General features: G+C 48.4%; 1 protein-coding gene across 7 annotated transcripts; it reads right to left on the reverse strand.

The window, feature by feature from the left end:
* Nucleotides 1-8557: 8557 nt before the first annotated feature.
* Nucleotides 8558-60593, reverse strand: RHPN1 (rhophilin Rho GTPase binding protein 1). Of its 7 annotated transcripts, none has more exons than XM_073329959.1 (15): nucleotides 60448-60593; nucleotides 52781-52896; nucleotides 46823-46951; nucleotides 41917-41992; nucleotides 41115-41192; nucleotides 39782-39906; nucleotides 38695-38861; nucleotides 37810-37997; nucleotides 34697-34853; nucleotides 30855-30974; nucleotides 20722-20916; nucleotides 18973-19049; nucleotides 15526-15672; nucleotides 13579-13737; nucleotides 8558-11727 (listed from the first exon to the last, which is right to left on the reverse strand). In XM_073329959.1, the coding sequence occupies exons 1-15, from the start codon at nucleotides 60466-60468 to the stop codon at nucleotides 11536-11538; spliced, it is 1947 nt and encodes a 648-aa protein (XP_073186060.1). In that variant the 5' UTR covers nucleotides 60469-60593; the 3' UTR covers nucleotides 8558-11535. The 7 variants fall into 7 exon arrangements, with proteins under 7 accessions (XP_073186060.1, XP_073186061.1, XP_073186059.1 ...); XM_073329960.1 differs by having other exon boundaries at nucleotides 13582-13737; nucleotides 52781-52899; nucleotides 60448-60483; XM_073329958.1 differs by having other exon boundaries at nucleotides 52781-52899; nucleotides 60448-60483.
* Nucleotides 60594-70217: the final 9624 nt, after the last annotated feature.

The raw sequence follows: 70217 nt of genomic DNA on the forward strand, positions 1-70217 counted from the left end.
CTGGGGTCTGATTCTGCAAACCAACTTCCAGGAGCATCAGATGAGCATCTGACAAGGCCCTGCTCCCTCCTCATGTCCAGGCCACCTGGCCAGTGGCTTGGCATGAGCAACTCTAAGGCTGGTAACTATGAGAACAACCTTGCAGAACCTGTGTGTGTGTGTGTGTGTTTGTAGGAATGAATGTGTGAATAAATATGAGATTGAATGGAATGTTATAACTATAACTAACTGCTTACTATGATACTTTCTGTATTCACAGTAAATGTGGCATTTTGCCTTTTCCCCTTTAATAAGATCCTGCTGGTTTTTATTTCATTGGTATAACAATATCCAGCTTCTCTCCCACTGTAATCCCCGGGTCCTTTTCTGCAAAACTGCCACTTAGCCAGTCGGTCCCCAGCCTGTAGTGTTGAACCTCATCAGATTTCTTTTAACCCAATCTTCCATTTGTCTAGGTCACTCTAGAACCTATCCCTACCCTCCAGCTCATCTACCTCTCCCCCACCCCACCATCTTAGTGTCATTCATGAGCTTGCTGAAGGTGCAATCCATCCCATCATCCAGATCATTAATGAGGTAAACCCATTGCCTGTTGAGGGCTTCAGAGGGGTGGTGTACACCAGCCAGAGAACCGTTACTCACCTTATAGTAACTGGTTCTTTGAGATGTCTTCAGTGCTGATCCCACTTGACTTGTGTGTGTGCGCCTTAGGGATGCAACAGTGGAATAGCAGTGTTCACTGGGCTTGTGCTGGGCATGTCCTCGAACCGTCACCCCAGGGCAGAAAGGGCAAAGTGGCTGCAACCATTCCCCAGAGCCCTCACTAGTTCAGAATCTTGGGTAAGCAGGACTCTGATAAAGCATGGACAGAGGGCGGATCAGTGCGAGTCCCATGACACCAACGTTTGAAGAACCATGGCTACTGTACGTAACATTCGCTGAGTGCCTGGCTGTATGGATCCCACTCCAGGTGACTGACGAGCAGCGTCCCATCTGGCAGGAGGAGCTGCGGAGCGCTGAGTGACACTAGCTGAACAAAAAGAAAAGGAGGACTTGTGGCGCCTTAGAGACTCACCAATTTATTTGAGCATGAGCTTTCGTGAGCTACAGCTCACGATGAAGTGAGCTGTAGCTCACGAAAGCTCATGCTCAGATAAATTGGTGAGTCTCTAAGGTGCCACAAGTCCTCCTTTTCTTTTTGCGAATACAGACTAACACGGCTGTTGCTCTGAAAACTAACTGAACAGTGATTGGAACACTGCCCTCCTAGGCTCGGTATATGACCTGGTAGCTAGGACAAAGGCAGAATGCTGAATAAAAGTCAGGGTTACTTCATGTTACTGCCCTACAGCTTTCAGATATGGGAACGCTCCCGAAGCTTGCACATGGATGCAGCTTGCACACTAGAGAAGTGAGCTGCACTGTTTAGAAGGAGGGGGATAGCAGAGCTGTATGTACTGCATGAATCATTTTAATATCTTCTGGGAGCAGCAGAGATGGCAACGAAGAGATGAGACAACAATCTGAAGGGCTTTATTCCGTCAAGCCCTGGAAATGTCCACAGCGTGGGGTTTCTTCTCTCGGGGAGCAGAATGAATGTAGGAAAGGAAACAGATAAACTGATGGATGGGTTCAAAGGAGATCTCTTAAGTTTATTCCTGAAGTGATTTTTGAAGATCACCACCACCTGATCTCTGTGGAATGTTATGCATGTGTAGTGGTTGGAGGTCATGGACATTCCTAGCCAGTAGGATGGTGGCCAAGAGCACGGTCTAGAGTGCAAGGAACATTCCAAAAGTGGCTCAAAGAAGGGGACTCTCAGGTTTGCAAGGACAACATGAAGCTCCCAGGAAGGAGAGGATTCTTACAGGTGGGTAAACACGCAGTAACCCCTTCAGAAACGTGGATACCATGGGACGTGAGGAGACCTGAAGTGTCTCAGCTAGCATGGAGCTATTAGGATTAATGTGACTTTGCCCTGTTGGATTTTGCTGATCACCCCAGGAATCAGGGGAAATTAGTGGGAAAGTATGCATGAGACCTTGACTCCACAGTATGAGGAAGGCACTTTGCAATGAACCTGGGCACATGCTCTCGGAACAGAAGGCTGGACATTGTGTGTTGTCTTTGGGGGCAAACAAGTTATTCTGGGTTTTCCCCCAATGATTAAATATCAGGTTGATAATGGAGCTCTGCAGTGACCACTTGTGACTGATGATGGATTGATGGTCTGCTTCGGAAGTCTGATAGGAGCCAGCAACAGCCTAGGAGGTGAAGAGCTCTGGGGGTTGTCCTGGGTTGATGCCACGTCTAAGTTGATAGCTTCTTGACACAGGGTGATGAATGGGCTTGTTTATGTACGCTGCAGATGTGCTCTCTGTCAAGGTCTGCACTGTGGAATTCTGCAGGACTGGCTGGAATGCCAGGAAAGCTAACTTGAATGTTCACAGCTCCAGGATGGTTATGTGAAGGGTCCTGTCTTTCTGAGACCAGGTCCCTTATACCACAAGATGATTCAGGTGGGCACCTCTACCTTTTCCTAGCATGTCCTTGATCAGTATCATCATGGGATGAAAGCTTTCCCCTCTTCTGGGGTTTTTGGGATTTAACCACCAGGTCAGTTCTGATAGGACATATGTTAAGGCCATGATCCATGCTCCCTTGGTGCCTTGTAGGGGACTAGCTAGACCTTAGCCAGGCTTATAATGGATGCAGGTGAAGTCTGTAAGTGGCCTCAAATAAGAGCAGGCTGATCTATGGGCCAGCAGTCTGAGACAGCTCCACACTGTAGTTGATGGGTTTGACCTGACATCAGGGATTATCAATTGTAGACACTGCCACATGTCTTCAGGAAGATAGACCTTTGCCAATTTGGAGTCTATCTTCTGTGCCAGAATGAGAGAGGCCTTTTTGTAGTTCCATAGAAGGTCCAGCTGGAGAACAGAAGGTCAGGTCAAGGAAGCCTCCTGCTGGGAGCTGCCTTTGTGCAGCCCATCGTCGAGGTATGGGGAGAGATGGATGCTCCATCTCCTCAGATGCGCCGTGACTCCAGCTAAGCATTTGTGGAGACTCTCAGTGTGAAGGACAGACTGAAGGGTTGCTCTTTTGTGGTGACAGTGATTGGGGACTGGTACTTCCTGTAGGCTGCGTGAATGGTAACATAGAAGGGCATGTTCTGTAAGTCAAGAGCCAGGAACCAATCTTGAGCGGAAGGAGAAGGAACAGTGAAGGCAAGTGATACCATCCCAAATCCAAGATGGCATACGTATTTGTTCGTTCTACCCTGAAATGGAGAAGACTGAAGGCCCCCTTTTTTCCCTCTGGGATAAGGAAATATGGGGAGTAAAAGCTTCTTCCCCTGTGTTAGGTGGCTTATTCCTTCACCCACTTACTTCCCTGGTCCTTCTTGCATGAACAGAGAGCAACAATACCCGAAGTCCAAAGGTGCAAACAATTCAATGTTTATTGGGGTGAACTTCCAGCAAGCATGATTCCAGTTTCCTTCCTTAGTGTCCCCCTTCCCAGCTGTGACACTACAGAGCCTTACACCTGTGTCCCTGTTCCCATTTCTGCCCTTAGCTAAACATGATTCCAACTTCCCCACTCCCATTCCCTGTTCCCATTTCCCCCCCTCCACACACACACCCACTTCCTGACTGACTGCAGATTACATAGTAAAACTTGAGTAGTGCTTAGCTATACCTTAACCAATCATTTTACTGAAATTTAACTAACCAATCCTAACATATTGTAACATGATTATGTAACCAGTACACTGCAGGGTTTGGAGGGCTGACTACATTACTTATAGGTTATCTCCATATGCAATGTAACACAAGTATTTGACACTGGTGAGGCCTCATCTGGAGTACTGTGTCCAGTTTTGGGCCCCACACTACAAGAAGGATGTGGAAAAATTGGAAAGAGTCCAGCAGAGGGCAACAAAAATGATTAGGGGACTGGAACACATGAGTTATGAGGAGAGGCTGAGGGAACTGGGGATGTTTAGTCTACAGAAGAGAAGAATGAGGGGGGATTTGATAGCTGCTTTCAACTACCTGAAAGGGGGTTCCAAAGAGGATGGCTCTAGACTGTTCTCAGTGGTAGCAGATGACAGAACAAGGAGTAATGGTCTCAAGCTGCAGTGGGGGAGATTTAGGTTGGATATTAGGAAAAACTTTTTCACTAGGAGGGTGGTAAAACACTAGAATGTGTTACCTAGGGAGGTGGTGGAATCTCCTTCCTTAGAAGTTTTTAAGGTCAGGCTTGACAAAGCCCTGGCTGGGATGATTTAGTCGGGGATCGGTCCTGCTTTGAGCAGGGGGTCGGACTAGATGACCTTCTGGGGTCCCTTCCAACCCTGATAGTCTAAGATTCTATGATACAGTTAACAATACAAAATCCACAGCAACACAGAGTCCTGATCACTGGTGAGCTATTACCAGCAGCAGGGCAGGGGGGGGAGGAGGACAGAGGACCTTTTGCAGTGACAATCAAGGTGGGCCACCTCCAGCAGCTGACAAGAACCTCTGAGGAACAGTGGGGGGTGGGTGGGGGGAATAAACAAGAGGAAACAGTCTTATCTTGGGTAATGACCCATCCACTCCCAGTCTCTGGTCAAGCCTAAGTTAATTGTATCCAGTTTGCAAATTAATTCCAATTCAGCAGTCTCTCGTTGGAGTCTGCTTCTGAAGTTTTTTTGTTGAAGAATTGCAACTTTTAGGTCTGTAATCGAGTGACCAAAGAGACCGAAGTTCTCCGACAGGTCCCCGAATGTCACAATTCTTGACGTCTGATTTGTGTCCATTTATTCTTTTACGTAGAGACTGTCCAGCTTGACCAATGTACACGGCAGAGGGGCATTGCCAGCACACGATGGCATACATCACTCTGGCAGATGTGCAGGCGAATGAGCCTCCGAGAGCATGGCCAACGCGACCAGGCCCTACGATGGTGTCCCCCGAATAGACACGTGGACGCAGTTGGCAACAGGCTTTGCTATCATTAAACAAAAAACTTCCTTCTTGTAACACCACAACTGTTACTCTTTTACCATTTCCACAACTCCCAAATGTTTACTTTTCTGCAAACCCTGTATCAATTTTTGCAAAAGCTATTTGTAACTTTTCACTCACTTCTTTAAATCACTTACTCCTATATTTAGTTCTTTCAGGTGGTGCAATTTGTCTGTAACAACTTAGCCACCAAGTACAATTATTGCCACACAGCTGCCTTAACCTGTGCTGTCTTTACCTTGAGACTGTTCAAAGAGGCAGTAAAACATTTGTCTCCATGGATGCCCATGGATCTTTTACTTCAAAAATTCCAGCGGAATAGAGCAGACCTCCCTCATCCTTTGTCCAAAATAACAAAAACATCTCACATAAGTTTCCAAAGTACCCTCCATTAAAACTTTAGAAAAACAAAAGTGTGGAAAGGCAGGGGGGAGATGTGGAAAGAAACCAATTAAGCCTGTCAGGTCAGTTTAAAGTATAGGCTACCAGCAGCAAATTAAGTAAACTGAGGAAAAGAAGAAGGAAAAGAAGGAGAGGATATAGTTAGCTCTGAGCCAAGAGTAGGCTCCCTGGGTTGAAACAGTAGGGAACCCCTATCCCCAGGTTCTCATTCTGGCTCTGGGAGAAGAGTGGTGGTTGTTACCTGCTCCTGCAAACCCTGCCATTTTGCACTTTGAAATTTTTTTTTTCTTCCCCTTCTTTCTCTCCACTCCCCCAGGACCAAGTCCCAGCTCCAGTCTCTAAAGGTCATCTGTTAACTCTGCTTTTGACTTTAAATCCTGTTGTGCCAAATCATCTTTAACCACCCCTAACTAATTTACAACCCTTCAGCAGCCCTTGCTGAAGCAGCACCAAACTTGAAAGATTCCTGGCAGCTTCCCATAATGCTGCCCTTACTTCAAACCTCTCACAAGCGGACTGAAGTGCCTCTTTTCCCTGGAAGGCATTCAGTCCCCATGGGCAGGGACCTTCTTCCACTACCCATATACCAAAGAGGGTGGGCTGCTCAGCCACCCACCATCCCTCTGGGTCCCCCTAACACTTCCTCCATTTCCTTTTTAATCTCATCCCAGGTTGATCCCAGCACCTGGTATGGGCCCTGGTTCTTCCTTATCCTTTTATCCAAAAAATCCTTTACCCTGGCTTGCCAGAACCCGCAACTACCATCACAAGAGTTCACGATACCCCCTCCAAGCAGCTGCACGGACTGTTGGGGAGGGGGACTTACAGGCTGCCACTCACCTATCCGATGTGATGCATCCAAGTCACTGGCACCAAGATGTTAGGGGGCTTATTCCTTCACCCACTTACTTCCCTGGTCCTTCTCGCATGAACAGAGAGCAACAATACCCGAAGTCCAAAGGTGCAAACAATTTGATGTTTATTGGGGTGAACTTCCAGCAAGCATGATTCCAGTTTCATTCCTTAGTGTCCCCCTTCCCAGCTCTGACACCATACAGCCTTACACCTGTGTCCCTGTTCCCATTCCCCCCTTTAGCAAAACATGATTCCAATTTTCCCACCCCCATTCTCTGTTCCCTATTCCCCCCCTCACACACCACACCCACTTCCTAACTGACTGCAGACTATATAGTAAAACTTGAGTAGTGCTTAGCTATACCTTAACCATTTTACTGAAATTTAACTAACCAATCCTAACATATTGTAACATGATTATGTAACCAATTATATCCCACCACCTTAATTAGTTTACACCCAGCAAAATTAATTATACAGCAGACAGAAAAAAATCACAGAACCAGACAGAGATTACACAGACAAACAATAGCAAAATGGGAACTATAATGACAAAACAATACAGAAGTGAAGATTTCACATCCCAGCTATTGATAAGTGAGTTCTTGCCAGACAGGATGCTATCAGACTAAGTTTCCTTTTATATCTTCTAGGCACTTCCCTTTCTCTGGAGACGATCGGGGTTATCAGGACAGGACTGTATCCTAACAGCCCAAGAGCACCTTCTTTCAATGTGACTAGGTTGGAATGTGAGGAGGTGACCGGTCACTTCCCAGCTTATGGCTGCCTCTGCTGCTTAGCCACAGGCCTTAGCCTAAGAACAGGGCCTCAGACTGTCACAGTGAGAAAAGGCCTTTACACTGGCAGACAGTGATTTTGATTCTTTTATACCTCTAGAACTAGCCGAGTGATAAGAATACACCTAAATTCTTAGAGTACAGGCCTTTACTGACAGGAATAGCTATATCCTGAATATCTATATCCTAACACCCTGTATTATGAGGTACTTCCTCTATGGCTCCTAGGCAGCAGTAGTGATCCTGTCAATGGTACCCACATCAGTACCAGCCCTGATGTGGACACTGACTAGTTTTGAGACTGATGTCATGTCGTGCTTCTTTGGTGCCCAGGGAGACTGGGCCAGCACCATTAGCTTCCTGTAAGAAGAGGGGGCTTAGTGGCTTTCCTTGTGGAAAGCTAATGTTTAGCCTCTCCTTGTGGGAAGACTGTGTCTCAGCTCCAGCCTGCCCCACCTCTGGGAAGACGCGGCACTGGCTGATGGTGCCAGGTTTGACTTTGGTGCCAGATCTCTGACTTACTCCAGTCTCTTGCCAGTCCTGGGGGCTGTGCACCAGCTGCTCATGGCACTGGCAGGAAGGGACTTCACGGGGGATCAGGTGTATTTTGGAGGCTGATCCTCTCTCTTCCTAGTGCAAGCTTACCCGCAGACTGCTTGAAGAAGCGGAGCTTGAAGTGGGAGTCTCTGGACTTCCATGGCCTCGTAGAGGATGAACACTGATCTGTAACATGACTCTCACTCAGGCAAAGCTAGCAATGGCTTTGGCCATAGGGGAGAGGAACTAAGCCATCACAATATGGGCAAGGTTTAAAGGTTTTGAGTCTGCCGTTTGGCATGGAAAGAAGTGCCGAGTACCAAGTAGGAAAAAAAAATGTCCCGTCCCCCGCCCGCCTTGGAAGGTCCATATTGAAAAAGTGTAAAATAAAAGTTACCCAGGCTAAAGGAAGATAATTTGAACTTGTTCCAACTTGCTGCTACAGGTGGTCAGAGGGAATGAGGAACAGCTGTGACCACTCTGCCCTTTATACCCTCAGGTGGGGGCACAAGGCCATGCACATTGCAAGTGTGGTCCAATGGGCACTCTATGCAAATGACAGTGGTTTGGGGCATGAGGCGCATGCTGCGCACCTGAGGAGAGATCCACACTGGCACATACTCGAAGGCTATGAGAACATACGAGGAACGATGGTGTTGGGAGATTCCCTGATAACTGCATGCACTGGAAGAACTAGGCACAACAGGGACAGTTTTAGCTCCAGCTCCTTCACCTAGATTTCAAGGGGCCACCATTGCACTATAGACCTTGGCCTAGCAAAATCCATCCACTGGTCACCAAGGAATTTTAACTCCGCATTTGGGGGTTCAACTAGTCCCTTCTGGACATAGGAGCTATGAATTTATCTAGACCCAGACTCTTTCACAAGCTCATTTCACAGCCATTGCAGAGGCACTGAGTGTGATCTACAGAAGTAGTGCACTAAGAAAGTTTAGTTTTCAAATCTGTTTTTTATAATCATTGAAAGGTGAGCATCAACATATAAACAACCACCAGTGTTAGAAAGACGCACAATGCATGTAAAACACAAACCTGATCATCTTGTGATACAAATGCGATATGCAGTCACATACATATTGCTTTAAATAAATAAGTCTCTGGCCCAGAGGCCTCAGTTATGGCAGCAAAAGACAAGACATTTAAAAATTCCTACCGTTTCTAAGCTTGAAGCTCTGATTTCTATTTAAACCAACAATGGTGTCTCCCCATTAAGTTTATCACCTGGTGGCTGGGAAGTTTACCCCGGGTACTGTACTGGATGATTCAGGTCCAGTACAGCAGTTCCTATCAGACAATGGTCAGTACCAGCTGCTTCAGAGGAAGGTGCAAGGCGGCCCTTAGTGGACAATTATCAAGTAACCGTCCCATGGGGAAGATTCCTAACTCCAGGCAGTTTAGTGGTTGGCTTATGCCCTGGAGTACGAAGGCTATCACCTCAATCCATGGGACGGATGGGGTCCTCAAGTAACAGTTAAAGAAAGCCATGTGGAGGGCAAATATCTGAATCTGCCTGTAGAGCAAATGCAGTTATGAGAATTGGGGGATGCATGAATGAAAAGATCTATCAGCAGCTAACGTGTTTCATAGAAATGCCTTTTTTCAGGAGAGGAAACCACTTTTTTTCTTAAATAACATAGGATCAACAGCTTGGCACATTAGCATTGCGCTACATGAAACAAAATAAGGTAAAATTCAAAGGAAGCAAATGAGAAGATATTCTGCTACCAGTCTAAGAGACATATGTGTTCAGTTTATTCCATTAAACTATTGATACAAATTATTTGTGACTTTAAAAAAGGAAGAAATAGACACCAACTATTACTTGTACAAAAATACAATTACATCTCTGAAGGGTATTTTATACCTACCAACAGCAATCAAGCACGCAGGAAGACTGGAGAGCTTGACAACCTCCACAAAAAAACCCAAATACACAATACAGAAATGGGACTGAAAACTAACATGGTATATAATGGAAATATTGATTTTTCCAGCACTGACAGTACAGATGTTAAGATGTATGCATCGTTCAGCTCAGCACCATTAAGAATGCTGGCAGCACAGAATTGGGATATTAGCAATGTGCCTGAGATCCAATACCAGGGCAAATTTTAGTAGTTTAATAATTTGGAGGAGTTATTTGCTTGGAATTTTAATCTCACACAGAAGAAGCAGGAGGCCCTTTGGCTGTTAGTGAATCCATCTCTGCTGGGGGAAAAAGGATAATGACTATGTGGATACAGCTTTCCCTTTCATAGAGAGGAGCAGGATATGCCATGGCCGGGTGCTTGTTGAACAGCTGAAGGACAGCTATGTATCCATTACAGTAATGCACCCAGCACTGATTCAGCACAGTGCTTGAAATACATGTTTAAGTCTGTATTGGATCTTGCTTAAGTGCTTTGCTGAAGTGGGGACCGAGCCAGTATTGCTTGTGCACCCAATATTCTCAGTGACATCGACAGGATTCTTGGGTGCACAGACCAAACTCTGCCCCCTCAAACTGCACACCACTCTGAATGACTTGGAGCTTGAGCCAGCACCCACTGAACAGGAGTGGCACATATCTGGAGAGCAGGATATGGCTTCTGCTCTGACCAGATGGTCAGAAGGAGGCCTAGTTAATCCATTTGCTCTCGATGCACAATACTGACAACTTGAGGGCTTTGTGTTACCAATATGAAACATTCATTTCACATCCACAGATAATACTCAGTCCTGCCATGAGTGCAGGGAACTGGACTAGATGACCTTGCAAAGTCACCTTCCAATCCGACCACGCTATGACCTGTAGCTGAGCTGCTCTGGGGTCATGCTACTGAGATTGTAAAATTTGCATCAGAAAGAGCAACAAAACACACGGGCAAAGCTGTGCTTCTGGAACGTGGTCCGGAAAATCATTTGATTTGAAAATCACCACCCCTAATCTGAGCATGTAAATTCAGCACTCCGTCTTCTGTGCGCGCTCTCACCCTGCGCACTAAATGAAGCGGAAGACCAGCAGACATAGTAGGATGTGAGCATGTGCCTCAAGCCTCTGCCATGATGCTTGTGCACAAGGGGGCTCAGTTAAGGTTCCCTGTTCAACTTAAACAGTGACATTTCCTGACTTTTCAGCGCTTCACTCGGCAACCTTAACATTCCTTTAGTGTTTTTAGAAAATACACTTCGAATTTCTTCCCCAGCCCACCGCAGAGTAGCTGGAGACAGTCTTTATTTTCTCTGCACTCAGCAGGCTGGCCTGCTATTCCTGCTTCTCCCCACCTTGGGGTTGACAGCAGGCAGCTCCACTGGAATAAAAATCCTCAGACGTACCAAGGATCAGTTCATGTTGGATCTCCATGTCTCACTCATCTTTTCACCGATGATGTTGAGAAAATTCTACGCATTTCCTGCTTTGTGTATTCATGCTGACAAGCTCCTTGGCTAAGTAGGCAGCCATGAGCACAGGATTTTTACGCAGTAGATCAAGGCCTAAGAGATGGTACAGAACTTCACAGCATTTGGCTTGCCTGCTGGTGTTGACTATACCGGCACTTACTGATGCCGGTGAAAAGGCCATCTTGGTACTAGAGTATGAGCCAAAAAAAAATCAGTCCCTCCCCTCCCCAAACCATTCAGCGGAGGGCTTTTTACATGTAAGCTCCGATGGAGGAGCCTGATGGTCACCAGCAACAAGAGCTCGACACTGGTCGGCCCACTCCGCTAGGAAAGAACCCAGCTCGATGCCATGCTCCACAGGCACCAAGGATCAGCTCTGGAGTCTTCTCCTTCCTCGGGGCTTGAACAACTGAGTGCAATGACACCAGCGTAGCTCCCAGTGCCACGTAACTGCTGCTCTCTCCTCCTGCTCCCCAGCAACGCCAAGAGTGAACGTCAATAAGCCGGGACCCAGTCAGGCCGAGGGGTCAGTACATGGACTCGTCTCCCACGGTGGTGAAGGGAAGGCTGTAAGTGCTGCTCTTGCTGCGCTTACTCTTCTTGCTCCAGGCCAGCAGGGTGCTTGCGCTCTTGCTGTTCATGAGGCTCTTCCTGCTATTCTCCTTGTTGTTCTTCAGCAGCGCGCCCCCCGACGACATGGCTACCGACCTCCTGTCCGCCTGCCAGAAACCGAATTAAAACAAGAGCGTAAGATATAGCCCCGAGAGGGGAGGAATAGAAATGAACACACAGCTTTTATTAAGGCCAGTGCTGTATGTGGGGAAATGCCACTTACATATGTGCTGTAGGAACAGCATGGCCTGGAGTACCGAACACATACAGAGACTGGTACTTCCAGAGTGCTGTACAAACGCTACGTCAATCCTCCCAACGCTCCAGGAGTCTGCGTAAGTTTCACCCCCATTCTGACCTTGCACTAGTTACACACTGGTGTGCTTCCATGCAAGCAACACCAGAATCAGGCCCAGAGAGTTTAAGGGACTCGCCAAAGCAGCCTGGAGACCGAGCTGAGGCTGGAGGGCTCCAGGCTTGCAGTCCTGTGCTCAGACCACTAGTCAGTGCTGCTGACTATCCACTTTATTTTAACTATGTGCTTTTCCCCATATGAGGGACCATCCATGTCCTGCTCAGAATCCTGGGAATTCCTCCTTTTCTTTACAGTCCCCACTCTCCAGACACCACCTTCTGACCCTAAATCTGCCTAACCAGCAGGACCTCAATCCTGAGCAATCAAGACTGGCTTTGCTTCCAAGCCCATCATCGCTACTTAACTGAACACCAGAGTGCACCCACTCTTTCCCATCTCCCCACAGCCGCCAGACCCCCAGACACTACTGGCCTAGGAAGCAAGAGACCACGATTGAAAATGGACTGTTCAATCTCCCACAGCCTGGTGCCAGAAACCAGTCTCTAGGCCAGCCCATGGAGAACGTATCAGAAGGAGAATAAAACCCAAGATGTTTCTAAAGGCAAAGCTTCAGGCCTGATTTTCAAAAGTGTGAAGTCAATGGGGAGCTGAGAGCCATGGGAGCTCAAGCACCTCTGGAAAAGTCAAGCCCTCACTCAGAGGACAGCAAAGCTTTGGCTCCCAGAAAGGTCCCTCTACACTCCCACAGGGTCACTAAAGTCTGGTATACGCTACAGAGTTAGGTCAACATAAGGCAGCTTACGTTGACCTACTTACGTCAGCATATACACTACAGCCTTGCTCCCCACCGACGTAAGTACCCTATTACACTAACATAATAACTTCAAGTCCATGTGAGGCATAGGGCTTATGTCAGTGTTGTTAGGGTGAAGTGTAGGTGTAGACGCTGCCTTACTTACATCAGCTATTGGTTGTCATTGTCAATTTCACGGCTCCAGAAACTGACAAGAGTGTCTGAGGCTAGTAGTGGGTTCCAGCTACAGTCTGGCTGCCCCCCATCATGGCTTCCCCTCTCCCAGCTAGGCATCTGCTTGTGGTCCCTGCTCCCCACTGCCCCTGGGCTTCCAGCACCCAGCTCCCCCTCAGGGAGCAGAGAAGCCTGAGCGACTGCTCACCACTCTTGGCGGAGATAGGGGAGGCAAGAAGAAAGGGTGGCTGCTGGGCTCTTGGCGGGAAGCAGAGCTGAGAGCCTGGCCAGCAGCTGAGCTCCTGGTGGGAAGCTGAGAGCCCCACGCTGTCCTCCTTCAGTTGGTGGAAGCGCTCCTGGGAAGGACACGCACCATCAACAGAAGGAGGACAGTGTGGACATCAGCCACCACATTAATTACTGCACTGTCTTCAAGTTGACCTAATATAGGTTGACTTAAGATTGTAGTGTAGACATGCCCTTAGGTCTCAGATGGAATCTGCCACATGATTTATTGTTTCCAGACTCCACTACCCAAAGTATCCTGAAGAGACAAAGCATCACTCAGCTTGGGTTGATCTCAGCAAGCTTCTCTTTGCCAGCCCTGGCTCTCCCTATATACATCCACCTAAGGGGCTTTTGCTAAGGTTCGGACAAAGCAAGAAGGTGAATTACAACGTTCTGTCCATCGGAACTCTGCAGGGTTACCACGCCAATGTCTACACCCTCTTCCCCGATGCTCTTCAGCAGCTGCACCACCTCAGCATGCTTGGACCACTTGCAGTCCTCGCTGTTCACAGAGACTATATAGTCTCCTTCCTTTAGCCCAGCTTCCTGCAAGAGAGTAAACAAAGGCATGTTTGGCCAAATGGAGCCTGTAATATCCCAGCATGGCTACAGAACAAGTCTTTCAGGAACTAGCAGAGACTCAGCTTTTCCTTCCCCAAAGTTCAATACAGCATGACCCTAGGACTCCTGTTGGACTATCTGAAGCATGGAGATGTTCCTAGGAAAATCCTCAGCCTGTTTAACTCAGTTTGCAGAGGCATTAAAGGAGACTACTTCTGCAAGATCTGGGGTAGGTCCAATCCAGCAAAGCACTTAAGCTATAAGTAGTTTCCATCTACTTCAACAGAGCTTAAAGCAAAGCACATGCTTACGTGCCTTACAAGACCGGGGTCATAGAGCCCAGACCAGTGAAGTCAGTGGAAAGACTCCCACTGATACAATGGGCACCAGATGAGACCAGTAGTAAATACACAGAACATTACTGGTTACCAGTCTGATCTTTCAAATAACCTATCAAAAGATCCAGTAGATAAATGTTCTTCTCCCATGCTTATTTCTGTGCGTCCTTCTATGCTTGCCCCCAGCATCCCTGCCCCTCCAGAAAGCTTTTCCTTTGAGAAGCTCTTCTGCCCATTTCCCCCCAAGCTTGACCCCTTATGGCCCTTCCCTTTCAATCTGTTCAGTTTCTTCACCACCCCACACGACTCCCAGTCCAAATTCTTTTCCCAACCATTCTCAGTTCCCCCATCCCCACCTCATTCCATCCCTCCACCCCACTCCCCACTTCAGCTTCCAGCCATCCTCTGCTCATGTTCCCAGTCTCCCTCCCTGGCCCCTCATCCAATTTCAGTATCTCTGCCCCCCCACCCCAGCTCCCTGTCTCAGTCTCTTTGCCCAGTCAGCTTCAATGCTTCCCCCACCCCTTGGCTCCACATATGACACTTCTCCCTCTCCTCCCCCTCACCGGTTCCCGAGCTTCTCTGTCCCATCCCCAGCTTCCAGTCCCCTTGTCCAGCCAGTCCCAATCTCTGCTGCCTGTCCAATTTCCCTTCCCACACTCCACCATGCCAGCCTCCAGTCCAAGCGTCTTCCCATCGCCAAGACGCCTTGTCTGGGTCTACTCCCCCGGATTCCCTGGATCCAGTTCTGGTCCCCACTACATTCAATTCAGGTGGCTGCCCCCCTTCTCACGACACATTACCTGCGGGGGCACTGAACACAGGAAAGAGTCCCCTTGCTCTCAGTTCTGGTGTCTGGATCTAGCAGAGCCCAGAGTAGCCACGAACTGCAACTGCAGGGACAGTCCCACTAGCCCTGGGTGCTAGAGCATGCTTAGTGTGTACCGAATTTTTTGGGAACTAAGCTGAGATGTTCTAGTGAGTCTCTATTGAGTATGTGCCAAATATGATTTTTCAGAGACTTGTAACTCAGCCAGATTGGGGAGGACTTTCGTGACGATGACAAAAGATGCATCCTTGACACAAAGGCCAACCCTCCTGCCAAATTTCAAGTGTCTGCTCCAAAGCATGGAGGCACTAAAGCTTCCCAAAGAAAAAAAGTCTCCAGAATGTTTTAACGTGGGCAAACCAAAGAATTTTCCCTCAGCTGATCCTCAATGGGCTGAATATATTTTTTGGAAGAGGGGTGGGTGTGGGGGGATTCAGTCTGAGACTGACATCCAGCATGGGAAATATCAGCCCAAACGGTTCCAGTTTGGCCCAAGTTATTAGCAGCTAAGAGTGTGGTCTCACACAGGGAAATGCCAGGCCCCCTGAATAGAGGTGGTGCTACTAACTGTCTGTATCTCCACCGAGGTGAGCATTAGCTACTTACGGATGCACAGCCCCCAGGTATCACTCCCGCAATCAGGACGGGAGAATCCCCTCTGAGCGTCAATCCAAAGCCATTTTCCCCTCTGGCCAGGTGAACTCGCCGTGCAGGGCACCACTTGTTTTTGACTGAAAATACTGACAGAGGGCCCTGGACAAACAGACATATGACAACGTGTTTCAGTGCAGTGGTCCTCTTGACAGTTCAGCCCTTGTCCCCTGGCTCACAGAGATCCCACTGACTGACTCATTGTTCAAGGAAGAGCGAAGCCGGATCACGTGTCTTCCGCAGACAATCCTAGGTTTGTGCCCACCAAGCAGTGTATACACTGACTAGATGTCAGAGTAACTGCAAACATTCAGTTGCCCAAAAGCCAGGGAGGTATTTTGGGGCTGGCAGTGCTTAACTGAATGACATTCAACCAATTCCTTGCAAGGAGGGAGGGCAAGATCTAGCCATCGAGAGCAGCTGTCAGAAACTGGGAGCTTCTGTCAATTTAAAGAACGTCTGTGGTTAGATTCAGACCTTCATCCAAAATTAGAAGAACACAAAGACCTAGATCTACTTACCATTAGTGCATGGAATGGACTCTTCAACTCCCTCCCTTGACAACAAAGTCCCACCACCGGGGGGAATGATGTGTGTGGGCTCTAGCTCAAGACTTTAGTCTGGGAACTGCAATCTAGTAGCCATGGAGGATGAAATCCACCGTCTGCAACACCAGTCCAGGTGGTGCTCACATGGATCCAAAGCGGGGCACAGTGCCAGCCCTCTGCACAGAGATGGATTTCATCCTTAAAATCAGATCCTACTGCCGATGAAATCAATGGCAAAGCTTCCCTCAGCTTCAGCAGGAGTTGCAAGTGTTCCTGGTTCCTCTGCTGTGGCTCCCCAGCTGTCTGGAGTGCAGATGCCTGTAATATTCTGCTGCTCTGAAGTCCCCCTGGAAGCTGTGTGCTACACACATCCTGGGTACCCTGCACAAATTGTTCCAGTGGAAGCTGGTCGTGTTGTGCTATTCAATCAACAACTGCGAACGGGATCACATTAGGGAATAGGGAGAAGCTGACATTAAGCAGTTTGTTTCCCTGAGCTGGGAAGTGCCCGCCCCACTGGCACAACTTTTATGATGAGATTACTGGTTCTGTGGATGAAGGGAAAGCAGTGGGTGTATTGTTTCTTGACTTTAGCAAAGCTTTTGACACGGTCTCCCACAGTATTCTTGTCAGCAAGTTAAGGAAGTATGGGCTGGATGAATGCACTATAAGGTGGGTAGAAAGCTGGCTAGATTGTCGGGCTCAACGGGTAGTGATCAATGGCTCCATGTCTAGTTGGCAGCCGGTATTGAGTGGAGTGCCCCAGGGGTCGGTCCTGGGGCCGGTTTTGTTCAATATCTTCATAAATGATCTGGAGGATGGTGTGGATTGCACTCTCAGCAAATTTGCGGATGATACTAAACTGGGAGGAGTGGTAGATACGCTGGAGGGGAGGGATAGGATACAGAAGGACCTAGACAAATTGGAGGATTGGGCCAAAAGAAATCTGATGAGGTTCAATAAGGATAAGTGCAGGGTCCTGCACTTAGGACGGAAGAACCCAATGCACAGCTACAGACTAGGGACCGAATGGCTAGGCAGCAGTTCTGCGGAAAAGGACCTAGGGGTGACAGTGGACGAGAAGCTCAATATGAGTCAGCAGTGTGCCCTTGTTGCCAAGGAGGCCAATGGCATTTTGGGATGTATAAGTAGGGGCATAGCGAGCAGATCGAAAGACGTGATCATTCCCCTCTATTCGACATTGGTGAGGCCTCATCTGGAGTACTGTGTCCAGTTTTGGGCCCCACACTTCAAGAAGGATGTGGATAAATTGGAGAGAGTCCAGCGAAGGGCAACAAAAATGATTAGGGGTCTAGAACACATGAGTTATGAGGAGAGGCTGAGGGAGCTGGGATTGTTTAGCCTGCAGAAGAGAAGAATGAGGGGGGATTTGATGGCTGCTTTCAACTATCTGGAAGGGGGTTCCAAAGAGGATGGCTCTAGACTGTTCTCAATGGTAGCAGATGACAGAACGAGGAGTAATGGTCTCAAGTTGCAGTGGGGGAGGTTTAGATTGGATATTAGGAAAAACTTTTTCACTAAGAGGGTGGTGAAACACTGGAATGCGTTACCTAGGGAGGTGGTAGAATCTCCTTCCTTAGAGGTTTTTAAGGTCAAGCTTGACAAAGCCCTGGCTGGGATGATTTAACTGGGAATTGGTCCTGCTTCGAGCAGGGGGTTGGACTAGATGACCTTCTGGGGTCCCTTCCAACCCTGATATTCTATGATTCTAACTGCTGCTGGCCACTAATTACACCAAGAGCCTTCACTGAATCAATGGGAAGCCTTCTGGAACCAGTCTGAGATGCTAGCATGTTGGTTGACATCCACACAACCTTCATCTAGCTTTACTCTGGCTTGCTGGTGGCATGAATCTACAGGCAGCCTTGGTCTCATTTTAAATCATACTCTCTCCCTTTGCCAGTGAAGGTGCCTTCCTAAGCCTGGAAGCAGCAAGAGCATCGCTTAGTTCCCAGATGAAGCGTCTGAATGAGGAGAGGTGACAAAGACTCAAGTGTCCCCATTAATTCCCATGGCAGGATGCACTGAGCTGGCTTTGTCAGCTTCCCCCGTGACTGCTGTCTGTCTGTATCCACTTGTCTCTTGTCTTGTACATAAGTGGTCAGCTCGTTGGGGCAAGGATTGTCTTTTAGTCCTGTCTTGGTTTGTACAGCGCATAGCACAATGGATCCTGGTCCCTGGCTGGGACTCGTATGAACTAGGATCACACAAAAAATAATTAAGACCTATTACCACAAAGCTGAGGCAACTGCATATTGTGAAACTGCTCTCAGCCCACACTGGGCCATGTTCACTATTGCTTTAGGAAACCCTCTACAGTCCAAGAAATAAAAAGAAGGAGACAACATACCAAAGAGAATTAAGCCTTGTGCCACCTACTGGTTTTGCATTAGGGGTGGTCTGCACTCAGGCTGAGGACGATTTCCAGCTTGGGCAGATGAAGGCATGCTAGCTCTGATCCAGCTAACACCGCAGTGGAGCTGCAGCAGCATGGGTGGTGGGATGGGCGAGCTGCCCCAAGCACAGTCCCACCCTACATCCTTATCTGGGCTGCTGCAGCTACACTTCTGTTCTTAGCACACTAGCTCAATGAAAACTGGTGCGCCTGAGTCTACCTGAGCTGGAAATTACACCTTCAGTTCAAGTGTAGCCGTACTCGTGGATGGGCTGCCTAGCTCTCAGGACCTGCTCAGAGCACCACGGAGACGCCTCTAGATGCTGCACGCAATGGTCCCCCCATTGCATGACCTCACAGCAATTTCATCATGGGTTTTGATAGGTATTAGGCACTGGCCCACGTGCTGGCCTGTTTCCTCTCATCACTGTTACATACCAGTCTATGGAAGATGTCTGTCACCTTCACCTGGGAGAAGTTGGGAGATTTTATTTCTGGTCTCTGATTCGTTTTGGCTAAGAGTAAAAGAAAAAACAAAGACGTTCCATTCTTGCACAAGTGAACCAGGAGCTGTTGCTTATGTATGTATCTAGGGGGGCCAAGCAGACTCAGCCTATCATGCTGACAAATACTGTTTCCTTGTGCTGCCCCGTCTGTCTGCGTCCATCTGTTGCCTCTTGTCTTATACTCAGATTGTAAGCTCTTTGGGGCAAGCACCATCTTTTTGATCTGTGTTTGTACAGCACCTAGACAATAGGGACCTGGGCCACAACGTGTCTCCTAGGTGCTATGGTAACACATGATTAGTAATGTCAGGACAGCAACAGTGTATTCAGTAGAAAAAGCCCAACCCTGCTCAGGTGACAGACCAGCATGACAGGCCCAGTCTCCCAGCTGGTGTAAATCAGTCTAGCTCCATTTAAGTCATTGGAGCCATGCCTGTTTACTCCAGCTGATGGCTTGGCCCACAATTTGCATCACCACATAACTGCGCTTCAGGAAATTGCTGCATAATACCAGAATGTATTAAACAAACCATCTGATCTGGCAAAAAGAAAAGGAGTACTTGTGGCACCTTAGAGACTAACCAATTTATTAGAGCATAAGCTTTCGTGAGCTACAGCTCACTTCATCAGATGCATATCGTGGAAACTGCAGCAGACTTTATATATACACAGAGAATATGGACCAATACCTCCTCCCACCCCACTGTCCTGCTGGTAATAGCTTATCTAAAGTGATCATCAGGTGGGCCATTTCCAGCACAAATCCAGGTTTTCTCACCCTCCACCCCCCCACACAAATTCACTCTCCTGCTGGTGATAGCCCATCCAAAGTGATAACTCTTTACACAATGTGCATGACAATCAAGTTGGGCTATTTCCTGCACAAATCCAGGTTTTCTCACATCCCCCCCACCCCCATACACACACAAACTCACTCTCCTGCTGGTAATAGCTCATCCAAACTGACCACTCTTCAAGTTTAAATCCAAGTTAAACCAGAACATCTGGGGGGGGGGGGCGCGTAGGAAAAAACAAGAGGAAACAGGCTACCTTGCATAATGACTTAGCCACTCCAAGTCTCTATTTAAGCCTAAATTAATAGTATCCAATTTGCAAATGAATTCCAATTCAGCAGTTTCTCGCTGGAGTCTGGATTTGAAGTTTTTTTGTTTTAAGATAGCAACCTTCATGTCTGTGATTGCGTGACCAGAGAGATTGAAGTGTTCTCCGACTGGTTTATGAATCCTAACTCTGCCACCAGCTTGCTGTGTGATCCTGGGCAAGTCACATCCCTCCTTTGTGCTGTAGTTTCCCCCTCTGTAAAATACCTTCCAAACCCACTTAGGTGGTGGGGTAGATGGAAGAAATATAGCTTAACGTTTATGAAGTGCATCAAATTTCTTGGATTAGTAGTGCCACAAAAATACAAATTCTTCTCTCATCCTTCAGAATGGAGGAAAGAGCTAGGCTTTCACACTATGTCTGTCACCATGGTCTGCGACAAAATCTGAATCTTTAGGACATTATCAATGAGTAATAACTCTCCCAACATGGCTCCTGCAAGCGCACATGCCAATTTAATTTGAAAGGAGATAATTTAGCAGAGAAAAGGACTAAGGGAGGAGGAGCCTGAAGGACCAAAGATACCGTAAGAAGACTGTCAACAGTGCTCCCCACTTACGATGAATGTCGGGAGCATCTCCAGTTTCGAAGAAGTCTTCCTCATGATCGATTTCTGAGTATTTGCTAAGCGAGCGCTTGTGAGCGAAGGAGAGGACCTCCTGGAGGATGTCCATCTTCCTCAGGATCTTACACAGGCTGTGGATCCTCATGGCTTCCTCGTGTCGCATGATAGCTTTTTTCAAATGAGCCTTGCCTATAAAGTACAAAATTCATAATACGCCCGTCACTGACAGGACAGATAATTCAAGCAGCAGTATGTTCCCTCCAAGCCACTAGCAGATCAGCAGAAAGCAGTCCCAGTAACTTCACTGCTACTTTTGGTGAGGTAGCTCGATGAAAGCTAAGTCAGGAGGGCCTATACAGGCTGCAACCGCAACTCCCAAATGCAGCACAGACCTGCCCAAGCATGCAGTGCTCCATTTTGATCTGAGTGGAGGTAGCACCAATCATGGACATGCAGGCCTCACCTCTATGTCTCACAGGAGTAGTTGTGCTCAATGGGCCTGGGCAACAACATGGAGTTTTCAATTCAATTCTTTATTGGTATAGGGTTTCCTCCTCTGTCCCCATGCAGGGCTATTGCTCAGCCCAACATGGGTTCAGTTACGATTTAGGACGCGTCATTTAAGATCTGCTGTAGCCAAACAAGTTATTGGGCTCTTTACAGGAGTAACTGTGTGGGCTTTAGAAGTTTGAATTATATACGTGGTCAGACTAGGTCCCTAAATCCTTTCTGGCTTTAAGCCGTGAATTTATTAACACAGATGCAAAGAGTCAAGAAGCTACCTGTGGCCAGCAATAAACCACAGAATAAACAATCTTCTGGTAGCTCCAGTTTAAAGACATATGATGGGAACACAGTTCAGTAAATTAACTCTGGATTTACAGGTGTAAGATCAGAACCTGACATACCAGGTTCTATGCTATACGTTTCTCAGAAGTGAATATTTGTTCTGTAGGATCTTAACAAGGCAAGTATCTTTAGGCCCTGTTCTCTACTCGGAGAAAGAAATTCATTAAAATTAGTATTTTTCATTTTCTAACAGATCAATCTATATTAAAAATACACACCACTATTTGGAATTCGTAGATTCTTGATCACTGGAGTGAACTTGGTTTTGTAAGTGCTATAATGGACTTCCTGCTTTTTCCTATCATGTACAGAAACACATAGGGATGGTCTGTCTGGATTTCGTGATCAAAGGATTAGTCAAAATATAATAGCAATTAAGAAATATACAAGCCTAGGCATGTCCTGAAAAGTTCTCAGATAATTATGTTGCTTTCTAATTAATCTTTACATTGGGACATAAAAGAGTCTCCCTCCACTCCCCAGAGAGCCTTAAGTCATGTTTTAGAACTAAAGTCAACTATCTGAACTGGCATTTCTGCCTAGAATATTACTTAGTTGAAGATGAAGGTGTGCTGACTCCTGACAAGGTGGTACAACATCTTACACGGTTGGTCTAAAAAAATCAGTGGTTTTCAACCTTTTTTCATTTGTGAAAATTTCAAATGCAGGGTGCAGAGGATCCTTTTGGAAATCTTCGACAGTCTGCAGAACCCCAGGAGTCCGTGGACCACAGGTTGAAAACCACTGGTCTAAATGCATTGAAGTTACAACCCAATGCGCCACAGATGCGGCGAGGAAGACTGCTCTTTTGTGAGAAAAGAAAGAGGGACCTTCCTGTGGATACGTTTTAACCTCTGGACCCTGGGAACATACAAGAGCAGAGACTGGGGTCTTCGCTTTCCTTTATTTATAAGGATTAACAGGGCCAGCTTGTCTTCTTGGTAGAGAAGAGCAATAGAGCCAGATTCCCAGCTGGTGTAAATCAACTGGAGCCACACACCAACTTACACCAGCTGTGGAACTGGCCCCCTAAATCTTAGCAAGACGTCATTTGAAATAGCTGGTTTGTGATGTTCTGTTGGGAACACTTAAGGTTCTCATCTGTCTCACTAGTACAATGATAAGATCAAAACCCTCTTGCTTGGAACATTTCAAAACTAAACTAGGCAAAGCAGCTAGTAGGGAACAATCCAGCCTTGGGCTGAAGATGAATTTATTCCCAGCAGGTCTTTGTCTCTTGGTTTTTCATGCTTTCTAAATCATAGCAGGTTTAGATGCACAATGACCCAAAAGGGGGTGGGGGGGAGAGGCAAAGCAGATATGACAAACTAGAGCTTAAGACCCAGGCTTTCTATTGTTCCAGTCGCTTCAGGGATGGTTGTTAGAATAGAATAAAAAACAACACACATGTAGCTGAAAAAGCAAGTGATAAATTTGCCTTTTTTATGACAATCAGTATCAAAGGGAGCAAGAGATAGGAGTTATAGCCCCCCAGTATCCTCTGTGATCAGGTTCATAACCTGAAATCTAGGAGTCAACCTGCATTTGAAACTTGGAGTTAAGACAAATCTGCTTGGATTTACCGAGTCGCATTTTGTTAAAAGACTTGTTAAAAGCACCACAGACCATTGATGTGATAAGAGCCATATTCAATAGCTTTTTAAAGACAACTAGGTACTTGGGTCTCTTTCCTAAACCTGAACTATAAACCGACTTAGTTTTTATAAAAACATTCTGCTTTCGATAGATAATACTGGTGTTTACTTTTAGGCACTTTTTCTATTTTTATCTATTTAAGTTTTCAGTTCAGGGACGTTATGGGAGGAGTCAGACAAACTATTAAACAACAGAAGCAGGGATGGCATGGTGTTTACCAGAGCTGGTTTTTACCACTCTGTCCCACTTTAAGGCATTTTCTATTTTGAAAACTGTTTCATTAATATATACTACATTACACTTTGAATATGTAAGGAAAACTAATTGCGGTTACATAAGGAGGTAGATTCAGAGATTAAATTTAGGATTGTATGAATAAAAAAATTCTAGTGGGCATAATTATATTGTTGAACATCAGAAGGTCTATACATTTTTGGTCTGGTATTGTCCTCAAAGAAGAAGTTATACAAGTTGTGACTCATTTCAGTTTTCAATATTTAAATAAACAAAAGTCAAACACGTTCGATTATATGAAAACAATAATGCAGAGTTGTAGGGTTTTAGTGTTGAGCAATCAGAAGCATGCCAAGTCGTAGACTAGCAGTCCAGGTCCATTTGGCCATCCTGCATTCTATAGCAAGAGACAAAATTTGATGCAGCAAATAGATTAAGCCTGTTCCTAAATTCTGAATTGATGTATTCAGAGTTTGAAAAGAGATTTTTTTCTGTGATTGCTGAACTTGCTGGACACTGATGCAATAGCACCAACAGGTTTATGAAGTCGGATGGAATATCAATATTCTTCAGGGTTTTTTTTTAAATCTGTGACAAGGGAATTTTTTTCCTTGATAGTGGACAAAAACACTGATTTGGATCTGAAGCTTCTTGAACTTTAAACGCAAGTAAATATGACAAAAATTTGGATTTTTGCTGAGGTACCAATGCCTTGCGATTTCTGCACTGGTGTTAATGTAGATTTTTCCAGGCTTATGCGAAGGCTGAGGCTTGAGAAAAGGTTCGTGGTCATATGGATGGTGAGAAGGGTGTCAGTTTCAGATGGGGCCTTGAGGAAACAGTCGTCCAAGTGTGGAAAGATGACGATGCCCTCTTTATGTAGGGAGGCAGTGACTACTGCAAGGACCTTAGAAAACACACGAGGGGCGGTCGACAGTCTGAAGGGCAGTACCTTATACTGATAGTGGTCGGTTCCCATAATGAACTGGAGAAAGCATCTGTGGGTGGGATGTATGGTGATATGAAAGTACATGTCTTGGAGGTCAACGGCTGAGAATCAATCCCCCTGTTCCAGTGCTGGGAGAACAGTGGAGAGGGTAAACATCTTGAAGCATTGCAGTTTGACGAATGTATTTAGGTTTCAAAGGTCTAGGATTGGTCTCCATCCACCAGATTTCTTTAAGACAAGAAAGTAATGAGAGTAAAAACCCTTCCCTCTCTGTGTTGGGGTGGGACTGGTTCTATGGCTCCCAATCACAGATGATTTCTCTCTTCTCCTAGGATGGGTTCATGAGAAGGGTCCCTGAAAAGGGACGGGGAGGGAGAGTGGCAGGGTGGGATAGATAGGAAAGGGATGACCTTCCCTGACGACCTCCAGAACCAACTTATCTGAGGTAATTAGCTACCATGATGGAAAGAAAGGGGGTAGGAGGTTGCCAAATTGGTGGGATGTCAAAGATGGTTGATAGGACTGGAACAGAGGAAGGCTTCTCGGGGCCTCATCCACATCTTCAAAATTGTTGTTTTGGTTGGAGGTGTGAGAGAAGAATCCCCTGGGAAGTCATAGGTCTGTGTTTGGTAAGTAGCTTCTATTGATGTTGTTGGGTATCATATTGCAGCTCTGAGGTATAACACAGTGGTCGGGGTCATGGATGAAGTCGATACTTCCCCAGGCATCTCTTTGGCACTGGAGAGTAAATATCGAGAGTGTGGAGAGTTGCCTGAAATCCTTAAGGGAGCATAGGGAGTCATCCATATGCTCCACAAATAACTTGGGGCCAAACTCTATTGGGCTTTTCTAAAGAGGTACAAACTACAAGAGGTGCAGCCATGATACCTGCCTCATAACAGCAGCAGTTTCTATGAATCGGGCGGTGGCGTCCACAGAGTCTAAAGAGGCTTGCAGAGCTGTATGGGCTAAGAGGTGTCCCTCAGAGATAAGCTCTTGGAGTTGTCCCAGTTTTTCATCAAGGTGGTCTTGGCAGAGAGTTCCTGTATTTTAGAGTAGTTAATGTCAGTATACGCAAAAAGAAAAGGAGTACTTGTGGCACCTTAGAGACTAACCGAAGACTCACGAAAGCTCATGCTCAAATAAATTGGTTAGTCTCTAAGGTGCCACAAGTCCTCCTTTTCTTTTTGCGAATACAGACTAACACGGCTGTTACTCTGAAAAATGTCAGTATACTTAGCCATGAGAACCTTGTAATTGGATATGTGAAACTGGAGAGAAGAGGCTACATAAGCTTTACATCCAAACAGATCCAGTTGCTTCCAGTCTCTATCACAGTGTATTGGTCAAGATTGGTATTTTCTTGCATGGCATTGATAACCATGGAATTCTGAATGCAGTGAGTAAAAACAAATTCCAAGTCCTTGACGGGACCATAGTATTTTTTGTCTGCCCCCTTTCAAGTCAGCGGAATGGACACTGGGGTTTGCCAGAGTACCTCTGCAGGATTTTGTTCAATATCTTCATAAATGATCTGGAGGATGGTGTGGATTGCACTCTCAGCAAATTTGCGGATGATACTAAACTGGGAGGAGTGGTAGATACGCTGGAGGGGAGGGATAGGATACAGAAGGACCTAGACAAATTGGAGGATTGGGCCAAAAGAAATCTGATGAGGTTCAATAAGGATAAGTGCAGGGTCCTGCACTTAGGACGGAAGAACCCAATGCACAGCTACAGACTAGGGACCGAATGGCTAGGCAGCAGTTCTGCGGAAAAGGACCTAGGGGTGACAGTGGACGAGAAGCTCAATATGAGTCAGCAGTGTGCCCTTGTTGCCAAGAAGGCCAATGGCATTTTGGGATGTATAAGTAGGGGCATAGCGAGCAGATCAAGAGACGTGATCGTTCCCCTCTATTCGACATTGGTGAGGCCTCATCTGGAGTACTGTGTCCAGTTTTGGGCCCCACACTTCAAGAAGGATGTGGATAAACTGGAGAGAGTCCAGCGAAGGGCAACAAAAATGATTAGGGGTCTGGAACACATGACTTATGAGGAGAGGCTGAGGGAGCTGGGATTGTTTAGCCTGCAGAAGAGAAGAATGAGGGGGGATTTGATAGCTGCTTTCAACTACCTGGAAGGGAGTTCCAAAGAGGATGGCTCTAGACTGTTCTCAGTGGTAGCAGATGACAGAACGAGGAGTAATGGTCTCAAGTTGCAGTGGGGGAGGTTTAGATTGGATATTAGGAAAAACTTTTTCACTAAGAGGGTGGTGAAACACTGGAATGCGTTACCTAGGGAGGTGGTAGAATCTCCTTCCTTAGAGGTTTTTAAGGTCAGGCTTGACAAAGCCCTGGCTGGGATGATTTAACTGGGAATTGGTCCTGCTTCGAGCAGGGGGTTGGACTAGATGACCTTCTGGGGTTCCTTCCAACCCTGATATTCTATGATTGGGAAGGTCCTGGTTGATAGAGAGCTATTTTGGAGCACGATGACGTGTGCAGGATTTTGAGCAGCTTATGTTGTTGATCCTTCCCCTCCTCTAAAGGAATCTGAAGATTGTCTGCAAGCCTGCAAAATAACTGCTGAAAGTGTCTGAAATCATCAGCTGCAGTAGAAGACGGAGATATGATAGCCTCATAAGGAGAAGAGGAGGAGAAGTGGAGCAGCAGTGGAATTTCCTCCTCCTGCTCTTCTTCCTCCTCCAGTATGGGAAGAGGCGAGAGACCGATGAAGAAGGTGAAGGCCTTTGGATCTGGTCCGTGGGAGGGTTCCCAAACTGTTCTCTATACATGGCCCAAGAATCCCAGTATGGCCAACACTGAGGGAGTGGCATGTGGGGTTGCATCCATAGTGGTACATACCAGAGGCCTGGTCCAATGGTGGATTGCATGTAATGTATAGAAGAGGCCTTGTGAGACTGTCTCGGGTGGGATTGAGTACTCCTCCTCCTCAACATCGCTAGGGAAGGCAGGTACCATCCTCGGGGAACAGTGATGTGATTCCAGCAATGAGGATGGCAGTGGAGGTAGATCACATTCAAGGAGTGGGGGGACTCAGGCACCTCGGAGACAAACACATCTTTGAGGTATCAAAACTCCTGCGGAGGAGGGAAGAGCATCACTGGCACAGCTGATGGGGTTGAAGATTTTCTTGGTGCCAAGGACATAGTGGGTGCTGAAAAGGATGTCGGCATTAGTAGGGTTGTCGGTGCTGGCAATTTTGTTGGCGCTGTGATGCCCGGAGTAGGTCTGGTTGGTACACCTGGCACTGGTTTCAGAGGTCTTGCATCTCAGTCTTTAACGTCTAGGGACAATGCTGAGGGCTGCAAATCTGCCAGAGTAGGGTCTTTAGATTGTTGGTTGACATCAGTACGAGAGGTACTCAGGTGAGACCTGGAACTATGTCACCTCTCTGAGGATGTTGAGGCAACCAAGCTCACTGGGGATGGAGTTCTGGCACACGGTGTCTCAGTAGGTGACGAGGGAGCCGTTTCTTTGTGTTAGAGTGGGGAGGAGAAGATTTTATTTTAGAAAGACACAGCAAATGGGTCAGTAGACAACCTAGCAGAGTGTGAGGGCTGTAAAGGGGAAGTGTCTGGGCTGGGTTCTGAAGCTGAACACAGTGATTTCTCCATGAAGAGAAGTCACAAGCAAATGCCCCAGTCTTTTCTGGCCCTGGCGTGAGCACACACTTTTGTGGGATGTGTCCCTTCCCCAGAGAGTGAATGTACTGCTGGTGACTGTCGGTTACTGGGAAGGCATTCTAGCAGGATACGCCCCTCTTGAATCTGGGAGTGCCAGGCATAAGGGTGAGGGAAAAGCTTCCCAGTTGGGAAGGGCAGGAAGCGGGAAATGAAAACCTAAACTACGAACTAATGAGGAGGCAAAGGAGGTGGAAAAGTGGAGATTTTTCTTCTTTTTTTTTTAAATTGGGAGAGTCGGAAGGAAAGAACTAACAAACTCCAAACAGGTAAGGCACTATCAAAGGTAAAGGAGGAGCAGGCTCTGCTGCGGATTCCATCCCAGACCAAAGGCGGTAGAGAAGGAACTGGGGGCAGTCGGAACCCACAGTGCTATATATGCACGTCCTGCTCACAGCACGAGACAGAAGAGATGCCCATGTGCAGTCCAACAGCCATGGCTGACCAAGATCTCCAAAGCTGGGTGCAGGGGGTGCTGCTGCACGCACAGTGGAGCACCCATGGGGGCATCACTCAAAGAAGAGCCATGACTCTTCCTCCTTGACGTCTTTAATTGACGTGGACCTGGCTTTCTTTTGAGGTACTTGGCAATGACAGTGCAGTATTATCAGTACCTTCATCCTCACAGTCCGAGTCTAACACTCAAGTGCATTTAACCAAAGTCATTGGTCCGGTGTCTCTTTGTTCTTTCCACTGCATTTTGCAGTCTGCCCACCTGATCACTTTTTCTTTGCCATTTCTACATCTAAGAAACTTTGCCATCTTCGTAGCTTCCTCAAAATAGCCATGAATTGGGTCAGTTGGGGTCCACTTTTGTTCAAGTTGAAATATTTTGACGTGAGTTCCTGTACTGAATGCAGCTGCAACTGCTGTATGCCAGCAGCCACATCAAGAGACAGTACTGGACCGGACAGTTAGTTTTGCAGTTTACCTCAGACTGAAGTGTTGGTATCTGGGAATTCCCTTTCTTTGTTTGGTAAACAAACATGTCATTTTCATAGCTAAACAAAGAAGGGGGAATCCCCAGATTCCAAAGTTTCAGTTTGAGGTAGCCAAGGCAATAGATTACAGTTTTAGGCTGAGGATTTTTTTGGTCTTATTTAGTTTCCTTTCATTAAAATTAAACACACCACATTACTACAAAATCATCATCAAATTGCTAAATATTTTTAGTAATGAGCATTAGTATATTCTCATAATAATTTAATTTTTTTTCCAGTTTAGACTGGCATTTACCAGCGTTCTGTCCTAACCTAGTTTTCCCTGGGAAAATTGCCAACCCTGAGTAGATGCTGAGATTCAAAAAGTTAAAGCTTTATAAGCCATTAAAGCACACTGTATATTTTGACATGTGATGTTGACAAAGTAAATATCCCTAAACTCTAATAAGTTCTCAAGCAGCATATTTCTTACTTTGCCTAGCTGTAAATTGTGATCATCGTTGATGGAAACAGTCGGCAGTTTGTGTGCATACAGTGAAATCAACGTTTCCCAACATTTACTAATAAAAGTCTAATGCTTCGAAGCCTAATGCTAAGACACCTCCCGCTCAAGTTCTGGGTTCCACTACAGATTCGCAGCCCAGTCCAACTCCCATTACATCCTGTGAAAGAAACCCATTGAATGCAGTGCAAGAGGGCCATTAAAGTGAGTCCAACTCTGAAAAGCACCTACACTTAGAGCTTCTCCCGGGATGTATTCGAGTGATAACTACTGACTTCAATGTGTGAAGTAAACTTCCCTCTTTTTGCTTCCAATTAGCCTTGGAGAGCCAACCCCACTACATTAGAGAGCTGGATTCCATCCTGGTTCATGCATCACCAGCAGTATTTGTAACTAAGTACCGAGTGCAGAACTTTTTTTGTTGGCTATTTGCGAGCCAGAAAGAGCCCTGCTTGGCTCTCTGATCCTAGCGGCACTTGCAGCATTGGCAGTTAAAAAAACTTGTTTAGTGTATAAAATAAACAGATACAATGCAGCGTTATTGAGAGAAGAACATAGGACCCCACAAAATGCTATTTCCTCTCACAGATACAGGCACTGGAGAATGTCTGTTACCCTGCCCCTGAAAGTAGCTGTAGTGTCTGCTTCTATCATAGAATTTCCAACCAGAAGAGTTAAAGTGACAGGATTCTCTTCATTTTCATACTGCCCTCGGGGCTCTGAGGCACTAGAAATGTCTGCAGGCTCAGGAAGACAGAGCTACATCCAGTCACGGTTGGAAGGGTCTTTGCAACCAGAAAATCTAAAACCTGTTTGTTTTTGTTTGGTTTTAAATGACAGCTTAAATTTCTACAGAAGTCTATGGACTTAATTCAAGGAAAAGGTGAGGGAGTACATACTTTTTTCATGCCCTGGTCTTATCTTCAAGACATCAAAGCAGGATTGAGGTGTTGAGAAGTGAAGCAACAAACCTCCAAGACACCCTGCCTGATAAATATCCCCCTACCTGGCTGGTGTAGGATTTATAGTTAAAAGTCTGACTATAGAAAGGAAGACACCTGGCATGTTCCAGTCACAGCTTCCCAGAAGAGGCCCCTTTCAAGCCACCACCACGGAAAAGGCAGACCTGGGGAGGGGACCGTCTTGAACATGGTTTCTCGATACATCTTCACCATGCCCTCATGGATGCTGTCCACAGAGGGAAGTAGCGGGACTACACTGGGCCTTTTCATGCATCAAAACTTGTCTCCTGGCTAATGCCTGACGAGGTTCACTACGCTGAAGGATAGTTACCTAGTTTCCTTCGCTCCTCCTGGTCTTGCAGCACAAGATGAAGTGATGGTCCCTCCGGCATGGTGACGTGGAACTGGACAAAGGCTTTTTCGTGCTCTGGGAGGTCAGCAACAGACACAGCTGTGTGAAACAAGCAGGTGTACACACGCTCAGTGGAGTATTCAAAGCATTACTCATCCATAAATAGCTGGAATTTCCCAGGCAGATGAGAGAAGAACCTGGATAGCCTGTCTGCAGCAGCACTTGGATCTACATTGCTCCAACAGTTTAAAGGGTCGGTGTTTTTAATTACACTAGAGCCTCTGTACTAACGGATTCAAATGCAGGGCAGGGGGCCTGTGTATTTAATGGGGCAGCCTACAAAATCACCAAACATATGAAAAATTTCAAGTTTTTGGGCCAGCTCTAGGGTTTATGCTGCACCCATCACTGTGGTATCTGGGCACCTTCTAGGTCTCCCAATTTCCTTAGTTCCTTTTTAAAGTAGGCATGAAAATAAAAAAAAAAAGTGTCCGAGATATATGCCACGGTCACAAATACAGAGGGTATGGCTACATTGCGATCAGGAGGGGTGACTGCAGCAAACAAACACAGTCAAACTAGCTTTGGGCTAGCTAGGGTAACAACAGCAGCGGAGCCAGGGCACCATGGGTGGCGGCACGGGCTAGCCACTCTAGTATGTGCTATGGGTCCTGGACAGACTTGTACTTGGGAGGCTGGCCCATGCCACCACTCCTGTTGCCACAGCTGCACTGCTGTTATTGAGCTAGATCAAAGCACTATCTTGGTGAGGCTGAAACAAACAAGTCTTGTCACAAGCCCTTCGAGCACCGGATCTAGTCTGTGTTGGCTTTTTTTTTTTTTTAATTAGTCCTCAGCCAAAGCAGTGGCTAATCTTTTCAGGTCTGGATGAACTTCAGGATTACAGCATAAGCTCCTCTCTAGGGAATAGGAGGTGATAACGAGAGATTGGGAGGGCTCCTGAATTGAGAGAGTCCCGGGGCTCAAATGATCTGGAGCAACAGAAGGGCTTAAAAAAATAATAAAAATAAAATAATAATAATAAAGCCAGTGTGTTCCCAGAACACTAACTGGAAGCTCCTGCTGAAGCCTGTTTAATCTGAAGTCAGCCAATGTCATGATGGCATTATGGATACTGATTCTTTCTGTGCAAGTACTGAACCAGTCAGGGATTAATCTTGGCATAAAGAGTTTATTGATGGCTTGTTGCACTGGCTAAGGATGTGTTACTCTGAACAACAGAGCTAGATTATATCTAGGCTGTGGCATCTGAACTGCAGAGACATGCTGCCTTCCCAAAAGCCAGAATGAGCATGACGTGGCAACATGGGGACTCTCCTGTTGATTCTTGCTTTCCCCCTCCGCCAGCTGTTACTGTTAAGACAGTCAGTGCGAAAGCCACACACCATCTGAGTGCTTAGAAAAAGGCTTGCTTTGCCCCCACTGCCCTATAACGATGCCAGTCATTATACCCTCCTCACCTGCTACTCCTACAGCCTTCTCCAAGCCTTCCCCCCACCCCTCCCCATCATCACCCCCTATTCATGGAGCTTCCTCCCAACTCGGGCCCACTAACCCAGCACCCTCTCCTCATTCTGATTGCTAAAGACTCGCTTTCTTCTGAAACACCCGTGTGGAATGAGCCAATAAAGAAGACCTTGGGGGGCAGGAAGAGAGAGAACAGACGACAACTGAACCAGATACGTGCACACACCCCTGAACCCCAACCAAATTGCTGCAAACCTCTTCCTTCCTCACCTTACCCCTCCCTATTACTTGTTAGGCAGTACTCCACAAGTAGGATTAGAGTGTAAGCTTTTTGGGATAGAAACCAGGCCTGACTATCCTGTAAAGCCCATTGGGTAGGCCCCACAGAGATGTGCGGACTATAGGGGGGGCGGAGGGGAGGGATCCTAGTCTCAGCTCTCACCAGCTGGTGCTGTGCTGTCTCCTTGGGCCTGCAGGGGCCACTGAGGGCTAGGCTCCTAATCGCCATATTGTCAGCGCCACCCCCCTCTCCTGCTGGGCAGGAAACAGCAGTGGCAGCCTGGGCCAGAGCCAAATGTGGAATGCACCAGGCCCCAACCCCTTGTTTATCAACATGCTCAGCTGGCTCTCTCTGCTCAGCCAGGTGGCGATCGTCACACTGGCTGTGGTGAGACACACCACTGGCCAAACCCTGCCAACCTGACCTGAACCAGAGCATGTCAAGTTATTTGCATACCTGACTCAAACCCCACATTTGTAGTCGGCTCCTGTTGGTTTGCAAGGGTCTAATCCCCCGTTCAAGTTCTCCCTCTGCTTGATGAGAGGAAGGGATCTGAACAGGGATCTGCCATCTCTCATGTAAGTGCCTGAACCAAGAGAGTCATTCTAACTCTTTGTCATGCCCAATTAATATTTAAATGATCCAGTCATTTAATTAAAGTGGAATAACTTCAATAGCAGAGTGAGGGAGACCTGCATCAGAATACCCTCTAGGCAACTGGTTTGGAGACTCACCTGCAAGATAGAAGATCCCTGTTCAAATCCCTTCTTGTCAGGCAGAGGGGAGACTTGAATGGGAGGGAGTCTCCCACATTCCGAGTGAGCACATTAACCATAGGGATAAAGGAGGTTTTCCTCCATCCCACCCCCGCTGTTTTACATGGAGTTAGGCAGCCTCTGATGAGCCTCCACATGCGACCTAGGCGACCAAATGCCGGTCTCGGTTAGTAATTCAATAACTGGGGGAGAACAGGAATTGAACTCAGAGGGGGTGGGGCTTAGAACACACCCCTCTTGTTGGCTTTGTGGACCCCATTCTAAGGTACCTATCTGATCATTCGTTATATAGGCTTTGTAGATCCCAGCCTTGTTCCTGTCATTTTCTTGGCACCCTGAAGTTAGGTGCTGTGATGCTCAGTGTTGCAGTGTCTAAGCCCCTTTTGTGGAGCTGTGCCATTGTAAAAATATTACTTACACCTTGATTTTTGAAATGTATGTTTTCTGAAATCAGCTGTTTATATTACTGTACTGGCTAGACGCCCCAAACAAGATTGGTGCTCCACTGTGCAAGGCACTGTGTATATACACATAACAGACAAGCCAGGCAGAAGGTAGCAGAAAAGAAATATTCTCCTTTTGACAGATGGGGAATGGCGACAGAGATATTAAGTGACTTGCCTCGAGTCACACAGGAAGTCTGTGTCAGAGCTGGGAATTGAACTGAGGTCTCCCAAGTCCCAGACCAGGGCCTCACTGAACTTTCCTCAAGCTGTCTCTCTGTACTGTCCTTACCCCTTCACTCTGAGGGCACAGTGCACCCACAGGCAGTGCTAGGTACAGAATGCTAAGTGGAATACTTCTTATTGCAGCCTTAGAGATACCACACTGATTGGCAAGTGCTGGATCAACACTCCACGAGCCCTCTCCTTGCTGTTTACTCCCATGTCTCTGTTGCAACTCTGAAACAGAGATCATATTGCATTCCTATTGCACTTTTTAGCCAGTGCTCTCAAAGACCTTTACAAACATTGTACAAGAAGTAGGCAGGCAGTGTATCAAGTTTACCTCCGCTGCACACCCTGTCCCCAGTTTCAGATTAAGTGAGGTTTCAGATAGTTCTGTTTATGTTAAGTGTCCCACAATGCATTATGCTTCCTGCACTGTTATTTTTGTGTCCCCCTCATTTTTGCTCATGTCCCACATTTGAACCTTGAGGGGCCAAGTGCTGAGCTGTTTCTTTGATGAATGCTACAAAAAGATGCAAGATAAACAAGCGTTTAGGTGAGAGCACAGCCGCCTTTGGGCTGCTGGTCAGCTGTAGGATTGATACTCACAAGGGCAGTCACAAAGTGCAACGGCAGCATAGTAGTGGGAGAGGGCCTTGAAATGCTCAGATTTGACATGGACCATGGTGGCCCACGAGAAAGGTACATAATCCTTCACATGAGCCTGGGTCATGGTCTGATGCACCAAGGAGTAGACTTCTTCAACCTGCAACCATCAAAACACACGTTATTAATGAGAAGGTTCCAATCAGACAACAGTCTAACTGTGAGGCTGTGGATTAAGAACAAAAGAACGGCCACACTAGGTCAGACCAATGGTCCATCTAGCCCAGAATCCTGTCTTCCGACAGAGGCCAATGCCAGATGCTTCAGAGGTAATCAACAGACCAGACAATCATTGAGTGATCCATCCCCTTTTGTCCACTCCCAGTTTCTGGCAATCAGAGGCTAAATAGTCTTCTGAGGGATGGGGTGGAAGCCTCATCGCTTGAGACAAAGATTAGAGTGGCCAAATCAACACAAAACATTTGGCAGAGAACAATCCTGTACTAGCAGGGAGTGGGTCAGGCAACCTAGCAGGCTTTTTCCAGCTCTAACTTCTGTCGCACAACTACTTGTGTTTGTTACAATAAAACGCAGTACAATTAAAATCATAACAGTACGTCAAACTTATATCACATTTTTATCTCTAGATTTCAAAGACTGTAAAGATCATTATCCTCTCTTTATGCTTCGGAAAACTAAGTCACAGAGATGTTAAGTGACTTGACCAAGGCCACGCACAATAAACCCCAGGTCTCCTAAATCCCAGAACTAAGGCAGTTTAGTCCCTGACTTGTTCCACCCAGTGCATTCACAGCAGCTGAAGGAACAGCATTAATAATCCCAAGCTAAGATATCATCCTGGCTTCACCCCGGAGCGTCATCTTAGTAGAGCTGTAAGACTCTTCAGAAATTAGGGAGGGCTCTATGGAGTCATAGCTGGAGAGCGAGCATCTTTTAAACAAACAATATATTCTTGGTCTATATTTAGCACCTGGATGGGAGTTTAACATCACATGTGGATAGCATTACTAACTGCTGTGGTGCAAAGTGGAATGATTTAGGAGCTTAACCACTGTTTATGAATAGAATTCGCAAATTATCCTTAAGTAAGATTAGAAAATGAAATTATGTCACCACAGAAACATAGGAATGGAAGGGACCTCAATAGATCATCAAGTCCAGCCCCCCTGAACTGAGGCAGGACCAAGTAAACCTAGACAATCCCGGACAGGTGTGTGTCCAACCTGTTCTTGAAACCCTCCAATGATGGGGATTCCACAACCTCCCTTGGAAACCTATTCCAGAATTTAGCTACCCTTATAGTCAAAATCTTTTCCCCCAAAATCTAACTTGAATCTCCTTTGCTGCAGATTAAGCCCATTACTTCTTGTCCTACCTTCATGGCCACGGAGAAAAATTGATTACTGTCCTCTTTATAACAGCCTTTAACCTATCTGAAGATTTATCAGTTCTCCCCTTCCCCGCTTCTCTCAAGACTAAACGTGCCCGCCCGCCCCCCCCCCCGCCTTTTTCCTACTATACACACACACTAAACCTTTTATCATTTTTGTTGCTCTTCTCTGGACTCTTTCCAATTTGTCCACCTCTTTCCTCGAGCATGATGCCAAAAATTGGACATAGTACTTCAGCTGAGGCCTCACCAATGCCATGTCTGACATGACATCCCTGTTAAATACACCCCAGAATGATATTAGCCTTTTTCACAACTGCACCACATTACTGCCTCACTCAACTGGTGATCCACTATAACCCCCCGTTCCTTTCAGCAGTACTACCACCTAGCCACTTATTCTCCCATTTTGTATTTGATTTTTTCCTTCTTAACTGTAGTACTTTGCACTTGTTTTAACTGACTTTCATCTTGTTGCTTTCAGACCAATTCTCCAATTTGTCAAGGTGACTGAGTTTTAATCCTGTCCTCCAAAATGTTTGCAATCCCTCCCAACTGGGTGACATCCACAAATTTTATAACCACCGTCTCCACTCTGTTACCCAGGTCATTAGTGAAATATTGACTAGTACTGGACCCAGGATCAGACCCACTAGATATGCCTCCCCGCCAGATGGCCAGCAAGCCATTGATAACTACTCTGAGTATAGTCTTTCAACCAGTTGTACACCTGCCGTATTGTAATTTCATCTAGACCACATTTCCCTAGTTTGGTTATGAGAATGTCATGTGCGACTGTTAAAATCTTACTAAGATCAAGATATATCATGTCGACTGCTTCCCCTCCCCATTCTCTAGCCCAGTAGCTCCTTCAAAGGAAGGCATTCATGCCAAGCCAGTATAATCGATTCCTTATAACCTTATTATCCTCCAGGTGCTTACAAACTGACTGTTTAATCATTTGTTCCAGTATTTTTCTAGGTATCAAAGTTTGGCTGACTAGTCTATAATTAATTCCCTGGGTCCTTTTCGTTCCCATTTTTAAAGACAGGTACTATGTTTGCCCTTCTCCAGGCCTCTGGGACCCCACTCATCCCCCCACACGTTCTCTTAAGAGCACAAGAACAGCCATACTGGGTTCATCTAGCCCACTGCCAGACACTTCAGAGGGAGTGAAGAGAACAGGGTAACTGAGTGATCCATCCCCTGTCACTCAGTTCCAGTCACAAAATTGTTTCAGCTAAGGACTCATGTGTGACTTAGCCCCAATTCTTGCAGAGGATTCTTTATTTTTTGGAAATATGGATTAAGATTTAGCAATATTTACAACTGCTCAGCTCACTATTCAGGCGCGGAGTACCCAGGAAACCGATGGCTGCCCCTCCCGACAGCGGTGACTAATGGTTGCATTTCACGCAGTGGGACAACGAGCGTGCACAGCCTGCAGTGCCTCCCTTGCTCATTGCAGCAATGACAGCTCCATGTAGTCCCATCCCATCCCACTGCTTCCCCACAGGGAATGCCTCATCCCTAACTCCAAGCCAGCTGTGCTTCCTCCTAGATCTCCCTTGCTCAAGGGTTCTGCTTGTCCCTCCCTGCTGGTTTTCTTCTCTTCCCGCCACACCCCAGACAGCTCTGCTAAGTAAAGCCAAGAGATATGGGCAGCTTTGCTGGGTTCAAACAGAAGCTGTGCAGTGATGTGTACCCTGGCTGCTTCTTGTGCAATCTGCAGCTGAGTGAAGAAGTCATTCTGGGCGCTGGTCAGGGTGACCTTCTCAAAGACACACTCCTGCACCTGGGCAATCATCAGTCTCACAAGCATGTTCAGCGAGGCAGTGCTCATGTCCAGGCTGGGGGCGTTGGAGAAGTTCTCCTTCAGGTAGTTAAAGGCACCTGCATGAATAGAAGCAGCTGGAGAGAGACATTGCGAAAGGCCCTTCTGCTTACAACTCTAAAATCAAGTGGAGGACTGGCAAATGTAGGTAGGAGTGAGCATCACCTCCACCACTCAGTGGGATTAGCAGAGCAGTAGATGATGGCCATTGATATGCCTGGCACTTCACATTGTTAGGACTCATTCTCAGTGCTCTCCAAACTCTGCCTGCCTCGCCTCGGTACATTGCTCCTGCCTGCCTCGACTGTGTGTGCTCTAGAGACTCCATCAGTGCTTAAGCATCTCTGAATCATGGGTGACAGCTGATTAGGATGTGCTGGTGAAGCCAAGGTCTGATTCTGGTAAATGAGTGCAGCTGTCCAGAGGGCTTAGACTAGAGGCAATACCAATCACACATGCCTCAGAATGATGCACTTTCCATACTGGTCATGAGGTTCTCTCACAGGGTCAGGATTGAGAGACGCATTAGCAAAGCTTGGGATTTGGTGGGTTATTATTCCGGTTCTATAGCAGAGCAGGGGGCTACAGGTCAGGATTAGGGGGCATCGGCCAGGCTCAATGCACCTACGAAGCATACGCTCAACTCCAAAGTCTCTCACTCGAAATGAGCAACAAGTCCTCCTGACATTTTTTCCTGAAAACAAAACAAAAACAAAAACAAAAAATCACCAAGAAAGCTCCAAACAGCTGACTTACCGGCTGCCTTTTGAAAAGCATCTATAGCCCGGTCGATCCCTTGCAGGGTCGTGCGATCCTGCCTTGCCCCAATCTGAGTGTGCAGAGCTCCAATGTTGAAGAGCACACTTCCCTTCTCAAAAGCCAGAGCGCGCTGATGGGAAGGGACTCCAGTTAGTGAGTCATACCTAGAGACAGAGGGGAGAAGACAAATGTGTAGCTTAAAATGCAGATTTTCCAGTTTGCACTGGATACCACTGGAGCATGATTTACAAACCTACCAGAAGTGGAACAGCCTTTTCAGAAGCTTGAAAAACCACCCACTTTCAATGCCTGTATTAGTAGAAGGGCTAGCCACAGAGATGAGGCCTGAAATTTCATAGATTCCAAGGCCAGAAGGGACCACTGTGATCATCTAGCCTGACCTCCTCTGTAACACAGGCCAGAAAACTGCCCCAAAATAATTCCTAGAGCAGATCTTTTAGAAAGGTATCCAATCTTGATCTGAAAATTGTCAGCAGTGGACAATCCACCACAAAGGGAACAATGCCACTGCAGAGTGTTCCACAAGGCAGTCTATGCCTTGGTGCCTGCCAGACCCGAAAACATCCAAACAAGATTTGGCATGAACAAGGAGACCTCTGGGGCACTGATGTTTAAAAAACACAAGCCTCTCCCCATTTATTATGCTCTGGATTCCTTTGCTGCTCACTGTGTGTTCATGTTTTGCTCAACTTGAAACAAACTGTGAATGCTGTGATCACACTTTGCATTGACTGTACATACATCACATGCTGGAAAGGATTTCAAAGCACTTACAGACAGCAATGAGGTTACAATGCCTTTAAAGATACATGACCATTAAAATCCCCATTTTGTAGACTTCACTGAGTTTAAGTGATTTGCCTAAGGTCACATGGAATGTAGTGCTGGAACCCAACTTCTAGTGATGAGGACAGAGAGAAAAGGCCAGATTTTTGAAATACTTCAGAGGAACAAGGTCTAGAGAAGGCCTAGGCATCTAGATCTATTTAACCTCAACCCCAAAATCAGCAATATTAAGACTACACACACAATTAGAGGTCAGAACAAAAAACCCCTCACTAACCAGTGAAAGAAGACACCCAAGTTTTTATTGGGAGGGAAGAATCTGTTATCAAGAAAGTAAAGCTGGTTGTAATATTCCATCAGAAGTTCTAGCCCCGCTTCATTTCGGCTGGGAGTCCGCATGGCCTGTGGAAGAGGAGGGAAAGGAGTAAACACATGCAGCTGTGGCTTTTAGACATCAAGAGGGGTGAAACAGTGGCAAGCGCACCAACAATTAACGTGAAACACTCCCTGCTGATCAGAGAGAGCATAAGCTTATGCGTCACTCATTGCCACTTCAGCACTATTCTGAGGGCACAGAAGTGGGATTTAAGAGGTGCAGAGGCCTTGCCTTTGGCATGGGGGATGAATTTCATCCTATATGAACATATCCGAGATTCTTTTCCCATGATAGAAAATAACAGTACACCTATACAGTGAATGAGGTAAGGATCCCAGAGGAAAAAAATAGAATATGATGATGATTCAAGTCTGTGCTCTGTGCATTTTGATAAAAGAGGGCTGAAGTAAGATTTACTGGCAAAGCATCTCCTAACTTTTGAGTGCTTGACTTTGAAACCTTAATCTCCTTTTAATATAAAATGTTTGGATCTAACCATATAGGTCTATAGTTGGCACCACTTCACCCATATGATGCCTAACATGAGAGGAAAGGCAAGTGCGATAATGTCCAGCTCCGGGCTGGATTATTAAGACTGACCTCAGCAAACTGAAAGCTAAGGGTGTTTTTACTGCAGCCTTGCTGAGGCAACTACATTAATCTACCAAAGCTTGGGAAAAATAGGAGATCTGGTCAAATGCAGGTGTGGGAAGCAGCTCAAAGGTAATTTAAGGTGACAGGTTTTAATAGATATGGGGTGGAACCGTAGAGTTCCATTATTAATTAACAGATAAAAAAATTAGTCTTTTTCCATTCTAGCACTTTTTCCATTCAGCAGCCTGCCATTAAAAATCGGCTCGCTTGCAGTCTTTGGCACGCCTGCCATAGGTTGCCGACCTGTTTTAGATAAATAATTCTGATGGTTGAACCATGGTCCAATTTTAATCTTTGCTCACTATGGCCCCAGTCCTAAAGCTTGACTCACAAGGGCAGACACTTGCACCAACGTAGTATTTTGTAACCTATAAACTGAAGCCGCAACATTTTCAACATGTGCTCCAGGGAATTCCATACCCCAACGATATAAAGCACACACAGCGCTACAGAAGAGTTCTTGAAGATAAGTGTAAAGTTCACCCATAGAAGAATTAGTGATTTGCAAAGAAGCCCCGTTTTCCTCCTGCATCAGCCAAAACAGGATGGATTTTCCTTTTTAAACACGAGGCGCACAAACCTGCCGCAGCTCCATGAGCTCTTTGATTTCCTTTTCAAAGGAGATGCCATCTTCCCCATAATGTTCACAGATGAGATCCTGGAAAGGGGAGGGTAAGGGGAGAGACAGGGAAAAAATATAAGCTTTTGGTTTAGTTTGTTGGGTGACTGATTTCTGTGGCTACTGAACAAGCAGCTCACCATCTCTCTTAGCAAAGGAGTAGATGCCTTTTGTAAACACATGGCAAACAATGCCAGGAGACAGCTCTGCAGTCCTACCACACCCCCTAACCCTGCAAAGCTTCAAACAAAACCATGTTTATGCACAGGGGCTCCTGGAGAACTGGTTGGGCTCTCATCCACAACAGATTTCAGGAGAGTTTGTTGGTAGCTTTTCCGCTGCTTTCATCCCCTCTGTAAGTAAAAGCCCAGGGGATGTGATCTGGCCTATTATTTGCGAGGCTTTATAAACTGGTGTTACTGCAACACATAGGCCTTTTGGCAATGGGTCCCCTATTCTTTGCAAACAACTCATCTCAGACCTGACAAACTCACTATATCAAATACATTACTTATAGGGTATTTGTCCATAAAGGATAACATGTAAGGTCTCTGTTGAAAACTTGCAACTTACTGATATTCATAATCATGGCATGATGTGCGTACATTCAATATTTAAGGAATAATGTAACTATACTGAAGTTTATGCCTTTATGTTCTTAAGGTTAAAAGGAGTCAGCAGGATGACAGCTGACTCATACAGGTGGGAGGTGCCACCCCACCCTAGTCAGCATGTCAACTCAAATAACCTTAAGCAGGCTTACCTTTAATGGGGTCATTAAATCCATTTCCTTAGTCTCCTTTAGCCCTAAAGGAATCATAGGGACGCTGATAGATTCACTAAAACAAAATATGACAGACAAGTTTATATTTCCAGTTACTATTATCTTATATGTGTAAAGGATCCTCATGCTTCAGGCCATAAGTAATCACCAGCTGGGGTCAGGAAGAAATGCTACCTCTGATTAGAAGGGCAAAAGGTGCAGTATGTGGGTTTTCACTACTGGCCGGTGTCTGAGACTAGTTGGGTCATTAATATGATCCGTTGGGGCATTTCTTATATTCTTCTCTGGCCTACTTCAATGGCAGCTCAAATGCTATAGGCTCGAGTGCCTCAGGTTAATGGTCACTTCACCACGGTCCTGATTAGGATTCCATTAAAGTTGAAGACAAAACTCCCACCTGACTTAAAAAGGACCAGGCTGTGAGGGAGCACACAGAAGCCAGACACGAACGTTCTCAGCTGTGAAGGTAGTTTTGAAAGAACTCACAGCAGGAACAGCATTTTAGTTTATGAGGGCTTTGGGCTCACCCGTAGGTCCTGTCATGATTTTCAGTGAATGGGTAAGGATCTAGTGCTTTTAGGTTGCACTTTTAAATTTTAAAAAAGCAGCCAAAAGATCAGAAACTGTATTGGCTGCAATGGTCTAAGGTGTTTTAATGAACAGCTCTTGGGAGACAGACAAAGATCAGGGATCCAGCAACTCCTGGGTTCCAATCCCAGTTTTGACACTGTAAAGTGACTTGCCAAAGGGGGTGGAAGTTAGGATGGCTTAGGTTCCTGCCACCTATAAAATGGGGATATAACATTGGCCTACATCACAGGATCAGTTAATGTCTGTAAAGCACTCTGAAGATGGAAAGTGTTCATTAATATGTATCTTGTAAATGGTTTACAACACCAACATTTAAAAAGAGGATTCCTGCCAAATAGTTTAGGGCCAGCATTTCAATGGTTACAAGATAACTATCAAGCCAGGGCTGCCTTTTAAAATTTGAAAAATCTGAATTTTAATTCCGTATCTTTATAGCAGCAGCAGGTCACTGTGTCTGCAGCACATGATAGCACCTTCGCCACACTGCAGTTTGGCAAAGAGACCACCCCAATCTAGATTCAGATCAGTTTGCGCAAAGCTCAAGTCTCTTCCTATAGTGGGCAGGATCTGAACACTAAAACCAAGAACTCCAATGCTGGGAAAGTTCAGATTGTGATCTGGATACCAAATCTCCATATTTGGAAGCATTTGCATCCAGAGACTTGGTTTTGCCTATTAGAGATACAGGGACCAATTCTGCACTCAGTGCTGTAATTCCACTGACTTGTAGAGTAACTCCTAGTAACCAGGTGAGAGAGCAGAATCAGGCCCTCAAAGTACAGCCCTCGATTAGCAAGGTTTGGTTTGGGACCCTCTCCCCCATCTCTAAAGAGAGTATTAACCAAATACAAGTGTCCCTTCGAAGTCCACACTTATATCTGCAAATAAGATTCCCGTACAGATAAGAAAGCACAGCAAAGTGAGCTCCGAGCAATTATAATCCCACTTCTAGCTGCTTCAGTGATGGTCCCTTTGCGGTGTAAATCAGTAGATTGAGATTTTTCCATCAGATCTCCTCTTTTGCACATTACCCTATCAAACTACAACTTGCCTAATGGACCTACAGTTGTTTATTTAAAGTTAGGAATTTATCTAATCCTCTTTACAGGGACATGCTAGGCAAACACACAGAGCCTCCTAAAGGGCTGGTTCAAAGAGGCAGGAAAGGCAGTGGAGTGAGATCTGGAGGGGGTCACACAGGGTCAGGACTATTACAATCCATGTTTACACAATAGCAGGTTATTTAACCCAGGTCTGTCATTAACACCAAGAGCTTATCAGCAGTTTCTGAAATATCACATGGTCATGAAAAATGGGGAGGGGGGGAGAGGGAAAGAAAAACAAACATGCACAACTAGGTCTGTTCATACTTACTCAGTCACTGAATAAACAGCCTCCTGAGAGCTATAATGAGTGTGGAAAAGGGGTTATCACTTTTTCCTCTAATGAGATTTCAGTTTGATCCAAAATGCCACAAAATAAACTAAGAGGGTTTTGTTTGGTGTTTTTTTAAAACTACAGAAAACAGGGCCTTTGAGGTCAGTTATGAAAACTAAGTGGCTATGTCTACACTGGCAACTGAACGACAAAACTTGTGTCTTTCAGGGGTGTTTAAAAAAAAAAAACACAGCCCAAAAGACAAAACAGTTTTGCCAACAAGCAGTGCCAGTGTGAACAACGCTTTGCTGGCAGAAGCACTCTCCTGCCGACAAAGCTAACGCTGCTTGTTGGGGGTAGAAGTTTTTTGTTGGCAGGAGAGCCGACAAACAGTGGCTACACTGCGCGCCTTTTAGCAGCACAGCTGTAGCGACACAGCCGTGTCACTAAAAGCTATGTAGTGTAGACATAGCTTAAGGGTATGTCTTCACTACGCAGCAGCGCTTTAACGTGGCTGGGTAGTCGTGGAACCAGCGCTGGGAGAGAGTTCTCCCTGCATTGTAAAAAACCCACCTCCACGAGCAGAGTGGCTCCCAGAACTGGTGCACTGTCTATACCACCACTTTACAGTGCTGAAACTTGTAGCACTGGGGGGGGGTTTTCACACCCCTAAGCGAGAAAGTTTCAGTGCTGTAAAGTGGGAGTGTAGATAAGGCCTAGAAGTACTTGCCAGGAAGTCACGCTAGCACAGGAGCAGAACGATGTTCCCCTGCCTGCGGTGGTTAGGAATCACCTGTATCCTTTACTAATTCGGATGACAGTCAAGGGATAGATTCTGCAACCTTTATTCACCTCAAGCAGCTTTTATGCAAGTAGCCTCAATTCAGCTGCCCTGAATCAGGTGAGTAATCACCTGACCAAGCACTAAAGGGGGAAAAGGCTGCAACATCTGGCCCTTTGATATTAGTGGTTGCATACCACTGGGGAAGAGGAAAAAACTCCACAGTCTGATATGGTTAGCTGCATTCAGAGGCCACCACGTGGCCCCTGATGGGAGATGAGGGTGCTCAGCACATTGCAGGGGTGAGCTCACGGTGCTTCCCTACATTATTAAATCTAGCTCGTGTGTGCCCAGCATACAGGCAGGCCACCAAGTCAAACGCTGGGGGAAGAGGTTCTGTTTTACTTTCACTATCTCTATAATGAGCTGCAAACTGAGAGCAGCTCATACTTGACCATGGCTTTCAGGCAACCCTCTTGGAGCATAAAACTTCCCCTCTGCTAACTTCACCCTATTCGAAACACAAGTATTAGGAAGGGCCAAGGGACATCAAGACAGCTACACAGGCAGCACCCGCTGAACTGCTGTATAGCGAACCAGGGTGTGCGCCTACGTGAGGGGGGCGCATGTCAAGCTCGGAGAATGCTGCAGCGTCCCTGATATTTAGACCTCAGGCAGTGCTTCCCTTCTCACCCAGATAAACAGCTCCGCTGAGAAGTCCCAGCATGCCAGCTTGCTGCTGGCTAGGGTGCTAGGACTACCTCTACTGTGAGTCAAGCAGATGAGGTTGCTGGGTAAGCATTTCACAGCAACCAGGCGCTGCAATTAATAAAAGGTCTGGCCTCTTAAACAAAATCAAATGGGGAAATAAACGCATGTGAATAATCCAGTTCACGAGAAGCAAAGCAGCAAGAAAAGGAGGCTAAGCACGTAGGCAGGAATGTTTTTAATTACTTTCATTACACACTCAAGCTTCACTTGCAGTGCAAATCATGTGCTGTGGGGGATTTTGCTTACATACCCCGCAGTTTGAGGAGAGATTATTTTTGATACATTTAAGACCTGCATTCCTCGTCCTGTATCAGCCTTCCATACCTGTAAAGCACCATCCATCTCAAAGCACTTTACAGACATTAGCTGATAAAGCCCCAGTGTTATCTCCATTTTACAGATGGAAAAACCAAGGCAGGGAGAGAATAGAAAGGACACCCTCAAGGCTACAGAGCAAGCATTGGAAGGGCTGATCCAGACCCCAGATCTCCCAACTCTCAGTCCTGTGGTACCCACTGGATGGAACACGGAAGCGAGACAACACTGACATCCCAAACATGCAAACAGCAGGAACTGTATTAATAAGGCCAGTGCAATCTCCCCAAATCTCAGCTTCCTTGCCTGCTGTATTCCAAGTAGGTGCAGAGGTATAGTTTGTGTGGGAGAGTGTGTAGGGACCCTTGCTTGTATGGGCAGCTGTATATACAATATCTATTCACAGACCATATTCACTTCACCCATAGCCACACACCCACAATGTCTACTGTGAAGGAGGTATGGGGTAAGAAGGCCTCTCCACATCTTTCCTGAGGAATGGGCCCCAGCTTCCACTGTGCAAACGTACTGAGGCTTACTGCAGCATATTGCTAGCTAGGTATTTATATTATGCCCATCACCGTGGTGTCTTGGCACCTACTTGCCCAGCACACCTGATTTTCAAGGGCTTTGACCAGTGTTCCTTCTAATTTTTTAGATCATTGTGCAGAATGAATTTTGTTACGTGTGGCGGGGGTGGAGCCAAGGGTTCGGAGTGTGGGATGGGGCTCAGGGCAGAGGGTTGGGGTGCAGGGGGTGAGGGCTCTGTCTGGGGGGTTTGGGGTGCAGGCTGCACCAGGGCTGTGGCAGTGAGAGAGGACTCCCACCAGCCCTCTCCCCGCTGCAGCAGCCCCAGGCTCGGAGGAGAGGCACCTCTCCCTGCCGCAGCTCTGCACACTCCAACTTGTTCCCCGCCCACCCTCTACCTCTCTCTTCTCCAGGCCCCTTAGAAGGAACTTAGGCTTTGACCACTTTCTCCATTTTCCTGGGCCCTGCAACTCTAGCAACCTTCTTGCTCAACTTGGTGACCCACCTCCCCATACACCTTACCTGTCATTCTGGTATACGTCCACAGAGCTGTTCAGTTCTTCTAGTTCTTCCTTCAGTAACTGCAGATTGGAATTAACATAGCTAAGCTCCAAGGCTACTGTTTCTTTTACTTTGTGATTACTTGTGGCCCTGAAAATAAAAAGGAGACAGAGCACAGGAGGAATTGTCTTAGGAAGTGGTCCACAAGATAAAATCCACTGATCTACCACATTCAAACCACAAGCCTTCAGCTCCCAATAGAACGACATGCGCCACTTTATGCCTATAGGGCATTTCAGAGTCTCACAAGGTGCCTTCCAAACTAATGAGTTAAGCTTCCGAATACTCCAGCAAGGTAGGGAAATATTATTCCTATTTTAGAGTGAGAAACAGAGACCCAGATCTTTGAAATGAGCTAGATGCCCAGATCTCTCTCTCTGGGTCAGTGACAGAGCTAGGAGAGAACCCAGGAAGCATGCCTGCTCTTGGACTCCTGCTCTAACCACTACATAATCTTTGGTATTTCCACTGAGCTTCACAAAATGCATTTTAGAACAAAAGCTTTCCAGAGTCTGAAGGCTTTCCACCTACGATCAATGATGATGGAAAGATAGGCGTTAACAGGCAGAGACGGAGAGGTTAAAAGAGAAAAGAGCAACTCTTTTGAGAGAGGGCAGGGGGTCAGGAGGAAGAAAAGGCTCTGACACGCAGCTGGGCCTGCAGTGGGACATGGCATCCTGACTCCCTTCTGCTTCTCTTAGGAGATATTTATTTCTAGCCGTGTCCCACGCCTAGCAACTAGGACAGTGCCCAGCAGCCTCAGTGGTGTGGTCTGCTAGGGACAGCAGCAAAGCAGCTTTCAGACTGCCTCCGAGTGAGGCTGCACACAATCTCAAATTGGAGTCTTTAGTTTAAAAAGTCAGACAAACATAGCCAAGGATTGGTATTTAACTCTGTGGGAGCCTCAGAGTTCCACAGTGTGGTCTAGGGCAGTGATTCTCAACCTTTCTAGACTACTGTACCCCTTTCAGAATCTGACTGGTCTTGCATATCCCAAGTTCCACCTCACTTAAACTACTTACTTACAAAATCAGACACAGAAATACAAAAAGCGTCAGAGCCCACTGTTACTGAACAATTGCTTACTTTATCATATAATTATAAAATAAAATCAATTGGGATGTAAATATTGTACTTCCATTTCTGTGTAATACTTGAGCCTGGTTTTCACTTGTGAGCCTTGTCATTCGGCAGCCGGAGAGCAGCAGCTGCTGGCTGGGCACCCAGCTCTGAAGGCAACACTGCCGCCATCACCACGAGCAGCGCAGAAATATGGTATGGTATTGCCACTCTTATTTTTGCACTGTTGCTGGTGGAGGCACTGCTTTCAGAGCTGGGCGGCCGGATAGCAGCAGCTGCTCGATGGGGCATTCATGTTGTTTGCAGTGCGGGAGGATTATTTTTTTTTAAATCCCACTCTGGTCCCACCCTGCAATACTCATGCCCACTCAGTCCCGCATCGTTTGTTGAATTATCATCTTGCTCCTGCTATTACGGCAGCAGGTCCTGCAGGACCTCAGTCCTACTGCAGGGCTCTAGAGCCTGTTACAAAACTAGGCAAATATCCAGATGAGCTGATGTACCTCCGGAAAGACCTCTGCGTACGCCTGGGGTACACATACCCCTGGTTGAAAACCACTGGTCTAGGGCCACACAGTACATGGGACAGGGACAAGCTCAACTTTTTTTTGAAAAAAAGAAAAAGAAAGAAAGAAAGAAAATGAAGTTTCCTGACATTTTAAAATCATGCTTTTTTCTGCCACATAACATCAGGTTTGAACATATGACAGAATGCAAACTGGAGGGGGATGGAGTCAGGGAACATGCTGGGCCCTTACAGATAAGTATGAAGGCATACTCTTATTATCATTAATTATTCCTAACACACTAATGCCCAGAGTCCTCAAGCAAGATTGGGCCCCATTGAGCTGGGTGCTGTATGAAAGAAAAACAAAAAACAACAAACCACCACACTCCCTGCCCTAAAGAGCTTACAATCCAAATAGACAAGAGAGGATAGGAAGGGAAAGAGAGGCTCTGGAAGGTGAAGCGAGTAGCCCAAGGTCACAGCAAGTCAGTTGTAGAGCCAGAAACAGAACCCAGTTCTCCTAAATTCTAATCCAGTGACCTTCCTATTAGAAAAGTTGTCGTCTTGTCCCTATATGCATAACCACATACAAAAATTACTAAGAGAACATTCAGGTTGCAAAGTCAAGCCCTCATGAGTTAGAAAACATCAGAATTAAGCTTGCCTGTGCCTCCTTATTTCATCCCTTTGTGTGCATGCACCATGATTAACCTTGGCAGAAGTCAATTTGTTTTTTTATAATTTTAACAGATGTGTTTATTTTTAAGCATTTTTTTCTATTTATCAATTTAAATTTTCTTAGTTGTGAAAAATTATGGGGGAGCAGATAATGACAACTGATGTTGAGATTCAAATCTTAAAACACAAACATGTTTAAATATACAAAGTAAATATCTTTAAGTTCAAACAACATTTTTTCTTTGCCTACCTCTAAATTTCTATGATTGAGGGACTTTTTGCTGATGTGTGTGTGTGTATGGTGAAATTGACATTTACCAATAAAACCCTAATCCTTCCACACGGAATTATGAGAGTCTTTAATTACATGATCGTACACTATTTTTTGAACAGGACCCCTGCCTTACTAAGTGAACAGGATGGGCCTGCTCTGGGGATTAGTCTGTAGGACCTCTGACTTCATTTGCCGCAGTAGTTAGAAGGTGTGTGGTGAAGGAGGCAGGGGATTTCAGGAAGATAAAGCATGGTCTCACAATCAAGGCACTGAATGCTTTCCTGGAGAACTGGATTCTGTCCCTGCCTCTGCCACAGAGTTCCTGTGATACTAGACAAGCCAATATCTCCAGTACAGGCTCAAATCTTATTCCACATACACACTTTCAACCAAGATTTCACACATACTTCATTTTTAGCTCTTTTAAGTGTAATTCTTAGATACGAAAAGTGCAGCTTTTCCAGTACAAATAGCAACATATTGCAGCTCAAAGCCTGTTCTTTGGTCACTCAATAGCAGCATCCTGCTGAATACCCTGTTTTCTCTCCCATGTATTTTACATCAGCAGATGTAAACATGAAGGATGGATTTAAGCTGCAATGAGTCACCTGCTTTGATGAGACAGCTTTTCAAACCAATTGCACCTTTCTCATTGGCTCATGAGAAAAAAACAAAAACAAAAGAAACAGGAAGAGAGAACCTGATGGCAGGGGAAAGCTGACAACACCCAAATTGTCTGCTGAAACATGTCCTAGTCTCTCACCTTAAATCAAGTTGGGCCTCTATGTAGCTGAGTGCAGTCAAAAAAAAGGACACGGCCATACTTCAGCTTGGCTCAGGGCTAAAGCCTTTTCAAGCCTCTGGCAAGTTGTGTTCACAAACACCACGATCCAGTAACAGCTAAAACAGGGGTCTGGAAACTTTGACCCCAGGGCCAGATCAGGGTTGCAAAACTGTATGGAGGGCTGGTAGGGAAGGCTGTGCCTCCCCCAACAGCCTGGCCCCTGCCCCCTATCCGCCCCCTCCCTCTTAACCAGGATGGATTCATAACGGAAGAGAGAGACCTTGTTTTGTGAATGAAGAATTGGTTGGGGGGCGGGGTGAGGTTGGACATTTGAAAACACTTAGCTCAGTTTTCAATTGCATTTTTACATCTAAATGTTTACTCCCAGTGAATTTTGCTCATAATTTTTTTCAGCTTTGGGAAAAGTCAGCCTTTTAAAAAGCCAAGTGTATAGGTTACAGGTCAGACTATATTTTGTTTGCAAATGAAATTAAATTAGTTAGGCAGCAGCACTTCAGAAAGGTCTGGTATTGAATCTATCCATCTTAGTTAGGACATGGCACCTTCCATATATTGGTGTAACCCCCTAGGTATTGGCCAAGCATTCATTAAGGGTGAAATTTACCTTTGTGCAGAAAGTCAGCACAAGGCCGATGCACAGCTTAAAACAGAACTTAAAACAGTTTCTAGTTTTCATACTCGACGCTGCACAAGGGTACATTTTGATCTCATTAAGAATATACCTTATATAACCATGAGTCTTGATCAATCTGAGGAGTTATCAAATGTTTGCTTAGTTAATTCTTTGTACAGAGATATTAAAAATATGGTTTATTGCCAACCCCTTAATCGCTTCAATTACTTTGCTGAGTCAGTGGTATTTGAACAAGACGGGAAAAGACTTTCATTGCTTAACTGTCTCAGTCAGTTTATTTATCCATCAAACAAAAGCTACTACACTGTCCAACAAAACTGCATTTTATTTCAAACACACCATTCACTGTAGCTTCTTAGGAAAGAGGAATGACGCTCCAAACAGATCATTTTAAGGAGTATGGTTCTGTCTACAATGGGAACTTGTCCTGACTCCAACAGCTAATGTCCAGCCACCCACATAGCTGAAACCCTGCTTAACAGTAAGCTCCACCAACCAGTACTAATCACAGCTTTCCTTGACTACATTTTGGGTTTGCAGTGGTAGACGAGGCCTAGAAGTCTTCAGTGCTAACCATTGGAGAACAAAAAGAAAAGGAGTACTTGTGGCACCTTAGAGACTAAAATTTATTTGAGCATAAGCTTTCGTGAGCTACAGCTCACTTCATCGGATGCATTCAGTGGAAAACAAGGTTACATCCTTAAAGCCATGGAAAAATAGCAATATTTTACTAAATGACTTAATTTCAGCTGATTTTATGAGTAAAGCTTTGGTTTTCCATTAACTCCAAAACTTCATGAAATCTTGGATGTCCTGGCCAACCTCTGCTGAGAATGGACCTGTTTAATCTCAAAAACAGGCTCACCAAAGAAAGTTACCAGTGGGAAAAGTGTTCAAACTGCTGATCCAAATGTTTCAGCAGCCTGAAAAAGAACATCAGAGTGTTTTGTTTTCTAACTTAGCCCAGGTGCTCCTCACACTCCCCAACAAAGTAATTAAGTTGCCTGTGTTTTGCCTTGCATTCCTTCTAGCTCCCCCGCCCTTTTTGCCCTATGCCGGATTTGAAATGCCTCTGTTAGGAGGATGGGAACTACTTGCTGTCCACATTCTTGGATGCCCTATGAATAGCAGGTATCATCACTCTGATTCATGATTTTGATATAAACAGCACACCTAGGCACAATCCTGCTTACATAGAACATTTCTCCTTGGTTTTATGAAGCAGGGTCATGCAGAAAAGGACACAGCAAGATTTCAAGTCTTTTAATTAGATGAGGCATAACATCCAGGAGCAGACGTAGGGCTTGTCTATATGGTGGGGTAATGAGCACTATGGGGGTGTGATTTCAACACACACCAACGTGTTATGCATTAATTGGTCTGTGTAGACCCTGCTGGTGCAGACTAAGAGTTCCCTAGTGAGCAGCAGCAGGGTCTACACAGACCAATTAAAGCACAACATATTAGTACGCTTAGAAATCACTTCCCCATGGTGCGCATTACCCCACCATGCAGAAGTGGAGAGTGAGAAGTGGCCAGAAGTTGAAGCCACCAGTAAAGCGTTATCAGGGCAGCAGTACAGCACAGGGTTATGTTCTTCCTTTCTGGTTTCTAGTCATGCTGCAAAAGGAGGTAGGGGAAAAGACGTAGCCACACCAACAGACTCATAATTAACAGGGAGAGTCTTAGTCGGTCACCTTATCTATCCCCCAATTGACCAGTATAGGAAACAATGACAGAATACCCAGAATATACTCTTCCCCTCTCCAATACACGTAGCCTAGTAACACCAAGTCACTAGTCTTTGTAAGCGAGCAAACTGACATGTTTCTAGTGCAAGTCATTGTCTCTTGCTAGAGAGAATAATTAGCCTAAACCAAGAAGCAATTCAGAATGCTAGCACACAGGTGTTCTAGCATTGGAGATGGACCAGTGCTCACTTGAAGAGGTTTTCTGCCCCAGCTCGCATTCTCATCTCCTTGTTGATCTGTTGGTTAATTCGTGCGCGGCGGTGCTGCAGTTTGCTGCGCTGGGTCTGTGCAAAGGGATCGCAGCCCTGCTAAGAGAAAAAAGATTGTCACAACATATCCTGTTCAAACAGAACATCTTCACCAAACTTAGAACATCCTTTCTATCCCAGCCTCCTGTACCACCAGCCTCATCTGTTTCTTTTTCAAATCTGCTCTGGAGAACCATTGCTTCTGGACAGCCCACAAGCAGCGAGTCAACAGATAATAGCTTAACACAAAAGCCTCTGCTATTCTTTCCTCCAGGTTTGATCATCTTTCTTTGCTTTGTGTCAAAGTGCCGAGGACAATGACATGGCTTAATAATAAACATATATAGTGTGAAGTGTAGTTTTAGTTCATGACATGTCAACACAGCCGACGTTAAAGCGCTGCGGCTCCAGTGCTGTCTACACTGCCACTTTACAGCACTGAAACTTGCATGGCTCAGGAGTGTGTTTTTTCACACCCTTGAGAGAAAAAAGTTTCAGTGCTGTACGTGGCAGTGTAGTCAAGGCCTTAGCTCCACTTGCATGTTATACCGCAATGAAGCCGCCCAGAGCGCTCTAACTCACTCCCCGTCCACACTGGCAAGGCATGTAAAGCGCTCCGACTCCCTGGCTAGAGCGCTGCCGATACTCCATCTCCCAGAGAGGGATACAGTTTCCTGTGTATTGGGTGAGACGCTACAGTGTCAGTGTGAACGAGGGCTTATGTTACAGCGCTGTGATTGCTCTCCAGAAAGGTTCCATAATCCCATTAACTGAAGTGGCCTCTCTTGTTTTTGTTGTGAACTCTGGCAGGAATGTGGAAGTGGCCCTTTCAAAGCTCCAATTTGGAGTGCTGGCTGCTTATCAGCTCAGAGAAAAAAAAACTAACAGCTAACGTTTGCTTTCAGTGAGTGAGAGAGGCAGGGAGGGAGGGGGGTCTGTACTTACAAGACAGCATGCTGACACTCAACACCCCAAAAACCCACTCTCTCCCCCCACATACACACAAACACACTCCCCCCTCCTCACCATTTGAAAAGCACATTGCAGCCCCTTGAACGCTGGGATAGCTGCCCATAATGAACTGCTCCCAATGCAGCTGCAAGTGCCGCAAATGTGGCCACACCAGCTGTCAGTGTGGACAGACTGGAGCGCTTTTCCTAATGCACTGTACGAAGGCTGGTTTAACCCAAAGCGCTCTACATCTGCAAGTGTAGCCAAGCCCTTAGCAAACTCTTGTGAAACTATCTGCTACCTACTGAATAGTTCAGTCCCCCTCCCCCTTTTCCCTTTATCTGCACCATTCTTAGAGATCTGCATCTGACCCAGACAGCAGCTGAAATATTCCAGCTATCATTTAATTACAATCACTTGCTCTCCCTTAGCACTCCCTTCTACAATCCTGAATGACTCCACTTGCTGACCTCCGTTCCCTTGATACCAACACTAGCACTATATTTCAAATGCCTCATTCCTTTCAGCAAATGACAATAAGGAGTCACACTGACGATCACTACAGTAAGCCACCTACTGAGGTTATTCAGCAATTCAAGCACTCTGGGAAACAACGAAGCCTTTTGAAAATGCGTTATAGTAGTCTGGTACCATTGTTGCTTAGATTGCCTGGATTACTAGGTGGATATCCAGATAGTTTTAAAAACATGGGATCTCTCAAGAGTGGAATAATATATGTTGTCTCCTTTACAGGACTTTATTGGATGGACATAGCATGAAAGATTTAGGATGCCAGCCCGAGGAGCCTCAGATCACAGTAAATCTATAACTGCAGCCTGGACACTAGCATACTGATTTTCCATGGGTGATGAGCTCCTGCTGAATTCAGGATTTGAGCTTGCTCAGCAACTCTGAAAATCAGGGCATTACTTTTAAATGTAATCCATTTATCACTTTTACTCTCTTCTCCACTCCCTTCCCTCCCCCAAAAAATTTTTTCTTTGAGTCAGTCTCTTTATAGGCAGGGAATTGTTATGAGTTTAATCATCACTTTGGGGAATCACAAATATATATTATCTTGAAGTTTCACAAGGGGAGGGAAAGAAATATTAGCGGGTACTCCCAACAAACACTGTTAGGAGGAGGATCTCAGATTCCACAGTGACACAAAAAGCTCTACCCACACAGAAAGATTGAATTGCTCCTCACACAATAGAAAATAAATTGTGAAATGTGCTCCCTAGGAGTGCCAAGGACCTAAATAAAGAGCCCTTTTTGGAGGGGTCCAAGGCAGGGGAGTTGTGTTAAGCTGGAGACATGGAAGTCTGCTATTCTTATGTTAATATCAGATAATCTGCAACAACAAAACCACCCATGCCAGCAAGCTAAATTTTAGTTTATACAAATAGGGTGAATTTCACCCCAGTGCAGCCAGCACAAGTCTTACTTCAGTTCTGCCTAGGCCACGTACTGGCCCCCAGAACCGGGACTGGGTGGAATTCACTCAATCTCTCATGAAGTTCTTTAGAGCAACAGAATGACCTTATTTCTAGCCACCACCTAGAGCCAAAGCTTTAGAATAAAAGACTAACTCCTCCTCCTCTTTTCAGAACCTCTCAACACTTACTTATAGCTCTGATTAGGTCAAAACCCAAAAAAAGCCACTACTTTTATTAATTTTTTTAAGCCACTAAAACTAGCTTACATTAGCTTCTCATGTGGCATCATCTTATTTCACTTGTCTTCTCCTGATCACCACAGGGTGGGGATAGGGACAGGGCATCATCTCCTTGCCCTCACCTAGGCAGCAGACTCTGGTGGGTAGGGAATCTGTGTTGGTCTGTGAGGTGCCATGCTTATCTGTAGAGATGGACACATTTTCTACAGCACCCACCATGGTACCTGGGTATGTGCTTGGATGATGATAAAGTTAAATTTGCATGGGGAACTCCGCAGTGGACTTTGTGAAGTCTTGTCTCTCCTCCTTGCTTAAAGGAGGTATTGCTTGGGGAATATACGGATTATAGAATAGGTGATAATGTGCTTCTTGCTGAGAGGAGGCAGGGGTCTTATAAATGCAGGCTAAGACTGCTATGTGGCCAACACAGCTGCAAGAAAGTCTCTAAGCGTATATCTACACTACGGAATTAGGTCAAATTTATAGAAGTCGTTTTTTTAGAAATCGGTTTTATATACTCGAGTGTGTGTGTCCCCACAGAAAATGCTCTAAGTGCATTAACTCGGAGTGCTTCCACAGTACTGAGGCAAGCGTCGACTTCCGGAGTGTTGCACTGTGGGTAGCTATCCCACAGTTCCCGCAGTCTCCGCTGCCCATTGGAATTCAGCTCTGGTTCAGGGGCCAATAAAAACCTAATTCTTGACTGCAAAAGAAATAATGTGGATTTGGAAACCTGCCCTAATTAAAAAAATGAAAGAGATGGACAGTAAATAAGTGCAACTTCTTTAGGAATGGGAAAATAATGAGATCATATTTGTTTTGATTAATAACTGAGGTGGCGGTGGAAAATGTTGCTTGTGAAAAGATACAAGGTAATTCATAATCTATTGGGGACTAACTGTTCTGGATATTTTGAAATCATACAAAAAGACTGACTTGAGTGAGTTACTGCTATAAGCATGGACGTTTGTGATTACTGTAGAGCAAAATTCAGCCTGCACACTAACATAGCAGATGGCATGACCTCTGTTGCTCAGCTTCTAATACTCTGATTAATGCTCAAATGTGACATATAAAGTAATCTGTGCATGCATTACAAAGATTGGAGAAAGGCAGAGAAGGAGATCATGAATCATCTGAATGAATTAAATGGGTCACTAGGACTAAAAACTAGCTGTCCCACAAGTCTCATGTGTGAGATGCTGAAAACAAATAACTCCGAGGACTATTGCGCTAAGGAGCAAACGCTGAGCTCTCAAAAGGTCCACACCCATTTTGCAGACACTCTGCTTCTTCACCAAAGTGAATTTAATTTAAGAGAGATTGAATCTTGCCATTCTTACCAAGAATGAGGAATATTGCAGCCACAGAGCCCTATTTGGCGATTGTGCCAGTTATTCCAAGCGAAGATGGAGCAGGCTGGGGGACCTTAAAGGAGCATCTAGATCAGAGGTGGGCAAACTACGGCCTGCAGGCCATATCGGGTCCATGGGACCCTCCTGCCCGGCCCCTGAGCTCCTGGCCCAGGAGGCACGCCCCCTCCCCGCAGCCTCAGCTCACTGTGCCACCGGCACAATGCTCTGGGCGGTGGGGCTGCGAACTCCTGGGGCAACGCAGCTGCAGAGCCCGGCCTGACCTGGTGCTCTGTGCTGCGCGGCGGTACGACTGTAGCTCCTCCAGCCACCAGTGCTCCAGGCAGTGCAATAAGGAGGCAGAAAGCCTGGGGGTTGGATAGAGGGCAGGGAAGTTCGAGGGGGTGGTCAGAGGGTGGGGAACGGGGTTCCCGGGGGCAGTCAGGAATGAGAGGAGGGGTTGGATGGGACAGTGGGGGGGCAGTTGGGGCGGAGGGTCTGGGGGCAGTCAGGGGACAGGTGCCTGGGGCAAGAGTCCCGGGGGGGGGCTGTAAGGGGGCAAGAAGCAGGGGGCGGGTTGGATAGGGGTTGGGCCACGCCTGGCTGTTTGGAGTGGCACAGCCTCCCCTAACCAGCCCTCTGTACAATTTTGGAAACCTAACGTGGCCCTCAGGCCAAAAAGTTTGCCAGCCGCTGATCTAGGTGCTAGTCAAGTGGGGGAAAACAGAGTCACTAAAAACAGACAAGCAAGCCTCAGAGTTGATGACAATTTCTAAGAGAACCTGTTAAAAATCATCACAGCAGATTCAAGGAGACTAAAATGTCTAAAAGAAATTGGTTCAGAAGGAATGTAAGACTCTTATGGATCCCTATAAATGGATATCAGATACTGCTACATTCATGAAAAATCCCATCCCTAACCATAAGAACTTTAATTAACCAAATCCATATGTACCTCTTTGAAGGGACAGAGGTGAGGCAAACAGAACAGAGGTGGGGATGCTGACATATATACACACATGGCAAAAGGAGACCGAGCTCTAAGAAGCCCACCTTAATTGATTATTCTCATGACAGTTGGTATGGCAACACCCATTTTTTCATGTTCTCTCTGTGTGTGTATATATAATCTTCCTACTGTATTTTCCACTGCATGCATCCGATGAAGTGGGTTTTAGCCCACGAAAGCTTATGCCCAAATAAATTTGTTAGTCTCTAAAGTGCCACAAGTAGTTTTTTTGTTTTTTTTTTTTAAAAAGGAGCCAGAGTCTCAAAACATACCGAGCACCCACACTCTTAATATCCAACCCCTTTAAGGTGTCTCCAATCAAGCACTCAAAATCGGTAGTCACTTTGGGAAATTCTGGCCTTCCTGTAGGCCTCCAGGAACATCCTAACCACAGATGCAAGATGAGGCAAGGCAGCATTAAACTTAATTTTTTCGTTATACAGCGGCCTAGGAAGTTGCACTCTTTGGATTTGCCCAAAATATTATGTAGTTTCTGATAAGAAAGATGCACCGTGCTGCTCGCAGAGTCATGAGTTTATAAAAGCAAGCATTTGAACAAGCGCTCATGTTTACTGTCTTTTTAGTTGAATATTACATCTCACCATTTAAACAATCAAGTTTCATGAGATAGTTTTTAATTCCCACCCATGCTCCTCAGTCAGAAAATGCAGTAAAATTGTACTGGAAAGACGGGTATTAAACTTGGACCATGTAGCACAGGGTTATGGGAGGGGTGGCTTAAGCACAAAAATGCAAGTCAGGATCTTGAGACTTACTGCTTTTAGGAAATTCATTTGATCTCTCTGCCTCATCTTCCTCCACCCACTGTAAAAACTGAGTAACCCTCCCACCTCCCTGTGAGATACTGAGTAAAGCCTTTTGAAGATTAGAAGTACTATCACAAAGAACCATTACTGAACAGTTTGTTAGAATGAGCATTTTGCAACAACTACAGTAGGTACTAACTAAGGTCTAGATTCTAGTCTCTAGCCGCTCCTGCCATTTTAAAATGCAATTAATTTTAAACTGAAGGAAAGAAGGAAATTCTGCCAGCATTTTACCTCAAGACATTTTTACCGATGGGAAAACAAGCAGATAATCTAAAATGAAGGTTCTTCAGATTTAAAGTGAGAGAACACCACAAGAATAACTCAGTCAGGCACTTTTGGAAAAATCTAACCCGTAGTGTGCATCTCCTCAGACAGTCTGCACTAAATGAACAAAGAACAGTTGCCTGTTTCTGCTGACCAGAGTCTCTGGAGATTTAAAAGTGCAATATAAAGAAAAACAAAAACTGCACTACAGTTTTCAGTGAGGACATTTCTTCCAAAGCCCGTCAGTTACTTGGGCAAGAGGGACACAAGGGATGGCTTTTAAACTTCAATACAAATTTTCTTACTTGATTTGCTGCATAACCTTAAACCCAATCCTGAAACATAATGAGCAACTGTAATTAAATGAAAGGTTTCCGTGTTCGTCTGTATCCGCAAAAAGAAAAGGAGGACTTGTGGCACCTTAGAGACTAACAAATGCATCCGATGAAGTGAGCTGTAGCTCACGAAAGCTTATGCTAAAATAAATTTGTTAGTCTCCAAGGTGCCACAAGTCCTCCTTTTCTTTTTGTCATTAAATGAAGTTAGTGTTAACCTCTCAGGCCTTTACTGAATATTAAAGGCATTTCCGGGTGCAGTTGCTACAGTTGCACAAGTCACATTTTGAGTGAAATTCAAGGTTTAACTCAAGATTTCTTAGCCATCCTTTGCAGTGGACTCAAACCAGGTAAGTAAACATACAGCATCTCCTCTGTCAACAGGTGTCCATAATCTTTGTTGCATGCATAGGTCAGAACGCAGAACAGATTGTATGTACTTAGAATACAGCATGTTAAGAAAGCTATGGGAATGAATAAGATATGGGTCATTAAGTTACACGAGTTGTGTCCAGCACTGAAGTTTATTGCCTCTGACAAACCAGGATTAGAGCCAGTATTATTCTAGCAAGTCCGTTCTAGGCCCCAAAAGCCTGCCAAACATTACATTCAGTGTCCAACACAAAAGGAAAACAAAGTGTGCTGCAGAAATGTGCTAGAGCTATGTTTCAGTGTTGTGAAAGAGTGAGAGGCTGGTCTCATGCAAAGTGAAGGGGACAAAAGATAGACAAGGCCCCTTACATGTCAACTGGTAATTGCTGCTGACTTAAGATTTGTCTACACGGGGACATTTACAAGCATAATTATACTTTTGTAGGTTTCAGAGTAACAGCCGTGTTAGTCTGTATTCGCAAAAAGAAAAGGAGTACTTGTGGCACCTTAGAGACTAACCAATTTATTTGAGCATAAGCTTTCGTGAGCTACAGCTCACTTCACCGGATGCATACTGTGGAAAGTATAGAAGATCTTTTTATACACACAAAGCATGAAAAAATGGGTGTTTACCACTACAAAAGGTTTTCTCTCCCCACACCACACTCTCCTGCTGGTAATAGCTTATCTAAAGTGATCACTCCCCTTACAATGTGTATGATAATCCAAGTTGGGCCATTTCCAGCACAAATCCAGGGTTTAACAAGAACATCTGGGGAGGGGTGGGGGTAGGAAAAAACAAGGGGAAATAGGTTACCTTGCATAATGACTTAGCCATTCCCAGTCTCTATTCAAGCCTAAGTTAATCGTATCCAATTTGCAAATGAATTCCAATTCAACAGTCTCTCGCTGGAGTCTGGTTTTGAAGTTTTTTTTCCTTGTAATATCGCAACTTTCATGTCTGTAATCGTGTGACCAGAGAGATTGAAGTGTTCTCCGAGTGGTTTATGAATGTTATAATTCTTGACATCTGATTTGTGTCCATTTATTCTTTTACGTAGAGACTGTCCAGTTTGGCCAATGTACATGGCAGAGGGGCATTGCTGGCACATATCACATTGGTTGATGTGCAGGTGAATGAGCCTCCGATAGTGTGGCTGATGTTATTAGGCCCTGTGATGGTGTCCCCTGAATATTGTTTCATATTATCTGTGTGTATATAAAGTCTGCTGCAGTTTCCACGGTATGCATCCGATGAAGTGAGCTGTAGCTCACGAAAGCTCATGCTCAAATAAATTGGTTAGTCTCTAAGGTGCCACAAGTACTCCTTTTCTTTTTGCGAATACAGACTAACACGGCTGTTACTCTGAAACCTGACATTTATTTGAGCATAAGCTTTCGTGAGCTACAGCTCACTTTATCTGATGACATGAGCTGTAGCTCACAAAAGCTTATGCTCAAATAAATGTGTTAGCCTCTAAGGTGCCACAAGTACTCCTTTTCTTTTTTCAGGGACTATTAAGTATTTCACTCCTAAGTTTAGGTTTGAATGCAGCCTGGGGCAATTGTGACTGATGATTGTTTGGTGCCTTACAATGTATGAACTGAGGAGAACTTGTACTAACTAGCTCATTTCCTGGTGTTCACATCTCTCACTCACCCAAAAAACCTTACCAGCAGCCTCAGCAGAGGTAAAAGACTGAATTTTCCATGGAGTCTGAATTATCCTACCCTCAGAGGCCATACCTCCAGGTAAGGTTGAGGAACCTTGTGACGCAGCACGTGGGCAATTTATACTACTGCGGGTCTTGTTTTATGCTAACCACAAAGACTTGAAACTGCAAGATTGCCAATTTAGCACCTTACAAACAGTGAGTTACCACCACACAGTAATTGAACTTACAAATATTGTGCACTTAAATCTGCAAGTTTGCTACAATAGGGCAACAATGCACATTTTGTACAGGAGAAAAAGGGTATGGAGACTTTGAAATGCTGAACAAACATTCTGAAAACCAAATTCTCTAGTTTTTGCTCTAGTTTTTTACTCTCTCATCAGTGATTCTGATGAGAGAGTACTGGTGAATTAAGATGGCAGGATTTAGCCACTATATGATAAATTAGAGATAGTACAAGCTAAAACAAATTCTGCCCATGAATAACAACGACAGAGACAACGCTAAGTACATACTCTAAAAAGCTAAAGCTGTATTAGGTTTTTATCCACCTGAGTTTTATTTCACTCCCAATACACCAAAAGCAATTAGAGTCCATCACTGATAAGTTACAGTACTTCAGACTCTCTCTATAAATCCATTTGGAGGTACAATAGCTAAAGATAAGGGCCACTGCGGTTGTGCCTATTTTTGCCAGGGGTGAATTTGGCAGTCTCACTGTTTCATATTTACTTCTCCAGTTTATGACAGGTTTGAGACATTTATTTAAAAAAAATGCAAATATCTACATTAGTCATATGTTATAACTCTATGGGACGAATTTCAGTATAGTGGGGGCTTTTTTTTAGAAAAAAAGTCAATTTTCTATAGTCCTACAGAAGGTTATAACTAGAAATGCTAGCTCAGCTACCTACTGCAGCACAAAAGACATTGCTATAATTAAATGAAACATTTTAAGTCTAGGACCCCAATCCTGCCTCTGATCCATTCATCCTAACTTTTCATCCATTCATGTGGACCCTACGTACAGTTCAGGACATAGTCCAAGGCCTGGTTTAGGTTCTTATAATGCAAACACACACATGGTGATGAACACAGTATAAAAACATATACAGAACAGATACATGCATTACTGTACATGAGCACAGTATAAGAGCCTATCACCATAGCATCTGGGCAGGATGGCATTCCAGTACTGCTTAAAATACTGTTCTGGACAGGGGTGCTTTTGAATTAGGGCCTATGGTAAGAAATTCAACTGAAGTCAATGGGACTACTCACTGGAATAAGCATTACTTCAGTAATGGGAAAGTGAAGCTGACCAGAGACGTGAAACTGATTATCCTACTTTGTGCCATCAGTTGAATGAAGAACAAACTGTAAGAGCCTGAAGCACAAGAATAGATTTTAAAAATCTCTAATATTTTTAGCCCAAGAAAATCCTCTTAAGGAACTACCAACATTTGAGAAGCAATGCATGTTGCGGTAGCACAGCAGAGCTAACAGGCAGATCATACAGATCGATATTTTGTCCTTTTACATAGGAAAAGCTACTGACCTGCAGCAAGCTCCATTAGGTGCTTAATATAGCAAGAGGGACTCAGACTCAGACAGCACCACATTATAAGCAAGTGCCATTTTTCTGAAGGAGGCTGCGTTACAAGGTATGCTTTACAACAATACACCATGAAAAAAAGTCTATTGATAATAGCTGTATCACACAATCTTTTAACAAATAAACTCATTATTAAAACTCTCTAAAAAGATTCTCAACGTTGACTTATGCACTGAACAAAAGAAAGGATAAATAAAAAAAATCAAGTCCAAATGCTCCAACCTGTAAAGTTACTCTGATCGTTGGGGATATAGGGGGAGGGGGGAGAAAGAGTGTGAGGAGGGGGAGTGAAATCACTAAAATGAGACATGGTGGTGCAAGCAGAGAGCAGTCTGCATGTCACAAAAGCGAGGGCAGACGACCATTTCTGTGCACAAGTAGGGAACAGATGTATCAGAGCCTCAGTGACAGAACGTTAGCATGTAAAGAAGATAACTGTTACTCTAGTATCTGTAAAAAGAACAGGAGGACTTGTGGCACCTTAGAGACTAACCAATTTACTTGAGCATAAGCTTTCGTGAGCTACAGCTCACTTCATCGGATGCATTCCTAGTTTCTGTGATTCTCCAAAAACAGTAAAACTATAGCAACCACACCTACTCAGTTCTCTTCCTGAGAAATGAGTGCATTACAGTTACTGATTCTTCTTTCAAGAGACACCATCAACTTGTAGGGGTAGCTTTTCTTTGTTTGTTTTTTGTTTTTTTTTTTAAAAAGTGTCAAGTCATTAGAGGTGCTCCAGTTGTTCCTGAGTTCTCAGCTCAGTTTTTGTGGTTTTACAACCATGTTTTCTTACTTCAGATATTTGTCTCCTGCCTGTTGCTGTCAGAGGACCCCATGCACACAGTAAATGGACTCCCTTGCAGAAGAGAAACAGTGAAACAAACTATAAAAGTCAGCTACAACAAAATACACACACTTTACTAATCTTTTGTTATAGGTAGCACCTGCAGTTATAAATACTGCAGGAAAATTCTGAGACAAATGTGACTTAAATTGACTGTGTCCCTTTAAATTAAATCAGAAAGGTTAAAAAATTAATACTTAACTGAAGGTTCTTTATTGATCTTTACCTAGAAGAGGCTGTGGATTCAACCTACAGCCCTTACTGAGAAAAACATCGACTGAACTAAATGGGAGATTTGTCTGAGGAAGAGCTGTTGATACACATCAGATTACAATGACAATTTACACCAATTAGCAAACAAACTTTCAGGACACAGAAATTGGCACACTTCACACAGTTTCGAAAGCCATTATTTACCCACCGTATGGTGGTTTTACAACTAGTGTTTGTAAAATACTTTGAATGACAGGTTTCAGAGTAGCAGCCGTGTTAGTCTGTATTCAAAAAAGAAAAGGAGTACTTGTGGCACCTTAGAGACTAACCCATTTATTAGAGCATGAGCTTTCGTGAGCTACAGCTCACTTCATCGGACAGGGGGAGAAAGGGAGTAGGGCACCCTGGCTCGGGGACAGGAGGAGGGAAGGGCGCCCTGGCACGGAGGGGGGGCGTAGGGGGACGGGGGGGGAGAAGGGGGGTAGGGCGCCCTGGCATGGAGGGGGGAGGGAGGGGGAGGAGGGGTAGGGTGCCCTGGCATGGAGGGGGGAGGGGGAAGAAGGGAGGGAAGGGTGCCCCGGCTCGGGGGGGGGGGGCGGCGTCGGGCAGAAGGGGGGTAGGGGCCCCGGCTCGGGGGGGTGGGGGGGCGGCGTCGGGCAGAAGGGGGGTAGGGGCCCCGGCTCGGGGGGGGGTGGGGGGGCGGCGTCGGGCAGAAGGGGGGTAGGGGGGAGGGCGGCGTCGGGCAGAAGGGGGGTAGGGGGGAGGGCGGCGTCGGGCAGAAGGGGGGTAGAGGCCCGGGGGGGGGGAGGGGCGTAGGGCAGAAGGGGGGTAGGGGCCCCGGCTCGGGGGGGGGGCGGGGCGTAGGGCAGAAGGGGGGTAGGGGCCCCGGCTCGGGGAGGGGGGCGTCGGGCAGAAGGGGGGTAGGGGCCCCGGCTCGGGGAGGGGGGCGTCGGGCAGAAGGGGGGTAGGGGCCCCGGCTCGGGGAGGGGGGCGTCGGGCAGAAGGGGGGTAGCGGGGCCCGGCTCGGGGAGGGGGGGCGTCGGGCAGAAGGGGGGTAGGGGGCCCGGCTCGGAGGGGGGGGGCGTCGGGCAGAAGGGGGCAGCGGGGCCCCGGCTCGGGGGGGGGGGGCGTAGGGCAGAAGGGGGGGAGGGGGCCCCGGCTCGGGGGGGGGGCGTAGGGCAGAAGGGGGGTAGCGGGGCCAGGCTCGGGGGGGGGCGTAGGGCAGAAGGGGGGCAGGGGGCCCCGGCTCGGGGAGGGGGGCGTAGGGCAGAAGGCGGGTAGCGGGGCCCGGCTCGGGGGGGGGGGGGGCGTAGGGCAGAAGGCGGGTAGCGGGGCCCGGCTCGGGGGGGGGGGGGGGCGTAGGGCAGAAGGGGGGGAGGGGGCCCCGGCTCGGGGGGGGGCGTAGGGCAGAAGGGGGGGAGGGGGCCCCGGCTCGGGGGGGGGGCGTAGGGCAGAAGGGGGGCAGGGGGCCCGGCTCGGGGGGGGGGGCGTAGGGCAGAAGGGGGGCAGGGGGCCCCAGCTCGGGGGGGGGCGTAGGGCAGAAGGCGGGTAGCGGGGCCCGGCTCGGGGGGGGGGGCGTAGGGCAGAAGGGGGGGAGGGGGCCCCGGCTCGGGGGGGGGGGCGTAGGGCAGAAGGGGGGAGGGGGCCCCGGCTCGGGGGGGGGGGCGTAGGGCAGAAGGGGGGTAGCGGGGCCCGGCTCGGGGGGGGCGTAGGGCAGAAGGGGGGCAGGGGGGCCCCGGCTCGGGGAGGGGGGCGTAGGGCAGAAGGCGGGTAGCGGGGCCCGGCTCGGGGGGGGGGGGACGTAGGGCAGAAGGCGGGTAGCGGGGCCCGGCTCGGGGGGGGGGGGGGCGTAGGGCAGAAGGGGGGGAGGGGGCCCCGGCTCGGGGGGGGGCGTAGGGCAGAAGGGGGGGAGGGGGCCCCGGCTCGGGGGGGGGGCGTAGGGCAGAAGGGGGGCAGGGGGCCCGGCTCGGGGGGGGGCGTAGGGCAGAAGGGGGGCAGGGGGCCCCAGCTCGGGGGGGGGCGTAGGGCAGAAGGCGGGTAGCGGGGCCCGGCTCGGGGGGGGGGGCGTAGGGCAGAAGGGGGGGAGGGGGCCCCGGCTCGGGGGGGGGGGCGTAGGGCAGAAGGGGGGGAGGGGGCCCCGGCTCGGGGGGGGGGCGTAGGGCAGAAGGGGGGTAGCGGGGCCCGGCTCGGGGGGGGGCGTAGGGCAGAAGGGGGGTAGCGGGGCCCCGGCTCGGGGAGGGGGGCGTAGGGCAGAAGGGGGGCAGGGGGCCCCGCTCGGGGAGGGGGGCGTAGGGCAGAAGGCGGGTAGCGGGGCCCGGCTCGGGGGGGGGGGGCGTAGGGCAGAAGGGGGGGAGGGGGCCCCGGCTCGGGGGGGGGGGGCGTAGGGCAGAAGGGGGGGAGGGGGCCCCGGCTCGGGGGGGGGCGTAGGGCAGAAGGGGGGGAGGGGGCCCCGGCTCGGGGGGGGCGTAGGGCAGAAGGGGGGGAGGGGGCCCCGGCTCGGGGGGGGGCGTAGGGCAGAAGGGGGGCAGGGGGCCCCGGCTCGGGGGGGGGCGTAGGGCAGAAGGCGGGCAGGGGGCCCCGGCTCGGGGGGGGGCGTAGGGCAGAAGGCGGGCAGGGGGCCCCGGCTCGGGGGGGGGCGTAGGGCAGAAGGCGGGCAGCGGGGCCCGGCTCGGGGGGGGGGCGTAGGGCAGAAGGCGGGCAGCGGGGCCCGGCTCGGGGGGGGGCGTAGGCAGAAGGCGGGCAGCGGGGCCCGGCTCGGGGGGGGCGTAGGGCAGAAGGGGGGCAGGGGGCCCGGCTCGGGGAGGGGGGCGTAGGGCAGAAGGGGGGAGGGGGCCCCGGCTCGGGGAGGGGGGCGTAGGGCAGAAGGCGGGTAGCGGGGCCCGGCTCGGGGGGGGGCGTAGGGCAGAAGGGGGGGAGGGGCCCCGCTCAGGGAGGGGGGGCATAGGGCAGAAGGGGGGGAGGGGCCCCGGCTCGGAGAGGGGGGGCGTAGGGCAGAAGGGGGGGAGGGGCCCCGGCTCTGAGGGGGCGTAGGGCAGAAGGGGGGTAGCGGGGCCGGCTCGGGGGGGGGCGTAGGGCAGAAGGGGGGTAGGGGGGCCCCGGCTCTGAGGGGGCGTCGGGCAGAAGGGGGGCAGGGGGCCCGGCTCGGGGGGGGGGGGCGTAGGGCAGAAGGGGGGTAGCGGGGCCCGGCTCGGGGGGGGGGGGGCGTAGGGCAGAAGGGGGGTAGCGGGGCCCGGCTCGGGGGGGGGGGGGGCGTAGGGCAGAAGGGGGGTAGCGGGGGCCCGGCTCGGGGGGGGGGGGCGTAGGGCAGAAGGGGGGTAGCGGGGGCCCGGCTCGGGGGGGGGGCGTAGGGCAGAAGGGGGGGAGGGGGCGCCCGGCTCGGGGGGGGGGGCGTAGGGCAGAAGGGGGGGAGGGGGCCCCGGCTCGGGGGGGGGGCGTAGGGCAGAAGGCGGGTAGCGGGGCCCGGCTCGGGGGGGGGCGTAGGGCAGAAGGCGGGTAGCGGGGCCCCGGCTCGGGGGGGGGGGTGTAGGGCAGAAGGGGGGGAGGGGGCCCCGGCTCGGGGGGGGGGGCGTAGGGCAGAAGGGGGGTAGCGGGGCCCCGGCTCGGGGAGGGGGGCGTAGGGCAGAAGGCGGGTAGCGGGGCCCGGCTCGGGGGGGGGGGGGGGCGTAGGGCAGAAGGGGGGGAGGGGGCCCCGGCTCGGGGGGGGCGTAGGGCAGAAGGGGGGTAGCGGGGCCCGGCTCGGGGGGGGGGCGTAGGGCAGAAGGGGGGTAGCGGGGGCCCGGCTCGGGGGGGGGGGCGTAGGGCAGAAGGGGGGTAGCGGGGGCCCGGCTCGGGGGGGGGGGGCGTAGGGCAGAAGGGGGGTAGCGGGGGCCCGGCTCGGGGGGGGGGGGCGTAGGGCAGAAGGGGGGTAGCGGGGGCCCGGCTCGGGGGGGGGGGGCGTAGGGCAGAAGGGGGGTAGCGGGGGCCCGGCTCGGGGGGGGGGGGCGTAGGGCAGAAGGGGGGGAGGGGGCCCCGGCTCGGGGGGGGGGGGCGTAGGGCAGAAGGGGGGTGGAGGGGGCCCCGGCTCGGGGGGGGGGCGTAGGGCAGAAGGGGGGGGGGGCGTAGGGCAGAAGGGGGGTAGCGGGGGCCCGGCTCGGGGGGGGGGGGCGTAGGGCAGAAGGGGGTAGCGGGGGCCCGGCTCGGGGGGGGGGGGCGTAGGGCAGAAGGGGGGGAGGGGGCCCCGGCTCGGGGGGGGGGGCGTAGGGGCAGAAGGGGGGTAGCGGGGGCCCGGCTCGGGGGGGGGGGCGTAGGGCAGAAGGGGGGGGGGGCGTAGGGCAGAAGGGGGGTAGCGGGGGCCCGGCTCGGGGGGGGGGCGTAGGGCAGAAGGGGGGAGGGGGCCCCGGCTCGGGGGGGGGGGGCGTAGGGCAGAAGGGGGGCAGCGGGCCCCGGCTCGGGGGGGGGGGCGTAGGCAGAAGGGGGGCAGCGGGGGCCCCGGCTCGGGGGGGGGGGGCGTAGGGCAGAAGGGGGGCAGCGGGGGCCCGGCTCGGGGGGGGGGGGCGTAGGGCAGAAGGGGGGTAGCGGGGGCCCGGCTCGGGGGGGGGGGGCGTAGGGCAGAAGGGGGGTAGCGGGGGCCCGGCTCGGGGGGGGGGGGGCGTAGGGCAGAAGGGGGGTAGCGGGGGCCCGGCTCGGGGGGGGGGGGGGCGTAGGGCAGAAGGGGGGTAGCGGGGGCCCGGCTCGGGGGGGGGGGGGCGTAGGGCAGAAGGGGGGTAGCGGGGGCCCGGCTCGGGGGGGGGGGGGGCGGGGCGTAGGGCAGAAGGGGGGTAGCGGGGGCCCGGCTCGGGGGGGGGGGGGCGGGGCGTAGGCAGAAGGGGGGTAGCGGGGGCCCGGCTCGGGGGGGGGGGGGCGGGGCGTAGGGCAGAAGGGGGGTAGCGGGGCCCGGCTCGGGGGGGGGGGGGCGTAGGGCAGAAGGGGGGTAGCGGGGCCCGGCTCTGAGGGGGCGTAGGGCAGAAGGGGGGTAGCGGGGCCCCGGCTCGGGGGGGGCGTAGGGCAGAAGGGGGGTAGCGGGGCCCCGGCTCGGGGGGGGGGCGTAGGCAGAAGGGGGGTAGCGGGGCCCCGGCTCGGGGGGGGGGCGTAGGGCAGAAGGGGGGTAGCGGGGCCCGGCTCTGAGGGGGGGACGTAGGGCAGAAGGGGGGTAGCGGGGCCCGGCTCGGGGGGGGGCGTAGGGCAGAAGGGGGGCAGGGGGCCCGGCTCGGGGGGGGGGCGTAGGGCAGAAGGGGGGTAGCGGGGCCCGGCTCGGGGGGGGGCGTAGGGCAGAAGGGGGGCAGGGGGCCCGGCTCGGGGGGGGGGCGTCGGGCAGAAGGGGGGTAGCGGGGCCCGGCTCGGGGGGGGGGGGGGCGTAGGGCAGAAGGGGGGTAGCGGGGCCCGGCTCGGGGGGGGGGGGGGCGTAGGGCAGAAGGGGGGCAGGGGGCCCGGCTCGGGGGGGGCGTCGGGCAGAAGGGGGGTAGCGGGGCCCGGCTCGGGGGGGGGGCGTAGGGCAGAAGGGGGGCAGGGGGCCCGGCTCTGAGGGTGCGTCGGGCAGAAGGGGGGCAGGGGGCCCGGCTCGGGGTGGGGGCGTAGGGCAGAAGGGGGGTAGCGGGGCCCGGCTCTGAGGGGGCGTAGGGCAGAAGGGGGGCAGGGGGCCCGGCTCGGGGGGGGGCGTCGGGCAGAAGGGGGGTAGCAGGGCCCGGCTCGGGGGGGGGCGTAGGGCAGAAGGGGGGTAGCGGGGCCCGGCTCGGGGGGGGGCGTAGGGCAGAAGGGGGGTAGCGGGGCCCGGCTCGGGGGGGGGCGTAGGGCAGAAGGGGGGTAGCGGGGGCCCGGCTCGGGGGGGGGCGTAGGGCAGAAGGGGGGTAGCGGGGCCCGGCTCGGGGGGGGGCGTAGGGCAGAAGGGGGGTAGCGGGGCCCGGCTCGGGGGGGGGCGTAGGGCAGAAGGGGGGCAGGGGGCCCGGCTCGGGGGGGGGCGTAGGGCAGAAGGGGGGTAGCGGGGCCCCGGCTCGGGGGGGGGCGTAGGGCAGAAGGGGGGGTAGCGGGGGCCCGGCTCGGGGGGGGGCGTAGGGCAGAAGGGGGGTAGCGGGGCCCCGGCTCGGGGGGGGGCGTAGGGCAGAAGGGGGGTAGCGGGGGCCCCGGCTCGGGGGGGGGCGTAGTGCAGAAGGGGGGTAGCGGGGGCCCCGGCTCGGGGGGGGGCGTAGGGCAGAAGGGGGGTAGCGGGACTCTGAGATAGCGCG

The sequence above is a fragment of the Lepidochelys kempii genome, chromosome 2 (genome assembly GCF_965140265.1).
Source record: "Lepidochelys kempii isolate rLepKem1 chromosome 2, rLepKem1.hap2, whole genome shotgun sequence".
In the NCBI taxonomy this organism is placed as follows: Eukaryota; Metazoa; Chordata; order Testudines; family Cheloniidae; genus Lepidochelys; species Lepidochelys kempii.

Bases quoted from the DNA above. Each gene is read 5' to 3' on its own strand.
- RHPN1 (XM_073329958.1), bottom strand. From the start codon at position 60,468: ATGGCTAAGTCATTATGCAAG. The intron at 34,854-37,809 runs GTACACATCACT...TGATGGTTGCAG, and splicing joins TTGCACAAGAAGCAGCCAGG to GTTGAAGAAGTCTACTCCTT. The intron at 30,975-34,696 runs GTGAGTATCAAT...TGTTTCACACAG, and splicing joins TGCACTTTGTGACTGCCCTT to CTGTGTCTGTTGCTGACCTC.